The sequence below is a fragment of the Gossypium arboreum genome, chromosome 6, assembly GCF_025698485.1.
Source record: "Gossypium arboreum isolate Shixiya-1 chromosome 6, ASM2569848v2, whole genome shotgun sequence".
Classification (NCBI taxonomy): Eukaryota; Viridiplantae; Streptophyta; class Magnoliopsida; order Malvales; family Malvaceae; genus Gossypium; species Gossypium arboreum.
The window spans coordinates 45,986,350-46,058,438 of NC_069075.1; the positions used below are offsets into that span (position 1 = coordinate 45,986,350).

The 72,089-nt window shown below is 32.6% G+C and overlaps 3 protein-coding genes across 5 annotated transcripts; 1 reads left to right on the forward strand and 2 right to left on the reverse strand.

Moving 5' to 3' along the window:
* Positions 1-11,453: 11,453 nt before the first annotated feature.
* Positions 11,454-15,363, reverse strand: LOC108484571 (50S ribosomal protein L21, mitochondrial-like). Of its 3 annotated transcripts, none has more exons than XM_053029489.1 (6): positions 14,757-15,363; positions 14,587-14,667; positions 13,587-13,688; positions 13,186-13,260; positions 12,919-13,100; positions 11,454-11,903 (listed from the first exon to the last, which is right to left on the reverse strand). In XM_053029489.1, exons 1-5 carry the CDS (start codon positions 15,150-15,152, stop codon positions 12,927-12,929), a joined length of 828 nt encoding a protein of 275 aa, XP_052885449.1. In that variant the 5' UTR covers positions 15,153-15,363; the 3' UTR covers positions 11,454-11,903; positions 12,919-12,926. The 3 variants fall into 3 exon arrangements, with proteins under 3 accessions (XP_052885449.1, XP_052885448.1, XP_052885450.1); XM_053029488.1 differs by lacking the exon at positions 11,454-11,903 and adding an exon at positions 12,122-12,566 and having other exon boundaries at positions 14,757-15,362; XM_053029490.1 differs by lacking the exons at positions 11,454-11,903; positions 13,587-13,688 and having other exon boundaries at positions 12,762-13,100; positions 14,757-15,358.
* Positions 15,364-33,170: 17,807 nt separating this feature from the next.
* LOC108486490 (vesicle-fusing ATPase-like) lies at positions 33,171-42,565 on the forward strand. The gene is made up of 21 exons (XM_053030052.1): positions 33,171-33,632; positions 34,027-34,123; positions 34,207-34,288; positions 34,394-34,444; positions 34,893-35,063; positions 35,429-35,583; positions 35,668-35,776; positions 36,350-36,449; positions 36,534-36,589; positions 37,066-37,131; positions 37,264-37,346; positions 37,812-37,945; positions 38,329-38,539; positions 39,271-39,402; positions 39,478-39,538; positions 39,627-39,686; positions 40,696-40,754; positions 40,840-40,927; positions 41,233-41,355; positions 41,745-41,810; positions 42,132-42,565. Exons 1-21 carry the CDS (start codon positions 33,449-33,451, stop codon positions 42,273-42,275), a joined length of 2,232 nt encoding a protein of 743 aa, XP_052886012.1. The 5' UTR covers positions 33,171-33,448; the 3' UTR covers positions 42,276-42,565.
* A 2,892-nt stretch (positions 42,566-45,457) lies between these two features.
* LOC108485528 (uncharacterized) lies at positions 45,458-46,252 on the reverse strand. Its single transcript, XM_017789379.2, has one exon. It carries the CDS (start codon positions 46,035-46,037, stop codon positions 45,597-45,599), a length of 441 nt encoding a protein of 146 aa, XP_017644868.1. The 5' UTR covers positions 46,038-46,252; the 3' UTR covers positions 45,458-45,596.
* Positions 46,253-72,089: the final 25,837 nt, after the last annotated feature.

The window sequence follows — 72,089 nt, forward strand, 5'->3', positions numbered from 1 at the left end:
CCACACTATGAACGTCACAAGTGAATAAATATATAAATAAATTTAGGTTTATTCTGCTTGGGTCCTCTCAAATGTACTGTCAATCCAGTCAGTTACATCAATGTCTCTATCTTCTAGGAAACACTCACTCCGATGCCCAAGATAAGACATCTCCCCAATTGAACTTGATAGACAGCATATTAGTCTTTTAATAGGTTTGCTCATTTCTGATTAGACTAAGGACATGGTGTAACCCCCTAAATTTCTTATGTCTGCTTCTGTAAAATTTTGACACAACTGTGTATCTGCTTCAGTGGTTAAGTGTTTTGGGTGTGTGTGTGTGAGGTCTTGGGTTCAAGCTCTACCTTTAGCAAATTTTGTTATTTTTTGGAATAAAAATCTATCTCTGTTTAGTGGGTTTATATTAAATTATTGTAGAACCATACCAGAATAATCTTGCTTGTTCGAGTGGTAAAGGAGTTTGTGTGTTGTGTAGAGGTTCTGCGTTTGAATCCCTGCGCGAGCGTAGGAGTTTATTTTTGCTCATTTGACCGAGAGAGTTTCGGTCAAACAAGAATTCTAAGGAAGTTATCAGTAGTGGGGTAGTGGAGTGAATTAGGGGATTTGAGGATAATTCAGTTTTATTTCTTTTTCAAAATTATTTCTAGAAAAAACTGACGTCCTTTCTCTTCTCTTCACTGCCAAAATTCTGTCTCTCCCTTCCCCACTTCTTTTCTTTTCAATTTCCTTTCTAACTCCATATCATTCTTTTTGTGCAACGTTGGGCTGTGTTCATTTGGTAAGTCTTGTTTTTGTTAAGTCTTAATGTTATTCGACTTGGTGATTAATAGGAGTTTGTTTTATTTCTTTCGATTTAGGCGAAGAGCAAGATTTGGCTGGGGTTCCTACAACGATTTAAATGTTTGGGGTTCGGTTCGATAGCAGTAAGTTTCCACGCACGTTGATTAATAGTATAAGGATTTGATTATGAATTAAGTTCGATTGTGATTTTGCAAGTGTTATTAATTCGAGCTCTAGAATGTCGATTTCTAGGTTTTTGAGATCTCAAGATTGCGTTACCTGCAAAAACGAACCAATGTGTACCTAAAACGCAGAGAAAAGAGGTTCGACAAAAGCCGAAAAACCCTACTATCGACGCCACACAGTAGTGTGGCAGGCCGTGTGCGATGACACAGTCGTGTGATCGATGAAGGCAAGGCCGTGTGCAAGACAAGACCGTGTGATGGCTAGAGTGTGGCCGAGTTGGCCACGGGCTAGACTGAATTGGACGTATGGGTCACACGAGTGTGTGAGCCCACACAGGCATGTGATATCTGAGCCAGGCCATGTGATCCATACTGGCAAGGCCAACCTAGGCGTGTGGGCCACACGGGTAACCTACACGGGCGTGTGGGCCCATTGTACTGAAATTCTCTATAAGGTCACACGGGTCCTAATCGACTATGGGCCTATCGTAGGGTCGATGAATGCTATCTAACCCTAAAAATTAAATGATCTATTAGTCTGAAATATGGTTATGAGCATGCCTATGTTTCTATATTTGTTATCTGTTAATGAAAGCATGATAAGCATGTTTTATCTGTTAATTTTGTATGCATGTTTTGTTACTGTGATTGGGGTGGGATGATATATATATTGGAGGAAGTGTTCTGAAAGGCAGATTATGCCTAATATCTAGCAACACAGCTGCATTATATCTGAAATGTGTCGCATCGGTACAGAGTGGTGTGTAAGGCTGGGTGGGTGTTTTAAACCCCACATGGTGTGTAGAAATGGTCGGAGATGGTGTGTAGAGGACAGGGGTAGGATTCTATTATCTGATTTGCATATTTACAACTTTATCTGTATCTGAAATAGGTTCAGGCCCAATTCTGTATCTGTAACTGATATGGGCCAAGGCCCAAATATAAATCTGTCTGATTTGTGATATTCTATATACGTACATGATTAATTCTATTGGGTTGCACACTGAGTTTACATAAACTCACCCTTTTCTGTTATTCTGTACAGGTAATCCATAGAGTTAGGTGGATTGGTGCAGCAGAGGACTCGACGGTGACCACTCGCCATAACTGTTTATTTTATTATGTTTATAGTTTTTATTAAGCTTAGCGTTGAGATTTGAGAGTTGTATTTTTCTAGGACTTTCTAGATTGTTTAAAACTGTTTGGTTTTTTTTTTTTTTTTGGTTTTAGATTTAACTTACTTTTTACCATGACAGTTTTTAACTAAAAACATGTTTCCTAAAAAAATATCGAATGGTTTTCCTAAACTTAATGATTTTGTAGGCTTCCTCTAAATAACACGTTTTATCTTTAAAGGACTAAATGAAAGAGAGCTTCGAAATTAATAAGAGCGATAAAGGCTAATGAACCAGAAAGATTTTAACTTAACAACAACAATTTTCCAACCCATTTCATGTGACACTTCTTGATTCGGCCATAACCTCTAGGTCGGGTTTAGGGTGTTACATTTAGTGGTATCAGAGCCAGGTTGTAAAACTCAACTTTTAATTTTGGGTTCCAAAATTTAGTTTTAAAGAATTAGTTTTCAAAAGATCTTTATCATTTTAAAGTAAGTATGTGGTACACCGAGTCTCCAGCGCCAATCCTGTAAGTATTACTATACTTGGTTAAACTATTCTAAAATACTGTAGATAGTACTTATTGAGACTGTACTGAGATATTTAGAAAACTGAAACTTCTAATAAATTTTGCATAAAATATTTGTTAATAAATATTAAACTGATGAATAAAACTTTTAATGTAGATAAACCCGAATTAGACAATGAGCGCGCAAGGTATCCAAGGACGTGGTACTCAAGGCCGAGGTAAATGCAGTAGGGGGCTCAAACTGAGTCCTCATCTCTAGACAGCATGTCGAATCTAGACACTAGTGAGACACCAGTGTCACCTGCTACTGAGATGGGGTCTCAGAGTCGTTCGGCTGGAGACGACGCACTGTCCTAAGCCATGCTAAGGTTATTGGAGCGAGTCACTGGACTCAATTCTGGATCTGAGGACCGAGGGTCTGTAACTAAGTGACTCTATTGTAATAGAGTAGAGTTGTTTAAGGGTGTCACAGGAGTCACCCCTAATGTGGCTGAATACTGGTTGGAGGCCACCAAGAGGATTATGGATGATCTGGATTGTACTGCTGAGCAAAAATTAATGGGTACAGTCTTCTTACTTCGCGATGAAGCATATCAGTGGTGGTTGATAGTTAAGGAAGACACTCAGTCTGACCGTTTAACTTGGGAGTTCTTTAAGACTACATTTCAGAGCAAATATGCGGGAGCCAGCTATGTTGATGCTCGCAAGCGTGAGTTTCTTAACCTTAAGCAAGGTGATCGATCTGTGGCCGAGCATGAAGCCGAATTTCTGAGGCTGAGCCGCTATGCTCGAGGTATGGTGGCATCGAAATATGAGATGTGTGTTAGGTTTGAGGATGAAATAAGAGATAATCTAAGGGTTTTGATTGCTTCGCAGAGGGAGTATAAGTTTTCTGTTCCAGTGGGAAGGCAAAGATCACCGAATATGTTAAACGTACTGAGCGCCAGAATAGAGCCAGGGAGAGAGGTAAGAATAATAGGGACTTGGAGCCCTCTAGTTCTGTTCTGATGCCTAAGAAAAAGGCCAGATCTGATAGGCCAGTTAGAGTGGAGGCCCTTGTTACTTCTGTTACTCCTACTAGGTTACAGCCTTGTAGTTATTATGGGAGACGCCATCCGGGTGAGTGCTGAAGGAAGACTAAGGCGTGTTTAAGGTGTAGGTCTCTTGAGTATCGTATTAAGAAGTGTCCACATCATACAGATCAGATGCAAGCTCTAGCTCTGGGTACTGTACAGCTTCAGAGAACAGTTCAGCAGCCACCTAGGAGCCATGGACAGGCCAGGGGTGGTAATGGTATGGTCCGAGGGTAGAGAGCACCGGGTAGAGGTGCGAGTCAGATAGAGGTGAGGCAGTTTTCTTTGGTTTATGTTGCACGTCGTCGAGAGGACAAAGATGCTCCTAACTTCATCACCGATACGTTCTTTATATTTGATGTACCAATTATCTTCGAGATTGTTACAGCCAGTTAAGATTCCCTTGTGGAAGTGGGAACGAGTGACAATGGACTTCGTTAACTAAGAAGGATTATGTTTGGGTCATCATGGATCAATTGATCAACTCTGCTCATTTCATTCCTGATCAAACAGACTACTCCCTACAGAAGTTAGTGAAGCTCTACATATCTAAAATTGTAAAACTGCATAGGGTTCTAGTGTCGATTATTTCTGATAGGGATCATCGCTTTACTTCTCAGTTCTGGAAGAAATTACACGAAGCTTTGGGTTTGAGATTAGACTTCAGTACTGCGTTCCATCCTCAGAGCGATGGTCAATATGAGAAGGTGATCCAGATATTGGAGGATATGCTTTGGAGTTGTGTGATCAATTTCCGAGGTAGTTGGGAGGATTATCTACCGCTAGCTGAGTTCGCCTACAATAACAGTTTCCAAGAGAGTATTTAGATGGCACCTTACGAAGCTCTATATGTTTGTAAGTGTCACACTCCGCTATGTTAGACTAAGTTGAGTGAACATCGAGTTTTGGGTCCTGAGTTAGTTTCTGAGACTGAGGATAAAGTTAGACTGATTCGAGATCGTCTGAAAGCGGCCTCTGATACGTGATATTCACGACAGGTTTTAAAATTTTTTAATTAATCATTCTTGAAACTAACTATTGTCACGATGAAGGCAAGTGTATCTTTCGAACAGTAGTATAGCTTTAGCAAGACCGGATTGTCGAACCCAAAGGAACCAAGAGTACTAGTAATTACTTTCTTTTTATTATCTAGCCTAAAATTAAGGGATTTGTTTATCTAAACTAATTAACTAAACTAAGAGTGCACAGAGAGAAAATTGGGGAAAAGCTTTTGGGAAAACTCGATTGATTAAGACAATACCCAAGGAAAAATCCACCTAGACTTCACTTGTTATTTGACTCTGAATCAGACGATTTATTCATTTGACTTGATCCGTATAAATCCCTAAGTTATATTATTATCTCTCTCGAGACTAATAATGTCTAACCCTAGGTTGATTAATTGAAATCTCTTTCTAATTAACACCCTAGTGTTGCATTAACTCGATTTATAGATCCCCTTATTAGGTTTCACCCTAATCCAGCAAAATCTTATCACCCTATCTCTAGGCGTGCGATCAACTCCGCTTAATTACGATAAATTTACTCTTAGACAGGGTCTATTCCTCCTCTGAATAAGAGCATTAACTTGAATCAATATCCTGGAATATCAAAACAAGAATTAAGAACACATAATTAAGAACAAGTCAAATATTTATCATACAATTCAGATAATAATAACAAGATTTGTCTTAGGTTTCATTCCCCATAGGTATTTAGGGGGTTTAGTTCATAACTGAGAAAGAAAATATCTCAAAAGAATAAAGATAACAAAACATAAGGAAAACCCAAAATCCCTGAATGGAAATTGAAGGGAGATCTTCAGTCTTGACGATGAATCCGGCTTCTGAGATGGATCAATTGGCTTCCCTTGAGTAATTCCTTCCTCCTACTTCGTGTGTCTCCTCTAAGTGCCTCCTCCGGTGTTTAAATAGGCTTTAAAATGCCTAAGAGCCCTCAAAAGTGGCCTTTTCCGAATAGGACTATACTTGGGCTCGGCAGGGACACGCCCGTGTGTGATTACTCCAGCCCGTGGTCAAGGCTGTTGAATAGGCACGGCCGTGTAGTCTACCCTTGTAAGTCGTGCTTCGATCTTGCCAAATGGACACGACCGTGTGCCACGCCCGTGTGAGGAAGTCCAGGCCGTGTTGATTTCCCACGTGGGTCCATTTTCTCCGTTTTCGACCCGTTTCTCGCTCTTTTTACTCTCCTATGCTCACCTAAGTATAAAACATGAAATTAAAGAATTAGGAGCATCGAATTCACTTAATTACAAATTATTTGAATCCTATTTATATATGTCCAATTGGTCCCCTGCTAGCTCAAGATAACCAGAAACAAATTGCATATAGAACCTACAATATGAATTGAATGAAAACAATAGAGAGAAATAGATCGCATGTATCACTATCTGTAGTTAATACATTTCCTCAGTAAGTACCAAATATACAAAAGATGACTTAGAAATTAATTTTAGTTCTTCGAATTATTATTTGATTAATTGTAATTAAATAATTGACGTTTGAAGTAAAAATTAAATTAACAAGTCGTCATGGATATGTTGAATAAAGCAATTAAATATATTTTTCTCATAGATTCTAATATGATAACATTGTCATAACTTTAATGTAATTAAAAGCGAGTTAAGAAAATAATTTAATTAATAAATTAATTTAGTTAATTAAATTGATTAATTAAATAAATAATATTTTGGGAAATAGAAAATAAATATTGGATAAAAATCTAGATAACACATATAATTGGACCCAATATATGAAAGGTCCAATAAAGTCATATTACATGCAAGGGGAAGCAACCTTGGTATTTCCCTATCGGTGCCTTATTTCTACTTAGAATAGAAGTTGTATTTTATATTAAAATATTATTATTTAATAAGATTTTATTCGAACAAAAAAATTGTACTGATTTTCTATAAAAAGGAATTATGTGCTAAGTTTCACACAACACATTATTTACGTTGTTATTCTATCATAAAATAGTGGCAATTTATTTTACAGAATAAATTTTATTTTTGGGATAAAGACATAATTTCCGGTTAAAGAGAGAATTAACTTTTCTACTGAAAGTTAATAAAAGTTTTCATTTTGTGATATTGGTTCATAATTCTTTGAGTCAACACTTAAAGCAATTCGTGATTCGAGGATAATAGAGAAGGTCATTTGTTAAAAAATTGAGATAGACTTAACTGCCTCGTACAAAGCATTCGAATAATTTTGGTTAAAATTTATTATCATAAATATCACAAAAGGTTTGGTTTTAAGAAAAAAAAATTAAACTTCTACTATGTCTAAAAACATTATTTTCTAAATTGATTTTTCCAACATAAGAACTATAGGTTGAGCCGAAAGATACACTAGTTATTCATATTTTGAGCGTCGCTACTCTATCAGAAAATAGTAACAATTTATTTAGAGAATAATTTATATTTTCTTGAGTGCTCAAGTTTTTTGTTTCCGATGGAGAGAATTAATTTTTCTATTAAAAATTAATTAAAGTTTTCATGTGCATTTAAGTCTACATTTTAAACAAGTCAAGATCTAGAAGAATTCACTCAAAACATATGTTCTAATTCAACGTAAGATTTATTATTATAAATACCATAAAATGTAATTTAAAAAAAAAACTTGCACTATGCAACTGACAGTATTTTCTTAATCGATATTTTCAACACTCCCCAATGTTGATCACTACCAACTCTAGCTTCGCTTTGCTACTCTAAATTACAGTGTAGACAGCATTTAACCTTTGTATCAACATATTAAATTCATAATAATCTTACTTTTTTTAAAAAAAATAATAGTAATAGAATATGGTGAAGAATGACATTGATTTCTGCAAAAATATATAAAATAAATACAGCTTGGTACTGAAACAACATGTCAGCATTTGGTAGTTAATTGTTTCTTGATGCACTTCCATGATTTAACTAAAACAAACTTTGGGGTTTTGTTTTTCCTTTTTCATTATTAAAAAATAGTATTTTCAGATCTCAATTGTGGGATCATTTAATATAACCTGTATATTATATCAATACATACATACAACACGGTACTGTCTGTTTTTTTTTACAAGCTCCAAATCTAACTAATTTAGAATTTACTTCTTTTATTTTATTTTATTTTTAGATTTCATTTTTTATTAAATTTTTGTTATTATATTTCTAAATTTAAAAAAAACTTATTTGATAACCATATAATTAAAAATTGATATTGTAATAAATATGAATTTAATAAAATTATGTTAACAATTAAACTTATATTTTTTAATTCTAAAAGTAAAGAGATTAAATTCTTTAAAATAAAATGTAATGACTAAATTCTAAATTTACAAAAATAGGAACTTATACAATATTTTAACCTTCTTGAAATGTTTTTATTATATAAATCAAAATCACTTTCTTTTTTCTTTTTCTTTTGTATTTCTATATTCATTTTACAGTTTGTTGAGTAATTTTCTGTTGTATCTCATTAGAGGAGACAATAGAATATTTATATACATAATTACTGTCCATTAAATTGACGTTATTAGTAGCCTCTATGCATGCTGGACACATGTATTGTTCTGGGCTACCTGCTGGACACTCCTTAAGCATATGCGAATCGAGACCGCGAGCTCCCTTTGCGAACACCCCCTAACGTGTGCAAGCTGAGTTCACGAGCACCCCTTGTGAGCTTTAACCAGGTTGCAGATAAACGATCTAGACATTATCTGATTTTCGAATTAATAATCATAAATACATAACACAATTCAAATTAAAATTCATAATTACTTTTTTTAACAATGTTATCTTTAAAATTTCAACATGCGTCACTATTTAATAAAATCTCTTTTATTTAAGCACGTAATGGATACATTTAAAAAGGATTTCGACAAAACTAGAGGCTGATATGAGATGTGAAAGCAATTGGAATTTTTTATTTATTTAACTTGGTAACTATAAACCAAAATGAAAGGGCAATAATAGCATTTTATGTTCATATTGTAGGGTATAAATTAACTTAAAACTTTTTTTAAGAGACAAGCACTAACTAAATTGTCTAGTTGGAAAGCCAAATACAATTACTAAAATATTATGCTGAAAATGACAAGTTCCTAATCATCTCTTTCTTTTCTCCCTTTGTCCCATTACTATATTTTATATAAATTCTTTTTTTCCCTTTCTTGGTGGACAACAATTTGCCTCTTGTTGTTTTGTTGCACTTTTGGCTGCCTGACCTAAAATGCAATCCTAAATTCATTGGAATCACATTCAATTTTAATTAAATTTTTTGAATGACCTAAATCCTCCTTTCGGCTTCCACATTTCTTCCTCTTAATCTTACTTCTTCTTTTTTCTTAAATTTGAGGTTTGAAGCTGCTAATGATTTTTGGAGTTGGAATATTTGTGAAAGAAATGCATAAATAGTTTTATCTAATTAAGGTGTCTTTTTTTTCATGAAAATTGTTTTTATTTTCAAATTTTTTTATTTTTTGTTCACTAGATTGAATACTTGTTAGTATATTAATATTATTTTTATCAAGATAAAAGTGGAAGTTTGAAATGATGCACATCATGTCTCCAAAATATATCTTTTCATAGGTCAAATTGCATCAGCACATTATTTTGTCAACTTTACTACCGAATGCTTTTAATTCATGCAGCTGTTGCTTGGTACTAATGTGTATAGTTATTTGGTTGTCCGTACATGGATATTAATTTATATGTCCATATTCTTATTTAAACATCTTCTCAGGGGATTTTTGAATGAATTACTCCTAAAGTTTTACAATTTATCTTGGTATTTTTCATATTCAAGGTTCAATAATTGTATTTTTAAAATTTAAACCTATATTTTTTCCTTAAAAATATAATGTATATTACCATTGTATTCATCGTTTATTGGTTGCAAATTATGTAATTTGAACGTTAGTGTTAAATGTCAAGCTCCCATACAAATATGCTCAATTCTTTTTAGATTTATAATGTATTTAAAAAGAAATTCTTAAAGAATATTCCATACCTATGTTTAAATATGAGAGAAATACGACTATTTAAAAAATAAAAATAAAGATGGAAGCTACATAGTTTACTTTACCACCAATAACCAAATCCTGGCAGAGACCCTAAGCAGTAAGCACACCATTAGATAATACAAATAATAATTCAAGTTACATCTACTAAAAGGTGCAAAAGCAAATTGGAAAAGATATGGAATCTTCTTCTTTGCTTTTCTACTATTAATGTGTGTGTGCATTCATGATTCATGAACATGTATTGGTTATGTTTATTCAAATGTGATGAAGTAATGGGAGTGGATTCATTAAAAAAAATCCTTTCTTTTTCTAGAGAAAATATGATAAAATAAATTAACAGAAATAATAAGGAATTTGGTGTTCTTTTTAAGTAAAATTTTAATTTTGAGTTTTGTGAAGGAAGAAAATAAATATTGATATTTTCGTTTGGAGTTTAAACTTAGTTCCAAATTAATTGAAATTCAATGTAAATTTCAAATACCAAAGTAGTAAAGAAAAATGAACTTTTGAGCAATGCCAAGTTGCAAGAAGAGGCTGACCAAGATTGGCCAAAGTTGGTGAATAATGTTTGATCATCAGCCACTGAATTGGTTAGAGTGCTGTGAAACTCAACAAAACCTAATAAAACATGGCGGATAGTTGTTATTCAAACAATACTGCTCTTTCCAGGGAAGAATATATATATATATATATGCGCTCACAATCAAGTTTGTTATGGAAATATATACAAGCCAATTGACCAATAATTGCACTTAGATCTCTTAGGAATAGAAAACAATGAAAGGGATCTACTGAAAAAGGTTTATGTTATTTGAATATGTATTTAGTGGATGATATCATTATACTCATATCTAAAACTGTATTAAAAATAAGTGTCAAATATAATATTTCAAAAAAAAAAGATAGAGAGTTTAACATAGAGATAATTACTGGATTGAAAAGTAAGGGGAAATATCTATTTTACTAAAAGGAAAAGAAAAAGAAAAGGAGGAATAAAACGTTAAACAACGTTGGAATATGTTTTTATATGAACCAAGTAAAATAAGATAAATGTAAAATAAATTGGAATGATATATATATGGGGTCAAGAGAACAGCTCAAGAATGTGATGAAGTGGAGAAATTATCTTCCATCAACATTTACTCATATTTAAAACCCAAAGTGGAAGCAGCTCATGCTGCCTTTTTGAACAGTGGCAAGGCTTATTTGTAGTATAATATATAGAGATATAGGTGGCAAATGGCAAGTGGCAAGTGGCAATTGGCAATGAAAAGGGTTTCCACTTAAAAGTCACATATATTACAAATTAATTCCATGGCCACCTGCGACCACTAATAAAGCAAAGTAATAATATCATTATAAAGAAAAACATAGGCGTTAGGATTTAAGTTTTCAATTGGAGCATAACAGGAGAAGAGAAAAGAAATTTCATAAAGGTAGAAAGTGTGGGGCCCGTCCCACTTTGAGGTTGTCCAAAAGTTCCTGTTGTCTTTTAACAATTATCATGCTTCATATCTATAAATCTGTTGATTTTCTTGGCTTTTTCAAACTGTTTGTTCATTGCCCTTGCTTTTATTACCAAAATGAATATATACATAAACAATATTTTAAAATATAGATTAAGATTATTATTATTATTATTATTATTATTATTATTATAGTATAACAATTCAGATTGGAGTATTAAACCCGATTTGTTAAAAACTAGACTCACCTAACTGGACAGGTAACTCTACCCTTAGAGATATCTTTAAGTCACAAATGGACTTGGTAGTGTAGAAATTTACGAAGTGAAGGTTTTTCATGATCCTAATCAAAACTATAAGACTTTAAGTCAACCATAAATGGAATATGAATACGGTTGTTGGGCTACTTCCATTGAATCAGTGGAGTCAACTATGCATACGGATAAGAACATAGGATGAAGAAGGATGCTCAGTCACTCTCTCTATCCATATGTTCCAAAATACCCTAAGACATGTCTTCAAGCGAAACACCTCAGAAACACCATTCAAAAAAGAAACTAGCAATCCGGTTAACAATGTAATAGAACATGAAAGCAGAAGTGTAATTAAGTGGCACACCCTTGATCTCAATCTCTTCCGTCACCTGCCTCATTCGCCTATTCAAAAGAATCTCTTTATGAGAGCTTTATCCAAAAGCTTTACACAGATAGCTGTTGGTCCTGATAGTGTTTAGCATAACTTCAATATGTTTCAACATATATCTAAAGGTGCCTTAAAAGCAAGCAACAAGCAATGGCCAATAAGAACTTCCAAACATGATTAACGAAATAAAAGAGACTATGGGGCCATAATAATGGTTCAGACCTTTTTGTATATATGGTGCAGCAGTGCCGTGGACCATGTACCTTTTTTTCTAAACAAAGAGGTCATAGCAGCGTTCTGACTGTTCAATCTCACACTAATTGAATTGCATTTTTTAAAGATTATTTACATGAATTGACTAAATTAAGTTCCAAAATCATACTTTTTTTGTTCATACTCGATAGGATTAGACCCAGCACCAGGCCTCGCAACATGGGCCTCTGCTAGCAGCTTGTGCCTTTAGATGGAAAGAAATACTGGGCCAAAGACCCCTACTAAGTTGAAACAGAGAACACTCATCCTGTTAATTGCTATTGCAACAAATGTTATCATTACATCCCACTAGACAATCTAACTCAACAACCCCAATTTCAAGCTATATTACTCCAATTGTTCATTTTCTTGAGGCACCCGTGTCTTAACATTTGTGACCAATGAATGTCCCAACATAGGCATGGTGATATAATCTTCCAAGGACCCTCCAAATACTTGGGAATCTTTAAAACATAATGTACATACCCCTGTTGGACATGTCCGACGCACCAAATTTCAGGTAACATACGTTTCAAGTAAATCCAAGAGATTCAAAGAATTTTTTTAAAAGAAAAAATTGTAGGAAATAATTAATCATTGTTCAGAAAAAAAAAAATTCTGTCAACTAAAAGTTAGCGAACTTACTAGGCTACTTACTACAAAGAAAGGAAGAAGAAATACAATAGCAGAAAATTTTAGCATGGGGCATATTTCTTTTCTCACTTGGTGCAGAAAAGCAAAGGTGAAGAAATCCAATGCTTCACAGGACATCCAAAAAATGTACATCGATCAAATGAAGAATTGGGAGTACAATCATCACTAGTATAAAGATCGCATTACCTCGAGACTCAACACAAGCAGCCATTATTTTGCAAAACAAAGCCATGGGGAGAAAATCTCTCTTGAGCTATAGCAGCAATCTTCTCTGGCTTCTTATCAGCTGCCTTTAGTGGCTTCCCATCAGTTTTGATTTCTGGTTTTTCAATTCCTTGTATATACGTTATTCTCAACTTAGTCAGTTCCTGAAACACAACAACAACAATCGAGAAATGTTATGAGATCAGGACAAACAAACTATAATGGTTTAGGTAATGGTCATTGACAAACCTGTCGATGTCCTTTGGTTCGACGGTAATTCTTTCGTCTCTTTTTCTTAAAAATAATCACCTTAGCATCTAATGCCTAACAGAAAAAAATTAAAAATATGTATAAATTTAGGTGAACAATATAAAGAGTCAATGATTAAAATAACAAATGCATGCTCCTGCAGTTATTGTTTGTAGCATGTCTTCATTTAATGCTCATTGTTTATAAATGATCCAGGTAGCAGAATGAAGCTGAGGAAAATGTAGTTCAATTTCTTCACTTGTCTACCCCCGTTGCCTATAAAAAAGGAAGATATTTTTCTCGGGATACAAGGGTAAGTTGCTTTTTGCAATTTAGGTAATGGGATGTCACTGAAAATGCAATATGCAATTAAGAGAGAGAAAGATCAGAGTGAAGCTAACATGCTCCTCGACAACGGCATGAACAGCTGCATCTGGGAGTATAGGCCTACCGATAATTGTTTGTGTAGGTGATCCCAGTAAGAGAACCTTGTTCAATATCAACTGCAATGTACAGCCATTGAAGCATGAGGATTCAATTAAATAGGAGGGGAAAAAGAGCAACAAACATGGACAAGTGCACGTAGTATTTTCACAAAACATATGATAAAGAATCAAATCATCCAAGGCTAGCAGAACTCTCAGCAAATTTGATTGCTGAATTGAGAAGTACAGAGGAAAAGAAAACTGCCAATAGTTAATTGAAAAACGCAAGCCTTTTTGTACTAAAGCTAATCAAATATTTCACAAACATGATAACTTCTCGACAAGCTCTCGTTCTGTACCATTAAGCAAAAAGTACATCTAAACCGCTCTCTTAGATTTAACATAAACATGATGATAAAGAGCATTTACAAAACTGCACCTGTCATTGATTCATTTCTCGAAATATCAGACTATTTGAGATTTCTCTCTAACCCTCTAAGATTTTTTGGATACGTCTTCTTCCAAAATTGTACCAGGCAAATATTATTAACACGACACAGGTCTTATTAAAATTGCAAGCAACTTCCTTATTTAAAAATAAACAAATAGCCTGCAACACTGACCCGTTGTTGTTTAAAAGTTGATGATTCCTTTTAATGCAAGAAACTACTTAAATGAGTCAAAACTCAAAAATTCAGTAATCTTTATTAGCAAACAAATATAACAAAGGAATGCATCCAAGAAAAAACACTGATTACCTTTGATAAAATACTTCCTTGTAAAGTTGTAATTCAATTAGATGAGACTCTTCAATGCATTATCTTATTAAACAACAATATAATATTCATTGACGTAATGTCATCATCAAGCCACTAAAATCCTCCCCAAAAAATGCATCAACAGACAATTAAAAGTTGGCATGAAAATAGAGCCGCTATAAACTTACAATAAGCAGAACAAAAAAACTGCAAATTACCTTGTCATTAACTTCGCAGAATTTCAACCTCTCCATGAAAATTGAATCCCCGTTGCTCACCTTAAACTGATGTGATCCAATCTTTTTTTTTTCAAAAAAAAAAAACGATCATTAATAATGTTCCAAATTTTCGGTTGTTGAAAATGAAACCAAAACCAAAAATTGAATACCTGAACCACTGCGAAAACTGGCTCATAGTCTTTGAATACCCGGTCGGACCGCTGGAGCGGCCCCACCACTTTGTATCCAATAGCGGCGGCCTCAGCTTCCTTCTCCCCAGGTGAGTAGTCTCTAACCATATCCGACGCCATCTCGTCGCTCTCCTCTTCTACATCGCTGCTATCTTCCATCTCGGCTTCGTTTTCGCTGTCGTCGCTTTTTCTGGATGAGAAGTGACGAACGTAGGACCAGGGGGTAAACCATGAGGGTTCCAAATTGGAAGTCGTTATCACCGGATTTGGTTTCGGGGTTAAGGCATTGACGATGGAGAGTGGCGGAGACTTTTTCAAAGAAATGAGAGCCGTGCCGTGGAGGAGAGCTGAGTGGAGGCACCGTCGATGAGCCATTGAAAACTTGGCGCTGTTTTTTTTTTTTTTTGAGTTCAGGCGATGGCTCGCTAGGGTTTAGCACTTCGGCTAGATGAAAATCGGGGTTTTAGATTTTCATTTCTTTTTTTTTTACCCGATAATATTTGGGTATGTAAGGAAATTAATTTTTTGAACTCAAATTAGTTTTTAAAGAGTTACCATACTGCATTCCTAAATTGATACTAGTTGATGGTAAAATTCCTAACTAGATTGTATGCCCCACAATAATGGAGATTTAAATAATTAATTCAAAATAATATTTTAATTATAGAAAATAATTGTCAATTAAAATAGCTTTCAAAATTTTGTCAATTGAAATATTATTTTATATCTTCTATGAAAATAAATTTGGAATTACGTTAAGATAAATTAGTAAAATATGAGATAATTTGAAATTAAAATTATTATATGATAGAATTAAAATATGATATATTATTCAAAGTGTGGATAAATCATTTCTATAATATAATTTAAAAATAAAATAATAAATAAAGTAATAAAATATATTTATCTGTATACAATTAATATGTAAATCATATACATAATTCTTGAAAAAATCAAATTATGTCAAAATTAAATATAAAAATAAAGTCTTAAATTTAAGGGTAGTATAAGGATTAAAACTAAAATTTGACCAAATTTTGTAATAAAAAGTAAAAGCATCAAAATTTAAATTGGACCATCATCTTATAATGAAAAGAGAACAGCAGAACATGGGCCCTCCAGGTATTAAATTATATTAAAATTAAATATAAAGATCAAATCTCAATTTTAAGCATAATTTAGTTATCAAAATTAAAATTTAACTATTATTATATAAATTTAAGAAAATTAAAGTGATCGTAATTACAATTGAATCATTATTTTATAATGTAAAAAGCAGGACATGTCTCCTGTTGAAATGCCTTAAAGCCGTTCTTTCATATTTAGTTTATAGATATAAATTTAAATTTTGAGCATATTCGAAAGACTAAATTTAAAATTATACCACTTTTAAAGCTTTGTTTTCTTGGCAAATGTTAAAAGAAGAAATAGTTTATCTATAAAAATAGTCATTTTTGTTTGATTCAGATTACATTTTAGTTATTTATGTTTGAAATTTTACATTTTAGTCACTTACGTTATCGTTTTGTTACGAAATATTCACTCTACCGTTAAACCCCATTACCTCCCTCACAGTAGTCCTACGTGGCAAAACCCAAAGTCATTTTAGTAATTAATTATTATACATGACTATTTTTATAGTTTACCCTAAAATTTATTATTGAGTTATTTATTGAATTTTCGACTTAAACTTTTTGAATAATTTGAAACAAAAATTAATAAAAATAATGTTTTTATAATTTTATTTTAGTAATTAAAATAATTAATTATTAAAATGGTTTTATTTCATTAAAAGCAAACTTTTTAAATTTCTTAATTTATTAAAATTCTAATTCTTTCTTAATAAGTTTTTATATTTGAGAGAATTTTTGTTTCAATTTTGTTTTAAAAACATTTAAACACTCTAAAAATTGATTTTAAAAATTCAAAGTCAAACTAGCAAAATTCTATTAATATCAAAGTTTTATTGTAAATTTTATTTGCATAAATTAAAGTAACAAATTTGCCTGTATTTTAAAAGCATAATAGCATACTACCCAAAAAAGCAAATTTGGTTATTAAGCCCCTTTTTTATTATTATCAAAAGTAGTACTATAACACCTTTTATTTGGTCCGACGACCAACACATATAAGTGATGTTGCACTGACATTTTCTTTGCCTATACAAATTTTTGTTTCTTTTGGTAAAAAAAGGGGGTTCTTAAGAACCTAAATATGATCAAAGTCATTTACAATAGAATCGTTAATATAACAATTTCTCTCATACTCTAGGCAAGTAGCTACAACACTTGAAGGGTTGTCCTGAACACACAATCCATTTAAATTGTCTCATCCAAGTTTAGCCATCAAATCAACAATATCGTTGAGGTCTCTATTAATATGCTTGAAAGTAAGTTGCTAGTGTTGATTGCACATAATTTAAATTTGCCTAACTTTTTCAACATCATTCATCAACGCATGATTGATGTAAATAATGTGAATTAGAAGTGTGTTATTCTCCTTCTGACTTTGGACACATGGCAACATAGTGAGCCACCGAGAAGCGTCCAAAAGAACCTTCTATTCTCCATTACCTAGTAATCATCGGATGACCCACATCCCAAATGGCCTACCTTCATTCAACCTCGATCTCTTCAGAAGGTTTCTAATCAGCTACTTCCTAAGATAAGTCATTCACCCTTGTGACTGGTCTACATGCTCCATTCAGAAAGGCCTTGTCCATCCATCTTTGTGAATAGGCCACCCACTTTTCTAGTGTGAACACTCCTCTTAGTGTGAGCATGCCCTTTAGGCCACCAAATCATACCTAAACGTAACAATCATGTGCCACGATTCAAAAGGAATGACAAAATAAGTCCCATCACATACATCCCCTTATAATAGCCCAATTTTAATGGTGTCAAAACGGCGATTTTGAAACCCCATTTTCATAGTTTGAGTCCATAAATATTAATATTTAATATTTACAAGGCTAGTGTTAAATTTTATTAAAGTTTGGTCTAATAATTTTGTTAAATTGATAATTAATTAAGGTATAATGACTAAATTATAAAAAATTATCACTGTAGATTTTTAATTGATCAAAGAACCAATTGAGCAATTGGACCACTTATAAAAGGTCAAACAGTGGTGGTGGATGATAAAATCCTCTAAATTTGGCTAATCATGCTTAAGGTTTAATTAGTTAATGGTTAATAAATTAATCTTAATTAATTGAGTTCAATTTAAGCATAAATAATTAAAGAAAAACAAAGCATTTTCATTCATCTTATAATTTTTATGTTTTTGAGGTCATAAAAGCTTGATTTAGCTAGCCCATATATCAATTTACAAAACTGTTAAAGTTTCTAAAAGTTTTCATTGATGGTTTCTTAAAGAAATTCATATTAAATTGTTAGATTTTAAAATTAGAAGTGAAAAAGGATTAGATTGTTAAGTTTTATTGCTAGTTTTTTAACATAGGGACTAAAGTGTAATTATTGATAGTAGGGGGTCCTAAAAGGATTTAATTGAGATCAATTTTGAAATTGAAGTACAAATTTAAAGTTATAGCAATTTAGATTTTAGGGACTATATTGAATAAAATGCAAAATTTTAGAGGCACTTCAAAAATAAAATTAAATCAATTCATGCATATTATGGGATGATATAAAAGTGTTTGATGTTGATAAATCAAATTGAATAATTGTATAGATTGGGAATTAAACCAAACAGGGGATAATCAAGAAAAAGATAAAATTATTGATTAGTCCTTGAAGATCTGGTTATTTATTGTTTTAACCAGGTAAGTTCATATCGTATGATTGTATTTAAATTGTTATTTGTTCAAATTATGAATAGGTGTATGTTTGGTTGTAATTTGAATTGTTTGTGATTTGGTACAAAATGTGAGATATGGACTAAATTATAAAGAAAGGATAGGATATGATTAGCATGCCAATAAGGTTATATATACACTTGTACAGGAAAATTGCTTGTACGGAGATCATTACATATTATATCGTAATCTAGCATTTGTTGCGGATCACTGAGTATTATATGTCTCTACGGATACCCTGGTGTGGTGGAGGGATGTATTGTTATACGATTTTATGAATAATTTCCTACGGGCTTTGCACTTGGGTGCCTTGGTGTGGTGTAGTTACTATTCAATTGAGCAATTTGATGTGGTGTAGTTACCTATGCATTTGAATCTGTTCACTAGAGTTCATCGGCCTAAATGATTAATGAAAAGTGATAAATTGAAATGAAATGGTATAAGCTTGATATGCAAATGGCTAAATGTTGGATTGATTATGAGAATGGTATTGAAATGTTGATTATAAGTGAATTGAAATGTTATATGTTTGAATTACTATATGATATGGTTATAAGTTAAACTCACCTTATTGTTATGTGAATTGCCATGTATAGGCAAACTTGCCAAGCTAAATAACTTGTTGCGTTTAGTTGTAAGGTAAGGTAACCTTTTGTTTAATGCCTATGAACTTACTAAAAATTCGATATGCTTACCTCATTTGTTTTCCCTTTCCCTTATAGATCACCTTGTGGAACGCATTAGGCCAGATAAACTTTAAGCTCACATTATCCTGTTGTCGAATTGGTATCTTTCAATGGAGTACTTATTTGGGATTTTTTCCAGAAAAAATCCCTTTAATTGATCCAACTGTTGTCGGATTCTCCTTGATTTAACCTGGAATTCTCTTTCATGGATTTCTTGTTCAAACATATAGTGATACGAATCACCAGGAATTTCGGTGAGGTATTAGGATGTCCCTAAAGGTCGCTCATGCATCTCTTCTATTGTTTCGTTTCTTCGTTGAAGTAGTTCTTGCATAATTGATCTTTGGTTCTCTATTATCTCTCATTGATCATATACTCCTTCCTCGTATACTTCGTCTTCATCCCATAGGTTCATCGAATTTCCATCCCTCTCGTATGTATACTTGCTCGTCTTAGGTGGAAGTTCGTTTGAATACTTGGGTTGCTTATCTTTGTAATCATAACTCCATTAGCTTGTTGAAGCTCTATACAACCAACTCGATTTGGATTGTTCATATACTAACCTATAAAAATCAATGTTCATGATTAAATCTGATAATTGACAAGGTAAATAAAAATATTTAATTAACTACAAAAATTCAAAATAGAAATATTTAATTATATACAAAAAATTTAGAACACTATTTAGTTCGTTCGTCTTTCGATTACTATTATTTTTATTGTAATCAATCTAATAAAATTTTTACCGTCGCAACCCTTGACCATGGCGCTAATAACTTGACTGCTTATAAACGTGTTATCATTTATAGTATAAATATCATACCAAAAATATATATAATTAAATCAGCGGTATCCACAAGCGTATATGTCAAATTGTAATACAGTACTGTGTTACAACGGAACACTAGTAAGTATTTCGAGGATCGTACTCATGGGATTGCAGATTGGAGAAATTATTATTAAATTAATTATAAAAAATAATTATTAGTCTAATCGAGTAACAAATTAGTAGTGTTAATCCAAATTAAAATATTAATTAAACTAATTAAATTAATTAACCTAAATTAACCTAATGGAATTTCCTATTCACTACAGTAAAATAGGTTTTTAGCAGCGTTTTTTTTTTTTTGCCTTTAGTGGCATTTATAAGCACCGCTAAAACTAAAAGCGCTGCAAAAAAACGCCGCTAAAAATAACGCTGCTAACATTTCGCGGTGTTCATGAAAAAAATGCCGCTAAAGAACATGACTTTTAGAGGCGCTTTAAAGAAAACGCCGCTAAAGAACCTGACCTTTAGCAGTGCTTTTCTTCAAAACACCGCTAAATGTGTGTTCTTTTTGCGGTGTTTTTGGCAAAAACGCCACTAATTTTAGCAGATTTTTAATACCCTAATTTCATTCATATACAATCCTTCCTGCAACATCAAATCCAACCAATAACAGTAAATCTAAATGATACTTCAAGCAACATCAAATCCAACCAATAACAGCAAATCTAAATGATACTTAAAAAATTCAACGAAAGATATATTTATAAATAAAATAACAAAATATTCTTATAATAATGTTAAAAGTTATATTGTTAAAACGTTCTTACAATAAGGAAATAAACGTCTAAGATGGTGGCTTCTGGGACCACTGAAACATCTGCATCATATTCTAAAGTTGTAGCTGAAGTTTGTTGTATTTTCTATTTTGTTTTGCTTCCCTCGCTGCTGCCTCTTCTTTAAGTGATACTGCCTCCGCTTTAAGTTGAGCAGTTTGCTCAACTATGCTCGCTTGCATCTAAGCCATTTGATCTCTTAACCTCTGAACTTCAGCTTGAGCTTGACTCTCGGAAGGCATGTATTGCTGCGAGCTGGATCCAAAATATTGGGTTGGGTTAACACCAGATCCTTGAATTCGAACCCGACCATACCTTTCAGGACCCAAAACTTCAGTAATAATTCTGTTATCAATGTCCTCAAGATTAACAGAACTATCACTCGAAGCAATCGCTTCATACTCTGCCTTTTTATCCTTTAGTTTCTCCTAATAAATCAATCAAAGAGTTAGAAACGAAATATATAATAAAAACAAATGCAACATAACTTAACATTATTTAAAACTACTAACGACGAATTACACCATTATAATTAAACATTATAAATATTTAAAATAAATCAAATTTTATTAAGTAAATATACCATAATTTCTCCAGCTTCTGAAGTCATTGGAGATGTAACACCTTGAAAATTTCTATAGTAAGATATTATCCTTAATATAGTAAAATAAGGAAATAAAGTGACAAGAAGAGGAAAATTGAGTTATGTCACTGGGAAGTTTATTATGACATATTGATTCAAGAAAGGACTAAATTGTAAAACTGAGAAAAGTTTTGTGGCCCAATAGTAAATACTCAAAATTTGAGGGATTAAAGTGTAAATATAAAAAATTTGAAAGACTAATAGTACAAATATTTTAAGGGTGGAATGATCTAGAAATCAAGAAAAATTGATGAATTAGGACCAAATTGAATAGGTGAAGAATTATGAGGGACTAAATTGTAATTTTATCAAATTAAGTGATGACTCAAGAATGAAATTTTAAAAGATCACAAAGGGCAAAATAGTCAATTGGAATAGAGAGAAATCTAGAAAGTAATGATGATGTTGGTGATATTTTATAATTATTTAATTAGACAATTATTATTTATTTAATATTTTAATAAGATATTTTATTATTTTATTTAGTCTATATATATGTGTGTGTGTAAAAAACACACACACACACCATCCATCAGCTTTCTCATGCACTAACGTGAGAGGAAGAGAGAAAGAAAGAAAGTTTTACTTTCTTTACAATTTGGTTCTTCTACCAAAAATTCACCATTTTCACCCAAAAATCAAAAAAATTTCCATGGCTACCAAGAGAGAAAAATGTTAAGAAGACTATGAGAAGTTAGAATATCAAGTTGGATTCAAGAAAAGGAAGTTGAAGGAGAGACAAAATCAAGTTAAAGATTGAAATCAATGGAACAAGGTAAGAACATCAAGATTTCAATACATTTTAAAGATTAATATTATTGAAAAAGCATGGAATTGATGTTAATGTAGAGTTTTCTTATATGTGGTCTTATATTCTTGATATGTTAGTGAAGAGAAAATAAGAGAAAGTAATGAGAAATAGTGTAGAGAAAAAAAATAAGGGTGTTATAAACATGGTAAATTAACATCTTGCACTAAAATAGTTTTGGACAGCAACAGTAGCCTAAATTTGAAAAATCACCATAAATTGTGAAAATCTAATTAGAGGATGAAAAAAATATGGAATTAAATCTTATTGAGTCTAGTTTATTATAGAAGAAACGGTGTAAGCAATGAAATTGTGAACTGTGAGATATAATAAATTTAGTGAGACAAGGTCAGAATGATTTTGGGTTCCCCTGTTATAAATTTGGAAAATTATAAAAAATTGGAGAAAAATAATTAGGTTCTTAAAGTTATATGTTTAAAATTATGAATGAGTCTATTTTCAATAGAAACAAACGAGAACATTATTTGAATCCTGTACAATGAGATAATTAATTTTTAGTAAAGAAGGGTCGGAACTATCAGATAGCAGAATAAGGGTGACTTTAAAGAATAAACTATACTTATTGGATAAACCAAAAATTTTGAAAATTTTATGGTAATAATATATGTAAGTTTAGTTTCATATAAAATTATCAGATCTTAATTTCGAGTTCTGCAGCTCAAGAAATAAATAATTTAGTGACTATGATGCAAATGGACAGTTTTGAATATACATATAAGTACATAGTGAAATTATTAATAATGTTACCTATAGCATGTTATATAAATATAGGATGTGGAATGGAGAGGAGGAGGAAAATATGTATGAATATTCAGCTAGCATGGCTAATTTGCATGTTTTAGGCTCAGGGACTAAATTGAATAAAAGTAAAACTTTATGGGCAATTTTGTAAAAAATGTTAGAAATGACCAATTTGCATGAAATGGATTATTTTATTATTTAAAATTGTAAAATTGAATGAAATTATTAACTTAGTTCAATATCAGGGAAAACCATGTTTTAAGGATTAAATTGAAAAGTGTTGAAATTATAGAAAATTCTGATATTTTATAGAATTCATGGGTTGTTATCAATTTGTATGAGAATAACGACTGGGAATAATGATTAAATTGCAAGAATTTTATTTTTTTGAGCCTAAGGATGAAATCTTCATTAATTTAAAAGTTTAGGGGCAAAATGATAATTTTGTTTAGAGCATTAATTGAATGTATTAGAACATGAAATAAATGAAAACGACGGTCAAATTTATTTATAAAGATCTGGATGACTCGAATACGAGACTTGAACGTAGAAAAGAAAAGATATCGGATTAATGAAATTATAAACATGAACAAGCAACGAGCTACGTTAGTGTAACTTGAATTGTATTTTTAAATGCATGAGATATCGATATAATGAATTATCTGATTTATGTTTATGAAGAAATGGCAAGAGAATGATATTTATCGTGACATGTAAATATGTGATTATCTTTGATACATTGATACAAGGAAATTAAGTATATTGAGACGAGTAATAAATTCAAGTAAAACATGTCGAGAAAAATAAGCACGTTTAAGGGACAATATGTTTGATTTTAATTGGTTCCAAATATGAACGTTAGATGAAATAAAATATCTGATAAATAAATCGTAACTCCGATAATGCTCCGTAACTCTATTCCGGTGATGGATTCGGGTTAGGGGCGTTACAAGAGATCTATCTGTTTTCTTCTGTGTAATGTCAAAAAGCTGAAGGTGTCCAACTTTTTGACCGGATGAGAGTTCCTACAATATAGTAGTAAAAATATTATTTAATAGAAAGTAATTAATATTTGACACAATTAATAAATTCAAAGTACCTCGGCCTCAGCTACACAAGCAAAACTTTTTGACCCTGCTGTATTCGTGAATTTTTGTTTTTGCCTGCTGCTTGTTCCAACTCGCTCACGGTCCTACATTATGAAACTATTATTACGTATATCGTAAATACTATAAACCAAAATAATTATAAGAGTTTGGAAGTACATAATACCTCTCCGTTCTTTGAATTCCAAAATCTAACCGCATCTTCCCATTGGTACCTCAACATCCCCGGTGAGACATTTCGCAATTTCTCTTTGAGACTTATATCTTTCTTAAAATATTCTTTCTTTAAATTACTTTTATGGTCTCTCCATTTTTTTCCCAATGCCTTCTTGATATAAGTATCTAAGACCTCCAAAGCAGATCTCTCCTAACAAAACACAAGTTTCAAAAGTAAACATAAATGAAACTTAAACCAAAGTACTATAAATTACATTCATGTTTTGTTACCTTAATATTATCGAGAGCTTGATTTTTGTTACTATCAGGTATTTGATGCCATGATTCGTAGTTGGTAGGCAACATATTGGCATTTTGTGCTATAATGCCCAAATATCCTGCTAAAAGTCGAGTTTCTGATCCAACAGGCTGACCAAGATTGTTTCTAGATACTTTGGCACGCTCGACAAGAGTTAACTTGTATAAATCTTTAAGCAGTGTATGCCCTCGACCTCTACGTGTCCCACCACTTTCAGCTGAAAAATGGTATATTATAATATAAGAATTTGAACAAGAAATCAATAATAAAAGTCAACATGCATGTAAATTAAATTTAACATTACTTTGAATTTCTGCAGACTCGTCAGGTGTTTCTGGAACATTCAAAGATCCAATGGCAGTCTGTTGTTCACTATTTGTTGCTTTCAAATTTAGAGTATTCTGAACAATACTTAGATCTCGTAATCTTCTTCTAGGTATTTTTCCTACAATACACATAAAATAGTTGAAATTCTAGTAACTAATTACAATAATAATAGTACATATAAAATAGTTGAAATATTTAACAAGACTAAGATTTAAATTATAATGTTATATATAATTAAAAAATCGTAAAATCTTACTACATCATTATTCGTAAATATCGTCATCCACATCATGGCGAACCCATTGATGTTGTGTTCTAGTATTAGAGATATTTTCATTTTTTGTTCTGGAAAAGACAAAATTTCTGATCTTTCGATGATGTCACCTCTACTTCTATTGCCCATGTCAAACAAGTCTCTAGGGGTGTTCCGGAGTACAACGTACCAACCCTCATCAGTTGGATCTTTCGAATAAAAAACTTGTTTCACTTGAGAAGAAAATACATACGGCTCGTCCATCAATTGTTGTCCAGTGTGAATCAAACGAGAGAAATTAACCATTGTAAAACTAAATTGATCTTTTTTAATTTCGTGAGCAGTATTAACATCAGCCTAATCACATCGAAATAAGATAACTTTCCATTTTCCATAGTGATCCAACTCAATAATATCAGTAAGAAGTCCATAATACTCCACATTTCTCTCAACAGGATTACTGTCCCTAGCACTAGCATAACTTGTAATTCAAGAATTAACAACAATTCCACAATTTTGAGTTCTCCTCATTCTCTCGCGATATTTTGTATCCATTAATGAGGAAGGCACTATATATTTTTACTACTCTATTCGAACCTTAGGAAAGCCATTTAACTTCGTCATTGACGTCCTTCCCACTCCAAACCTATTGAATCGAAAATAAATTGAGTAATTATAAATGTATTATGTAAAAACATTATTATTTGGTTAACTAAATTTCGCGATTATGTGTAACTTATTAACTTCAGTTACATACCGTTTGGCTTAACCATTCATGAAAAGATTCTGTGAATAATTTATTAATCTCTCGATGTTGTAATCTTCGGGAGCGTGAACGAGATCTCAAAATTTATTTGTACTCACTATGTTAAAAAGAAATTTTAATTGGTTAGAAGATAAATAAATCAAAAAGTTGAATATTTATCAAATTTTAGAACTTAGTTGCGTAATGGTTCAATTTAATCGTGGTGAAAAAGAACATATCGATGTACTTGTATCCAAGATATATCGTCTAATTCTGCAATTTCAACTTTGCCGATTGGTTCTCTGTAACTTTGGAATAAATAAGTTTCGGCCAAGTTATGATCATTGGGCCTAGCATTTCTACTTGGTCTATCCAATCGTGTTTCAACATCTTCTAAATATCTAGAACAGAAGGTCATACACTCCTCTACCAAGTAGCCTTCAGCAATTGATCCTTCTGGATAACGCTTATTACGACAATAAGACTTCAATTTGCTTAGGAACCTAAACACGATATACAACATTATCAAAAGATGTAACTAAATATATAGAGGTGAATGAATAAATACTTTACAAATAAATTAACACCTTTCTATAGGATACATCCATCGATAGAAAATTGGTCCACCAAGTATTGCTTCACGAGGGAGATGGATTAGCAAGTGCACCATAATAGTGAAAAAGGAAGGTGGAAAGATCTTCTCCAAATTGCATAAAGTCAAAGCGGCTTGATCCTGTACTTTCTCAAGTTCTTCAACATCCAGAACTTTGCCACAAATAGTTTTTATTATATTGGATAGTTCAATTATACAGGGCGTCACCTTTTTTGACATACAACACCGTAAAGCAACTGGCAGTAAATCTTGTATCAAGATGTGATAATCATGTGATTTTAATGAATATAGTCTTCGATCTTTAAGATTCACACATCGAGATATATTTGATGCATACGCATCTGAGACCTTTATATCCTTCAACACCATGCAGAACACTTCTTTCTCTTCCTTTGACATTGAAAAATAAAAGGTGGCAATCGATATTTCCCATTCAAAAGTACTTGGGGATGAAGATCACGCCGAATTCCCATGTCAACTAAATCAAGTCGACTCTGAAGATTGTCTTTTAATTTTCCATCGACATTCAAAATTGTCCCAATTATGTTCTCGCAAACATTCTTCTCAATATACATGACATCAAGATTATTGCATAAAATGTTGTGCTCCCAATAAGGTAACTAAAAAAAAATACTCATTTTTTCCACAAGTCCGCCTCATTAGGGTCACCCTCTTCATCAGATTCATCATCAGATTCATCCCTCGATCTTTTCTTTGTTTGTATGTTAGGTGGTTGATTTATCTTCCCATAAATAAAATTGATATCTTTTAACATAAATAAGATTTCAGATCCAATGGTCTGCTCAAGAGCTCCTCTGTACTTTTTAGTACCGTCAAATAGAGTCTTTTGAAATCTAAATTTATGATTTCCATCTAACTACTGACGATGCCCCATATAAGAGAACTTCTTCCCATTATACAACCACTTCGAACATTTTACGCAGCACAACAAGGACAAGTATAACGTCCTTTAGTACTCTAACCAGATAAATTGGCATAAGCCGGGAAATCATTAATTTTCCACAACAAAGCTGCACGTAAATTAAAGTTCTCATTTCTTAATATATCATATGTCTTAACACCCAACCATAACTGTTTTAACTCTTCAATAAGTGGCTGCAAATAAATGTCAATATCATTTTCGGGACCTTTCTCTCCAGGGATAATCATAGATAATATAAAAGAAGATTGCTTCATGCAAATCCACGGAGGCAAATTGTAAGGAATAAGCATTACAGGCCAAGTACTGTACGAAGTACTCATGATTTTAAAATGATTAAAGCCGTCAGTTGCTAGCCCAAGCCTCACATTCCGAGGATCGCTTGCAAAGCTTGGAAATTTACTGTCAAACGATTTCCAAGCTAAAGAATCCGTAGGATGCCTTAATAATCCATCATCGGTTCGTTCATCATTATGCCACCTCATAGAATCGGCTGTCTTTGACAACATGAAAAGCCTTTGAAGTCTTGGTATTAGGGAAAAATATCACAAAATCTTGGCTAGGTTCTTTCTTAACTGTGCCCCACCTTCATCCGCATTCAATCAAAAGGTGAGATTCAATCAATATACTAACTTTTGGATGGGAGATGATGAGTAGCAAATGCAGGTCTTGATAATTAGATGCCAAACTGCTAGAAAAGAGCCACAATGGGTTTTCTATGCTTGCCCTTGAATCACCTACAACACCAAGGAAACAGGTGCGAAAGTCATTACTGATCCTTAAAATAATTTAGTATAATTTATAATACTAAGCTTCATGCTTTTGTCAGTTTTGGGAACAAAATTTTCATTTTCTTATTACTGATGCTTAAAAATAATTTTGAATAATGTAATATGAAAAGTATTGCTTATGAATCAAAGGCCAAATACTACAAAAACATTAGTAAAAATAACAAAAAGAACTCTTATCAAGAAATCCATAACTGTCCACATTGAAATAAAAACTTCTATGTACATAAAATGTTTTATTGCTTAAGAAAATGAGAAACTGATTTTGGATAGAAAAATAGAAATAGGCCTGTTTCTTGAAATGATATTAGGACACATGCAAAAGGAAATGGAAATTTAAACAGTAAATTTCAAGATAGAAACAAACATTAAAAAAAAAAACCCTCAAAAGTCCTGTAGAGGATTAGCATGTACTAGTCGTTTTTAAGGTTTCATTACTGGTTCCATTAATCCCCTGGAAATACAAACACAGGTTGTACCTATAACCTATTAATTCCAGTAGTCCCCTATGGGCATATCAACAAGATTCAAATATCCTCCAAATATAATAAAAACTTAGAAAAACCAAACCCAATCAATCAAACAAATCCTGGTCCAACTAACACTACGTCCCTGTAATCTATATAATAAGCTTTAATTTTTATATTAATCCACAGCATCGTTCGCTAAATAAAATCCTAAAGGTTCTTAAAATCATTATATTTACTTAAAATTGATGACTTGTCAATGTCTCTCTTCCAGATATAGCCATTGACATGGTTAAACCAAGACATAAATCACATTCCATTGTAATCTAGATAGAGCTCAAAATGCAGGCAAAGTTACAGTTTCTATGCCATGGAATATGGATATATCTTCTCAAAGGAGTCTAGAATATGAGCCAAAATCTCATTAAAACATAGCATGAAGTTTTAGAAAGGATAATCAAATAGTTGGGCTACCTAGACAACTTGGAAAGTTGATACTCCTACCTGATTCAATACAAGAGTTGCTCAGAGTGGCTGGTAAGTTTGACAGAAAAGAGCACTTGAAATAACCTGAACATATGGGAAAAAACAATTAAAAATCAAATTCATAGGTGACTAGAATCTAAATAGGTTAAAGTAAAGAAATAACTAATGGGATTTTTTCAAACCACGAACAGGAACCAGAAAATCACCTTTGTTTATTCGCCTGCTTTTGCTTTATTCATTTCTCATTCCATAACCTTGTAAATGGCAACATAACTTTTCTTTTGTAGTCGACCAAATGCAGACCAAATCAGCGGACGTTGAACATACGTAAAGTTAAGCTACCACCTCATTAAACTGGATCCTTGGTAAATGGCATGGAATGCTTTCATAACAAGATATTAATGTTCAGAAAAATTATGTACTTGGAAGTAGGGATGGTGAAAGCCTCCTTCTCGTTTTGTTGTTTCACTTTTGATACTTGTTTAATGCGCCAAAATCGATTTCAAGGCTGTCGATTTGGGGAAAAATAGTTGGGTTGCTGATTTCAGGTGGAAATTAGGGATTTCGGGGGGAAAAAAGAATTAGGAGAAAAGGTTGGAGAAGAAAAGCAGAGGAAAAAAGGGTAGCTGTAATTTTTTGGAGAAATTTAGGGATTCAGACTTTGGTTGGGGAAAAAAAGGAGAGGAAAGAAGAGGGAAAAGAATACATTATCATCGGGTTTATTGGATGGAAAAAAAGGGAGAGCAAAACGATGACGTTTTGCCTAAAAGAAATCATCTTTTGTGGCGTTTAAGCAAAAACGCCACTAAAAAACCTACAAAATGGCGTTGTTTTGGCTAAACCAAATAAACATTTTTGCAGTGTTTTTAAGTAGCGCCACTAAATCCCCACCTCTTGCGGCGTTTTGACGAAAACGCCACTAAAAAAATATAACTAAATGGCTCCATTTTGATTAAAACAAAGAAACCATTTGTGACGTTTTTAACCAAGCGCCGCTAAAGCCGACCTTAAAACGCCACTAAAAATTCAAATAAACGTGGTCATTTTGCTTAAAATAGAAAAACTATTTACAGTAAATTTTTGCGGCGTTTTTATAAAAAACGCCACTATTGCTTACCTTTTGCAGCATTTATCATAAAACGCCGCTAATTTCAATCCAATTTTCTTCCATTAAAATTTTATGATTGTGTATGAAAATAATTTTAAATAATATGAAAACTCTAAACCTTAACCCCTAAACCCCTAAACCCAAGACATAAACCCTAAACCTTAAATCTTAATTCCTAAACCTAAAAACCTTACCCCTAAACCACCAACCCTGAACTATAAACCCTATATTTCAAAACCTTAAACTCAAACCCCTATCTTATAAACCACAAACCACTACATCTTTAACTATAACTCTTAAACTCTAAATTAGTTAGATAAAATTTGAATATTATATATTCTTTTAATATTTTAAGAATTTTAAATAACATTTTCAATTTACTAATTAAATTTGTTTCTCTAGAGATGCACGGGTTACCAATTTTTAAATTTTAATATATATAAAGTTTATCTATCACCTCTTAAACAATTTAAACTATAATTATAATTTTAATATATTCATATTAATATTATCTCTTTTACAATTATATAAGAAATTATTTACTATATAAATTTAAAAACAATCACCATATACCCCAAAAACTTTAAAATTATTTTAAATAATAGTATTTTAATGTTTTTCATTTTAAAAATACTATATTTAGTCCATTATTTCGATTCAAAAAAATTCTATATTCAGTCCATTATTTCAATTTTAGGATTCATTAACTCAAATACTACTTTCGCACTTTAAATTTTATTATATTTACTACGATATATAATTAATGATTCACAACTTTAATAGATATATGTTTTAAATATTTACAATAAGTTAAAAGAAATATTTTAAAATTTGATTATGTATATAATTATAAGTATTTGCTTTAATGATAAGTTCGGTCGATTTAACTTCTGTGACCTTATTCTGTCTTGATGAGGAAATAGAGCTCTTTTTGCACTATTAGTTTTGGCATCTTGTTTGGGTTGAGAGCTCAACTATTTGTTTTGGGGCTTTTGATGTTTGTTTGGTTTCTCGGGACTGATGTAGTTTTGTTGCCCCTAATTTTCTTGAGCAGGCCTTTTCGTCTCTCTTGTTAATGGAAGTCAGTTTTCTACCGTTCCAATAAATATAACCACTCCACCACTCTAAGCATTCCTCTATGTAGTGGTTAATTTTTTTGTTGTTGCTCAGTTGAGCAAATTCTTTTGCGGCGTTTTTCAAAAAACGGCGCTAATGCTCGATCTATAGCAGTGTTTTTCAAAAAAGTGTCAAATGCCACTAAAGCTCAACATAAAACGACGGCATTGTGCTTAATTTTTTTTGCGGTATTTTTTAAAAAACGCCGCTAATGCTAGATCTATAGCGGCATTTTTCAAAAGGCACCGCTAATGCTCGATCTATAGCGGCGATAGCAGCGTTTTTACAAAAGCACCGCCAAATGCCACTAAAGCTCTACATAAAACGACGGCGTTGTACTTAATTTTCTTGGGGCGTTTTTTAAAAAGTGCCGCTAATGATCAATCTATAGTGGCGTTTTTCATGAAACGCCGCTAATGCTCGATCTAAACGCCGCTAATGCTCGATCTATAGTGGCGTTTTTTTATCCAAACGCCGCTAAAAACTTATTTTGCTGTAGTGATTCCTAGTGTCGACAATGCGTGCCTCTAGCCTATGATTGATTAAATCCCTAATTATCTAATTAAATAATTAATTATCCTAGATTGAGTTATTCATCACCCTTAGTAAGAATACCCTTCTGGTCTCATCTACACTAAGGATTACCACCTAAGTTACCTTTCCAGTATTTTCCTAGGCATACAGATACCCTCCCGATCTCTCCGCTTGGCAAAAGTTATACACAATAGGATAACCTTTCGGTCTCACATATCTAGATATTCTATGAGGGGCGTCACTCCCTAATATACTAAGTACTCTTGAATAAACAACCAATTTCAGATAAATAATTACTTAATAAATAAATTAGTTTATTAACCGAAGTATGTGAGATATGAGTAAAGCACAACAATCTATTCTAATATTCATACAATGATTAATTGGAGAAATCAAGGAAATATAAATAAAAGAATAGAATAGAAAAGATCATGAATATATACTGAAGCGCAAATCCGGAGCAATCTCCGCTCGCAATTGTAAAAATATTAAGCTAAATTATTTTTGGTCACTTAATTAAAACAAGTTACAATTTTGTCACTGAACTAATCAAAAGTTTTTGTTTAAGCCGTTGAGTTATTAAGTTTATTTTTTACATTTCACTAACGAGCTCCAAGTAACGATTCTATTTTTTACATTTCACTAACGAGCTCCAAGTAACGATTCGATGATTGGTACGGTAGATCGATATCCAACAACTAGTAAAAGAACATACCTTAGATCCAAGTCGATCAAGGGTCAGTGTCGGAGATTGGAGAAAAAAGCTGTTTGAATTTTAGTTCGCAAATTCATGATATCCAAAGCTATTTCATGAAAAGAAAACTGAACTGTAAAATAAAAGGAAAAATAAAGCTTTCAATTGGTGCAAACAGTATGAACATAGAAAATAATATAACATCGACTTTAGCAACCCATTGACTTAAATGAAAACTTCTGAATAGTTTAGTGATTAAATTGTCACTTTTTTTAGTTTAGTAACCAAAATGAAAATTTATCCATAGTATAGTGACTAATGATAAAATTTACTCAAAAATTAATAATAAAAAGGAAGTATGAAGAAAAACGAAATGTTCTGAACATAATAGCTATGAAAACGATGTCGTATAAATTGTAACGTCGTATAATGGAATAAATTGAAATTTCCTTCCCTTTGTGAAAACAGACATTGGTCTGGCTTGCGTCGATCATCAGAGCAATTGTTTCAATCCATTTGTTCCAATTGTGTGTATCTGTCCCGCGCGACACCCAATTCTTCTCCATTTCATATCTTCCGTGGCGTTTCAATTCCTCAAGTTAGATCAAGCATTTCTCTTTTCCTTTCTTCTTCTTATCTCTGCCAAAAAAGAAATTTAAATTCTTCAGCAGATCTCATACAAAAAAGCAAAACCAAAGGTAATGGCGGGGCTGTTCGGATCGCAATCCTCTACGGTTGCACCCAGGATTGTCACCAGCACACCATCCACAGATCTCGCCTTGACTAATTTTGCTTATTGCTCCCCTTCCGATCTTCAAAGCTTCGCCGTCCCTGGCTCCAAACTCTTCCTCGCTAACGTCGGGGATGCCTTCGTTCTTACTGTTTCATATCCTTTTTTTTTTAATATTTTTAGTTAAACGCAGTTCGCACGATTTATTGTTGCATTGTTCATAATTTATTGTTTGAGTAGCATAATGTTATACTACACTATTTATATTAATTATTCTTTACTACGCTCATTTTCATGGAATTATGGAATGTAAATTCATAATTGATAATTTTGGGAGATGTAAATTTGTTAATTCTTTCAATTTATTAGAATCTCATTTTTTATTAATGAATTTTTTTTCCCCTTTATTACTAAAAAAGAAGTTGAATATTCATATTTTGAAAACATGTATTTTAGTTTTAAATGTTGCCGGGTTTATTTATTTATTTTGAACTATTCTTTTCCTTCTTTGCTGTTTTAACTTTATGGTCTAACCTTAACTAATAAATACTTCTCATGAAAGCATACGCAATGGATATATTGCTCTAAATGCTATCCATCGTCGCCTTGCAAAAGTTTCTAATGGTGACAATGTATCAGTGAGCAGGTTAGTTAACCTTACCTTTCGAAATTTGATGGTCAGATAGTGCCTAATCACTAACTGTTTTTCTATTTTCCTGTCACCTGCAGATTTATTCCCCCTGAAGATTTTAACCTTGCATTGCTTAGGGTTGAGCTAGAATTTGTGAAGAAGGGTACGAAAAATGAGCAGGTAGATTTTAATGCAGTATTTGATATATATATATATATATATTAGATGATATTAATTGCTTGGATGGCTGGGAGTAGGATTAAATGCTGTTTGCCATTGTTGTAGGTTGATGCTGTTCTTCTGGCTAACCAGCTTAGAAAGAGGTTTATCAATCAGGTAGAGCTACATGCGGTTTGCCTGTTGTAAAATGCTTGCTTTAATTTTATGGTTGCGTAGTTGGCTAATTCTTGATTCAGCTAAATTTAGATTTCTTTTCCTTAATTCTCTGTTTCATAACGAAGGCCATGTTGGAGAAAGTTTGTTTCAAATGTACATGTCAGTGTTTTTGTTGTTCTTATGTTATATCAATTCACACTTGGAAATAATTTGCTTGATGACATTACCTGTTTTCATGCTCATATCTCATGCAAATTGCTTGTTTTGTACTTCCTCTCTTTCCTCAGGCATTAACACATGTAAAATAGATTTCTTCTATCTATTTTTTCACTCATATCTCATGTAAAATGTTTGTTTGGTACTTTCCTCTCTTTCCTTAGGCATGCACATCTGCAATAGATTGAATGATTTTTGTTGAAGTCATGGAATACTGGTTTCCTTTTGGCAGGTTATGACAGCGGGGCAAAAGGTTACATTTGAGTATCATGGTAATAACTATATTTTCACAATCAGTCAAACTCAGCTGGAGGGGCAAGCAGCAGCTAATGCTCCTGAAAGGGGGATGATTTCCAGTGATACTTACTTTATCTTTGACGCACAAAACTCAAGTGGAATAAAGGTGATATATTGATATGTTAGTTGTTGCAGTTTTATCTTTTAAAAGTGTATTGACCAATGGACATCATTGTCACTCGCAGATATTAGATTTGTATTATATTTATGTTTCAAGATTGTAATTTAATCTTATTATACTCTGACTATTTATTTTCTTTAAAGTACTTGTATCTAACACTTGTTTCCAACATATTCAATGCAAGTATGAGGGTACAATCCTCTAAATATATGAAAAAACTTCGAAAAAATTGAGCATACCTGTTTCAAGCTCATAATTGCGTCCAGCACTCACCCCTGAGTATGAATAACCTAGATTTAATCCACTTGATTTGATTAGTTTTAATTCACTGACTTGTGTTTGCAATGCAGGTTGTCAATCAACGTGAAGCTGCTAGTAGTAATATCTTTAGGCACAAAGAGTTTAATCTACAATCACTAGGTATTGGTGGCTTAAGTGCAGAGTTTGCTGATATATTTCGAAGAGCTTTTGCCTCTCGTGTATTTCCTCCACATGTGACTAACAAGTATGATAACTTAGTCTTTAAAACATACTATTTATATATAAGATACCTATTTATTTGTTCTGACAAGAAAGCTTGAGGTTCTAGGTTGGGAATTAAGCATGTTAAAGGGATGCTACTTTATGGACCTCCTGGTACTGGCAAAACTCTCATGGCTCGTCAAATTGGAAAGATGTTGAATGGAAAGGAACCAAAGGTTTGGTGTTTGTCACCTTTTTGATTAACGTGATTTATATTATTTTGAGCCGGGCATCGTTTAATCATTTAATTCTGATTATTAATTTTTCAGATGGAATAAAATTTATGAATTTGTCTATGTTTGATCTCAGTATTATGACCTTGAATTGCACATGATTGTTTGGCTATAGATAATTAGAGATGCTATTTTTTATTTAAGACATGTATGCCATGCTTGACCCAGTGTCAATAGCATTTTGAAATTGTGCTGTTGTAAGCTGTTTCAGGACACAATTTTGACAAAACTTTTAGTTGGCAATTCAATTGTGTGTCCTTCGATTTGTATATTTTTGTCCATCATATAGTTTCTGCCTTCTCCATTCTGCTGTTGCTGTTTTTGCATCAGAGTTTGTAACTTTCTGTTGGCGGAGTCTGCTTTATAGTGTACTCTTTTGAGGTTGCTTGCTTGCCTTCATGTTTCAGAGATGCTGCATTTGACTTAATTAACTATTATGTTTGCCTATATGGTGACTATTACTTAATATTGTAATTGGCATAATGCAATATATTGCTTCTTGCTGTATCTATTTAGATTGTTAATGGCCCTGAAGTCCTGAGCAAATTTGTTGGTGAAACGGAGAAGAATGTCAGAGACCTATTTGCAGATGCTGAGAATGACCAAAGGACGCGTGGTAAGAGATATGTGCTTACTAGTTTTAGTTTTTATGTTTTTCTTCTAATTTTGTGGTGAAACATTATGTTCTTTGACTTTTCAGGTGATGAGAGTGATTTGCATGTCATAATTTTTGATGAAATTGATGCTATTTGTAAGGTACAAAACTGCTTTGTATACATTTGTTCATCCCTATAGTACTTTTACATGGTTTTATTTGATGTTTCTAATTTCTTTCACATTGTAGCTTTCATTACGCAATGTTCTTTAAAATATTGAACTGGTGGATGATAAAATCGTGGCAAAGATTTGGATATTATTTAAGTCCTAGAATCATTCTCTGATGTTGATCATGTATGCATGCATCTTTATATGCATGTTGATGTGTTTTAGATGCTAACAAAACGGAGGGAATCTTCATAACAAAAAATATTTCAAGTTAGAGACCACTTTTTTTCTTAATGTGTGAAGGAATCGGTGATCTGACCTAGTTACATATAACACCCTTTGATTGTTATGCTGAGTCATTCTAAGATCCCATGCTAATGAGAATCTAGACAATTGAGTTGAGGCTGTTTATTTGTATTTTTGAACATTCTGATATAATATGTGCCTTTATTTTCTTCTTTTTTCAGTCAAGAGGCTCAACTAGAGATGGTACTGGAGTTCACGACAGCATTGTGAACCAGCTTCTTACCAAGGTCAGTGATTAGCTCCTGACAATTTTTTTCTTAACAATCACTACTGTTTGTCTCATGCATGTGTATTGGGCTCTTGTCGCTAACTTGTCTTAGTGATATGATTATTTTAACTAAAGTTAATTTACTTTTCAGATAGATGGTGTGGAGTCTCTAAACAATGTTTTGCTTATCGGAATGACCAACAGAAAGGATCTACTTGATGAGGCCCTTTTGAGGTTGCTCCCCCCCTCCTCCATTCTCTCTCTCTCTCTCACTATCACACACACACACAAAAAAACATACACACATGCGCGCATACAGTCACCAGGCAAACCAATTGATCTGTCTACCTGTTTCACATTAGGTCATCCTCTACAGTAAGAAGCTTGATTAACACCCATCAAGTAGAAACAAATATTTGGCGCATTTTAGTGTTGTGGATTGTGGACATTAAAATTTCGAAGTATACTAAGAGTTACAGAAAATTCTTGGTTCTTATGAAGAATTTGATGGCCTTTGATTAAGAGTTGTACTTAGGATCTGGAAATAACAGGCAATAAGCTGTTGGAATGTTTTGCTATGTAATTTTTTGTGTATTTTTTCTGCTTTATGGTCTTTCCAGTTTCTTGATGATTTATTAGTTTGATGACTGTTGATATATCTTGATCTTAATTAAATCTTTGAATCCTTTTCTTCTGTAGGCCAGGACGTTTGGAGGTTCAAGTAGAGATAAGTCTTCCAGATGAGAATGGTCGTTTTCAGATTCTTCAGATCCACACAAACAAGATGAAAGAGAACTCTTTTCTTGCTCCTGATGTTAACCTTCAAGAACTTGGTATGTTTATTAGTAATTTATGATTGTGATATGTATATTCTTCACTGCTATGAAAGAATTAACTATTAAAGTAAGAGTTTAGTTCTTTTATTCCACTGTCCATCCACTCAAAAGATATACAGGCTGACAGATAACTTGATGATTATTTAAAGTTGTGTTTTACATTTATTTAGTTTTGTTCTCAATAGATTGTGTAATATTCTTGAGGGTCCTCCGGATGATTAAACTTGGTAGTAAAATCTTTATTATAATACCTTCTGAATGTACCTGGCTTTGTGCTTTCTCTTTCTAAAGCATATGCACATCATGTTGACAATGATCTTGTGGCTAATCCAGTATTTGAGAAAGCCTTACAAGTTTATATTTACTTCTTTTATGTTCAGCTGCTCGTACAAAGAATTATAGTGGAGCAGAGCTTGAAGGTGTTGTGAAAAGTGCGGTGTCTTTTGCTTTGAATAGACAAGTAAGTATGGATGATCTTACCAAGCCAGTGGATGAAGAGAACATTAAGGTTACAATGGATGATTTTCTCAATGCACTCCTGGAAATCGTTCCTGCATTTGGAGCCTCAACTGATGACCTTGAACGATGCAGGTGATTCTTTTTGTTCAATTTAGTAGAAATTTCAATTCTTTGATTAGAAGATGTTAATTCCATTCTGCTTGAATTCTCATTACTTTTATGTTCTAGAAGTAGGTTTAGAAGGCAATAGTCTTTGCAATGATGCTTCGAGCCTTTAACTTTTGTTGCTTTTAATAATTTGTGAACATTTCTCTTAAACAAAATAGTGAGCTGTGAGTATCACATGTAGTCTTCTAGGTTCTGCTTTCAGCTGATTGTTAATTTTTTTCTTTTTGTTGCTTTTAATAATTTTTGAACATTTCTCTTAAACAAAATAGTGAGCTGTGAGTATCACATGTAGTCTTCTAGGTTCTGCTTTCAGCTGATTGTTAATTTTTTTCTTTTTGTTGCTTTTAATAATTTTTGAACATTTCTCTTAAACAAAATAGTGAGCTGTGAGTATCACATGTAGTCTTCTAGGTTCTGCTTTCAGCTGATTGTTAATTTTTTTCTTTTTGTTGCATCCCATTGGTCTATTTTCTTGGTCGCCTTGGTTAATTTAAAGATAATTGTTTCTGCGTTGGCTTGGGAAAATACGAATATTTATCTTGAACATTGAGTTCGCTTTATGGGGAATTAAAGACCGTTCATTAAAATATTTTCTCTCTCTATCTCTCTCTTTTTTTAGTTTCCTAGTTGTATGACTCATATCTTTCAGTTTTGAGTGGCTTTGCCTGAATTGTTTTACATAACATAATTTTTAGACTTAATGGCATGGTGGATTGTGGCGACCGGCACAAGCACATTTATCAGAGAGCCATGCTACTGGTAGAGCAGGTCAAAGTAAGCAAAGGAAGTCCTCTGGTCACTTGTCTTCTAGAAGGGTCAAGTGGAAGGTAGGCAGCTGGAATTTCCTTTTGTTTGACATCTTTTATCTTTAACTTTAACTGAATCTAGGTAGACTTGTACAGTGGCAAAACAGCATTGGCAGCTACTGTTGGCATTGACAGTGATTTCCCATATGTCAAGATAGTAAGCTTCTGACCTGTAGCATGTATAAATATATTGCAACCTTCTATTTGTTGTTAAGATTCTTGTTTTTTTAATTTTTATTTTATAGGTCTCCGCTGAATCAATGATTGGTCTTCATGAGAGTACAAAATGTGCTCAGATTGTCAAGGTTTGTGGTGCCATGATCCTTAAATCTGGAAGTGATATGCATACTTTTATCTGAACAAATTATTGCTCTAAATCTGAACTTTGCTTTGGTCTAAGCTGTTAACATATACAGTCAACCCTCTCTATAACAGCCCCATTTGTCTGTTAAGATTTTGCCTGTTATAAAGAGGTGGTTATTATACACTTATAACAGCATGCTGTTTTAGAGAGTGAATTGTTGTAAAGCTACCTTAAAATTCATATTGTGGATTTTTATCAAATGGAGAAAGTGAGAATTATGTTAAAAAGAAAGTTGGAATCAAATCAACAAAATTAAAAGACAGAGAGCAGGTGCATGCATTATTGCTTTTATGCATATTTTATTTTACATTCTTTCACATGCTAATTATTAAGTTCATAAATCTAACAAGTTACATTAATCAATATGAGTTATTAAATTAAATTAATTAATTTATCACTAGCTATTGAATTTAAGTAATCAATTTATAGGTTTATGATGTTCCAAATTCATAGTAGAATATTTAACTAGAGAACTTAATTGTTTGTTGAATTGATATCTTTAATTTCACTCATTAAAGATTATTTCATTTAATTAAATATGATTAATAATTTTTCATGTGAAATTTAAACATTTTATTGGAATAATATTTTAGTTAATATAATTTTATTTAATAAATTCTAATTAATAGGCTTGCTTATATGAAATAGTTATAATTTTACTTAAAATTTTTGACAATATGCTGTTATAGAGAACTAATTTAATAAAGAATGTACTTAATAATTATAAATGTTGCTGTTATAAGTGAAAAGCTGGTATAGAGGGTTAAAATAAAACATAAAAAATCGGTTCTACTAGAAACCTGGTTGTTATAGAGAGGGCTGACTGTATAAGAAATTTTGGTTTACGTTTGAAAAATTGATGGCTAGGAATATTTGTGCTTCATGTATCAAACTAGGATAATTTACATTAGAAAAAGTTAGAACATTTTGAATTTAGTGCACTTTGGCAGGTATTTGAGGATGCGTACAAGTCACCCCTGAGCATCATCATCCTTGATGACATAGAAAGGTTAGGGGAATGAGAAACTTATGCTATTCATTTTGACTTGAAATGTGCAATGTTGACAGAAATAATTGGTTAATTATTGTTGCAGGCTACTGGAGTATGTTGCTATTGGGCCCCGCTTTTCAAATATAATTTCTCAGACATTGTTGGTCCTTCTCAAACGTCTTCCTCCTAAGGTTTGTCTTTGGTTCTTTCTATGTGTTTCAATCAAGTACTCCTAATGGTTACTTGGGAAATATTTAAGACTTTTTCCATTTAAAAAAAAAAAAAAAGGAGATAATTGAACTAGGTTAACAATGCTTTCTCCCATTCTCTTGATTGAGAAGTCCCATGCTGCTTACTAGTTAAATCATTAACATTGTAGAAGATACAATTTGATTCATATGCTAATCGGATCAGTTAGCAAACAAGTATATTGAGAATCTTGTTTAATCTGAATTAAGTGTATTGTTATTTAGATCTGCAAATGCTTGTCTTTCAGGGGAAAAAACTTCTGGTGTTTGGTACAACCAGTGAGATTACCTTCTTAGATTCAGTAGGCATTTGTGATGCGTTCTCTGTCACCTACCATCTTCCTACACTGAAGACAGCTGATGCAAAGAAGGTAATAATGTTATCAATTTTATTGCTTTAAGTCATCTAGGGGTTTGATATTTTGCTTTGCTTTCTTCGGCTTGTCAGTGTTCATTTGCCTCAATTAGTGTTAATCTTTTTGTTATACCACAATAGCAGAAAAAAAACAACATTTAAAGCTGTCATTTTTTATAGAAGCTTCTGACACAACTCTCAAACATGTGGAAGTTTCTTTCGATCAGATAGTTTTATTTTACTATTCTCCTTCGTTTACTGAACTGCATTGCTAACAATGTTGTCTGATATTTGTGGACATTATAAGTAAATTTTTCATGTTTGTCTCAAACTCCAAAGCAAAACAACTTAGTATTGCTCTTAGTTAGGGAGTTAAATTTATCTAATCTGCTCTTTATACCCCAGGTTTTGAAACAACTGAACGTATTTGCTGAAGGAGATGTCGATGCAGCTGCAGAAGCCCTGAATGATGTGAGTTTAAACAATCTGCCTGATTTGGTTCATTCATAGGCATATCTTTTTATTTACTCTTTCTCTTTATGTGTACTGGTGTATATAGGAATGTCCATTTGTGCATGTAGGGCGTAGGTGTGAGTGCATGAATATGGTGAATGAGCTTTCCAAGTGCCACATCATTATTTCTAGAACCTTGAGCTATAGATAAAATGAATCTCCATGATGAATTTATAGTTGGGAAATTCACACTTTCTTTACGTTTATATCTTGTTCTAGACAATGATTTGAAAGCAAATGACGTGGTTATCATACTAACTCATGCCTGTTTCTGTTTAGATGCCTATCAAGAAGCTGTATATGTTGATTGAGATGGCAGCACAAGGAGAGCAAGGTGGAGCAGCAGAGGCAATCTACTCAGGGAAGGAAAAGATTAAGATATCTCACTTTTATGATTGCCTCCAGGATGTAGTCCGAGTCTAATTCACACGTTTTGTTCATTTTTACAATCTGGTCGTTTTCTCATACACTCTGGATACATCTTCATTTTTCTACTTGGTTTCTCCATTCCTCTCCCGTTAGTTCCCTTTTTTCTTTGTGTTTGACGATTTGTAGACATTGGTTGAAGGTCATGGGAGAACTTATGTTGGGAAGTTTTTTTCCGGGCCTTTGTTTGCTGCAGCTGCATTTCAGCTCTTAGTAAAATCCCCCTCCCCCACTCTCTGTAACTCGACGATATATTTATTATATATATTCTAAAACTTTTATGTAAATCTGCTATATTAGATAATCCCAAAGGTGCTTTCGGCCCAGTTGATCCAATGCATGAGGTAGGCCGAAAAAACGCCGCGGTGTAAAATGAAGTACATTTGTCTTCATCTTCTGTGTTGCATTGAATATAGTTTATTTTTCAGTAAACATCTGAACGTATATATCTATAGATTTCGATCCATATTATTCCATGCATAAACAATGTTAAATAGCCCACTTTTATTTTTGTGGCTATTCAACTCAAACAAAATATCCTAGTGCTTTTCGCTTTTTATAAAAAATGATTTGAAGGTAAAATATCAAAATTGTCCTCATTTATAAAAGCTTTATGGTTTAATGAATTCACTTCAAGCATTTTTTTATATTCGGTATATAATTATATTGTTTTTATATTTATTTGAAAAAATATACCATTATATATTTAAACATGTGAGGGTTATGTTGGTATATTATTTTAATATTTAAAATATAGCTTTTATATATATAAGATAATAAAAGAGGAAAACAAAAGAGAAAGAAAAGAGGAGGGAAAAAAATGATGAAGTGTTTTATTTTTACTTTTGCACATTTGAAGTATTAAAATTTATATATTACTAATTTATTTTAGATGTTTTTATATATTCATATCATATTTAAGTCTGGCTTAGAGTTAGTTTGAGAGTGTGGTCACCTAGGGCTTAGGGCAGGAAGGGGTTCAAATTTTTTTTTCTACTTTTAACATGAAAAAAAAATTAATCTTTTTAAGTTTTTTGATTGACGATTCAATATAAGTAGGGATAGAAAAACTCTAAGTTTATTTATTTTATTGTATTATATTTTATAATTTTTTAAAAAATCCTAATTTATTGTTTCACGCCCTAAAATTATTAAGAATGGACACGATGACATTCATTTGACATGTTTTACATTGCATTTTAATTTATATATATACTTTTCATAATTTGTTGTAATAATTGAATTTAGTGAAAATATTCATACGACCTTGTTGATAATTTTTAATATAAATGTTTACCGACTTTTGCAGGTTCATGTATTCATGTTAGTTTTATTTATTTTTATGTTGTATCAATTTCTAATATTCTATCTTACCCTAACTTATATTTTATAAATGTTATTCAAGTTTAATTCTAAATTTAATAACGTAAAATATTTAAGTAATAACATTTTAAAACATTTCTATCAATTGTTCAACATATTTTGAAATTGATAACATTTTAAAATGTTATTACATTAAATAAACATTTAAAAAATAACAATATAATAAACATTACTTAAATTTGAGAAACTTTAAGAGTTTATATTGTATGGATAATCTCCAATGTCTGAGAATATTATTATTGTTGATGTTTACACCATTATTCATTTATCAATATTAGTAATTTGATTAACTACATGAGTTGAACAATTGATTAAAATTTCATTAATGCCATTGATGTTATTGTATTAATTGAAATTGTTTTATTGTTACTATATTGTTACCTATAAGACTAGTAAAGCATGAAATTGTTTATTTGATAAAATGTTTTTAAAATGTTATTACTTAAATAAACATATTTATCAATTGCTTAAAATAATTTGAAATTATTTTAATATTTAAAATATAATTTATATATGTATAACATATATCAGAGAAGAAAGGAGGAAAGGAAAAATGAAAAAGTTTTTATTTTTACTTTTTACACATTTGAAGTATTAAGAATTTACTATTATATGTGTATGTGTGTAGAAACAATAAATTTAAAATACAAATGCGTGTTTAAAAATAATATCTAATAAATAATGAAACAAAAAATTGTTACTAATTAATAATAATAACAAATGAAATATACATTATATTAAAATTAAAAAATTAGATTAAATTGGTCAAATCTCATTGTATTCAATTCTCAATCAACAACATTATTAATACATATATACAATTGATGGAGGTAATAAGTATCTATAATAAAAATAAAAGGGCTTAAGGATGTAAAAGGCTCTCAAACTTTTTCAAAAAAACAATTAAGCCCTTGCTTTTTTTTTTTTTTGCATTTAGTTGGGTACTTAAATTTTCAAAATATATCAAAAGACCCTTTGACCGTTAAAATTAACTATCCTTAATTTTTTTCAGTTAAAGTCACCCCGCACCACAACCACGGCGTGAAATGTGACAAAAATTATAAAAAAAATTAATAAAAGTTATAAAATCATTAAATTTTAATAAAATGTAAAATTATTTAAAAATTATTAAAAATTAGAATTTCTTTTAAAATCGTAAAATTATTGTCAAATTTTATATATTTTTCAATTAAAACCATCGTGAACATAACATGAAATGTGGAGAAAATGATAAAATTTATAGAAAAATTATAAAATACTTCTTTTAATATGATAACTTTTATAAATTTTTACAATTTTATATTTCTTTACAATTTTTTTATAATTTCTTTAATGTTTCTATAAAATTTTATAAAATTCCAAAATTTAAAACATCACCGGGCACAACCAAAATAAAGAACCTTAATGGAAATTCACAAATACCAGATTTGTTAAAAGAAGTGTGATCTGATATCATTTAAAATGGCTGTGCTTACCATATATTTTGCTGGATGTGTGGTGAGTTGCATATTTTTTTTTTGGGTAAAGTAAAAAATAATGGTAGAAATAATAATTGCAATTGTGATTATAGCTCTCTTTATTTTCTTACAATATATTTTGCAATGGATGGTCTAATGTGTAACCAAGAGTGAAGTACCAGAATCGCTTATCTCATCCTTAAATGAAGTATATTTCATTATGTTAGGTATAAGGAGCACCCAATTTTAACCTAAAAACACTTTATCTAATTTCATTTCACGAGATCATTAGCATTTTAATAACAAAAAAAATAGCAAGAAAGATTGAACAATCAAGTGTAAATAAATCACTTTTTCAAATTCTGATTCATACCCAATCATCTTACACTGAATTTCGAATCAAAACAACCCAAATTTATCAACTTCACAAAAATATACACCATAACTACCCAAGCAGCAAACAAAAACAAATTGAAATCTAATCATACTTTTCTCTCCAAGAGTAAACCAAAAAGAATACCCAAGAAAAAGCCAACAATATGTCACCAACCGTCTGTCGAAGCCAATCCCAAGCCAAATCCTCTACTCTTCTCTCGAACCAGAACCTCCACATCGCCACCGATACATGCAAAACCGTGCACCCTTTGGCGAAGAATGATTGGAACTCTCTGTCTTTAACAAATGAGACCATGAAAAGCAAGAACCCCACGGCGAACAATAGCAGACCCGCGAAGGAATCGGAGGTCCGGATCAAGAGCTGATCGTGTGGAGTGGATCCCAAGAGCTTGGTGGCCGTCTCGATCCCGTGGGTGAATGTGTACATTTCTTTCATGTAGAACATCATGAGTGCGCCGCTTGATAAGGCGATCACCGAGTGGAGGAGACAGATCAGCCTGAAAGCTGCTGCTGATGTTGACATTTTTCGTGGTGGGGAGGGGGGGATTGGGGTTTTTTGTTTGTGTCTGAAAGGGATGGTGATCAGTGGTTTGATTTAAAAATAGACATGATTGTAGTGGAAAGAAACCCTAACCCCAAAAGCTCATTTTGGGAACCGAATGAAATGAGAAGAAAGAGGAAGATGAATAGGAAAGGGAAGTGATTTTTGGTTTGTTCCAGTTTTATTTAATTTCAAAGGTTTATAATATTAATAATTATTATTATTAATGTAATCGCTAACTTCAGCTTAGCTTACGCCAGTTTGTCGGCCGGATTACTCCGCGCTTCCATCTCCTTTTTTTTTTCCTTAAATATTTATTTTATATTATTATTTGACTAGTAAACAATTTGTAAGTTTAACTAAGTAATCTTAAAAAAAAAAAAACTTCTTTAATTCCTATACTTTTTATTTTTATATTTGAAATTTAGTCCTCTCATTTTTATTTTAAAGAACTTAGCCATTTTATTTTTAAATTTAAAAATACAAATCTAATTATTAACATCTTCAAAATGTTTCTATTAAATTATTAAAATGTTTTTTTTAATTTTAAAATGTGATACTAGCAAATTTGAAAGAATAATTTTAAGGTGAAGTTAACAATTGGACATAAATTTTAAAATCTATAAAATCTATAATTAAATTTAGTGAAATAAAAATTGAGGATTAAATTTTAAATTTACAAAAAAAGTATAAAAACTTGTAGCATTTTTAACCATTTTATAACGAGAGTTTAGATGATAAATGGGTTTGTTGAAATATGTTTTAACTTTGTGGTGTTTGGGAAGTAGAATTTTAAAATTTGGATTTTAAAAATAATGTAAATTGAGTAGTAAATTGTTTAGAAATATAGTATTCATAATAATTTCCCAATTAAATGGTTCTGTTATATGCTTATTTAGTAATGAGTTTGCAATTCTTAAAATATTTTTGAATTTGATAAATCAATGTTTTGTATTTTTCTACTATGTATTTGAGTTAATTGCATCAAATATCCTTAAATTGTGACCTTCATTCTAAATTGATCTTAAACTTTAAAACATTCTAATTACATCCCTAAACTATTAATGTTATATCAATTAAGTCTTTTCATTATTAAAACTATTAATTTAACCATTAAATTACACGGCCAATCTTATGCAATTGAATTTAAAATGGAAAATTTTAAAGAAATAGAATGTTATTGCATAACTTTTAAAAGTAAAACTAAAAAAGGAAGAATAAATGATAAATCTTCTGTAAAAACTTTGAAAACCCCAAAACTAATATTTTTAAAAATATATTTTTACCATATTTATTTTTCTTAATCTTTTCATTTTAAATTATGTCACATAAGATCTAACATGTTATTTAATAGTTAAATTAATAATTTTAGTAACGAAAGGACTTGGTTGATATAATCTTGATAGTTTACGGATTAATTAGAATGACTTGAAATTTAGGGATAAATTTAGAATGAGGGTAATAGTTTTGGGATGTTTGGAGAAATTAACTCTATATATTATATTGAATCTCAACTAATTTGTTCATAATATATGCATTTCATTCTTACCATTTACATATTATATATTTTATTTGAAACATAAATCTTTTAAAGATTTAATTTTGTCTCTAGTCCCTATGTTCTTTAGAATTTTTGAAATTTAGTCCATTCACTTTTAATTTCAAGCATTTAGTTAAATTTGAAAATTAAAATCCAATTGATAACAATGGTAACTAATGTTTGCTAAATTTAAATGTGTTAGAAATTGGACTTTAAATTTTAAATCAAAATTTTAAAAATTAAAACACCAACTATTCATATTTATTGAAAATCCAATAACAATGTTATCAATTAAAATTTAATTTTCAATTCAAACAAATATAAAAATAAATTTGAAGGATTAAATTTCAAAAATATAAAAATTATAGAGACCGAGAACAGAAATTAACATTTTAAAGCCATGAGTTTGTTTTATAGGAGGTGAAAGGTAGAAGTTAATAAAAATCAAACTCAATAGTAAGTTAAGTGAATTAACATAAATAATTGATTGCTAAGTGAGATAAATGAAATGAAATTTCTCTGTCTTCTAAAACAGTGTCACTTAATTTGGTAGATGAGAATATATACCATAACATGCTCACAGAAATAGTTTTGTATTTTATTTTTTAAAAAAAAATAACTAATTTTATCATTCAACTAAAATTTTATTTTATTATTACTCCTATCAATTGTATATATTGATAATATTCAATTGAGTTGGTATCATAAGTTAATTCGATATTAACTTAAAGATTGATGACAATACAATAATAAACAATATATTCTTAATTTGATGTATTTACATATTCACAATTTAATTTTTTTCATTTTAATATTTCAAACCATATATTTTATTATTTATTATGTTATTTTTAAATACATTATTTTCACACGTATATATGTACAATAGAATTTTAGTAGAATATAATTTAATTAATAAATACAATATTTAGCATTTTTAAATCCATTTTATATTTATAGAATAATGCAAAAGAGAAAAATTAGGTCATGTAACTAATAAAAGTCAGAAAAAATTAACTCACTGATAGTCTAAAACTTCAATGGCTTGAGATCAAACAGTTATAATATTTTATCTTTTATTCTCTATCGGATATACTGAATGTAGATGTAAATGAAGTTGTGATGCTAAGATTAATGATTAATCAATTACTGCCCTTCTTAATAGAAAAAAAAAAGTTAGAAAATCCCAAACCTATGAACAAATAAGCAAAAAATCAAAAGACTTGCTGGTTGAAACTTTTGACAATGTCGAAATCATGATTGTTGCGGCAGTTGATTTAATTTGACAAATCTGGAAATTAGAATCCAGATCCTTCTTCAATTTACTTTAAATTTGGAAAAGTAATCATATAATGAAATTCTTTTTGAGTTTTGATTTTTTTTATTTTTACATTTTCATTAAGTGTTGTTTGTGTTGTACCCAGTATTATTAGGGTAATAATTATAATCTCTTTCATCACAAATAATTGTAATTTCTTATACATATTTGTTTATTAGAGTAATTATATTATAATTCTCTATGTCATGTTTAGTAATATAAATTGTGATTAAACAATTATATAATTATTATAAAAATTATTAGTATGATAAAATGTTTTTTCTTTAAATAACAAAAATTAAAATCAAATCATCATATGTATTATGTTAGTCTAAAAAGTAGATGATAATATAATTACTAATAAAAATAACAAAATAAAAATCATATGTATTATAAATTTTATATACTTTTCAAAGTATGGATAATCTCAATTCTACCTATAATTGAAGTTATAAAATATGCAACATACTAATGTCACGGGGTTAGAACTTTAGGCAGGCAAACCACGTAGTCTTAAGTGATTCCTTTACTTCAAATCTGCCCAAGTCAGTCTATCTCTCGAAAAGGCAAGAATTTTCAAAGAAATTCTCAAAGGCATTGAAACAAAACGGAAGCAAACTATCAAGCAAAGAAGCGAAAAGCGGACATAAAAGCCACAAGAAAATTAAGCTCACCAAATGTTTGAGTATGCTCTCAAAATATTCTAATACTTTGAAGAAATACAATTGAGTGATTACAAATGAGGGGGAAGGTCTCTATTTATAGTTGAGTTCCCCCAAATCCAACAATACAATTTAAATTACATCGATGGTCAAGATCAAAGCCTATGTACAATATTCACCATGATAACCCTGATTTTACTAAAGTGTTTCACTAGGCCACCAATGCTTCAAGTAGATGGGCTTATCCATGTGTTCCATGACTTGGGCTAGTTCAAATGTGTTAAATAAGCCCCATACGATTTTGTGCGCAATCGTCACAAGCTTTAGTTCCCGACCCGTGACATTCTCCCTCACCTATTCTCGCGATGCCCTCGTCACATCCTTAGAATGACACTGGTTTGATTTGTATTAGAACAGCCTTAATACCTTAGTTGTTTCCCAACTAGTCTCTTTATTATGTAGTTTTTCCCCTCTAAACATTTTCCTTGGCTTATGTCTCCGCCTTCGTCTTATTCGAATTGTCTCTCTCGTTTGTACATTTTATAAGAGCCCGCCACTATTGGTTTCCCCAATTTTTGACTTGCCTTTATTGGGATCCCCTTGATCTTGATCCTTACAAATAGGCTTAGGCACACTCACACTAAACATTGGGTTAACCTTGAGTAGTCACCAACTCTGATTTGTAAGCCCTTCAGCTTACCCGCTTTAGAACTCTGAAAGGGCCCCTGTGTCTTTGCCAAGCCAATGTAAGTTGTAATGAAAAACACTAGAAAAATGTTTGTAATGTACCTTGCTCATAGCATTTACTCGTTTTGATTGCCTAGTTTGCATAATCATTTTTCCCACAAAGTTTGATGCACAACCCACCTCTCTCATAGGTGGTAGCCTTACTGATAACTCAATAGGCTTTACATTAGTTTGTTGTAGCTCTAGCATTTCCAAAGGGGTTTCTATAACAACCTGATTCCCAGTGGTGTAGAAAATAGTGGTTTCAGGACCACAATTCTGATGTGTCAGCCCGTAAATATTTATTATTTAATATTTACAAGCGCATTAGTGTTGTATTAAATTTTTGTTTAGAAATTTTATCGTTTAGATAGTTAATTAATTAAAAATGATTAAATTGAAAAAGAAGTAAAAGTTAACCCTATTAGTTAAAAAGAACTAAATGATTATAGAACTGAAAATTCATGGACTAAAATGATAAATATACCATGTAAGTAAATGTAGTGGACGGTTGGTAAGTAAATAGTGTGAAATTTGGATGTTTACTTAAGAGAAAAATAGTAAATAGACTATAAAACTGAAATTAAATAAAAACAAACAAATCCTATCATCTTTCTCTTTTTTTTTTCCCGAAATTAAGAAGAAAGAAATAGCCATGGGAGAGTTTTGAAGGTTTGGTCATTTGGTGTGTTGCATGTAAGTGATTTTATTATTTGTTTCTTGTAAATTTGACATTTTTATTTAGTTATAGCTTAAGGTAGCTAGGTCAAGGATTATTTTGTGAAATAGCCAGGTGTTTAGAAATTTATCATTAATGATTTTGAATGTTTTTGTTGTTAGTTGGTGTTGTTGGAAGCTTAGTTGATAGATGTGATCAAATTGTAAAATAAATTTTAGTAAATTTGACTTTAGAGACTAAATAGGAAAAATATGGAAGTTAGCTTGATTTTTCTTGAGAATCATTGGAATTTATGGGTAATATGAATAAAAATTTAGTTAAATGGGTTTTTGTATCAATTGTGGAAATTGGCTTGTTCAATACTATGGACTAAATTGTATTAAATGTAAATATTTGAGGCAAATGTATAAATATTGTAAATAAGACATTAGATGTATTAAATGAGTAGAACGTGAAATTGAGGCTAATAAATAAAACAAATTATATTATAAATCAAGATCAAGTTGATAATCGTGGAAAAGGGAGTGTTGTGGATTAGTCCTTGAACTTTTACTATTTCTACAGTTTCCCCCTGGTAAGTTTGTATGGTTAAAATTTAGTATAATTTAAATATTAAATTGCTTGTGGATTGAAAATTATTAATTGACTTGACAGTATTGAATTGTGGTAAGTGAATTGATTTGGGAAAGAAATTGTATTAAAATTGTTAAATGATAAATATGCGAGCCAATGAACGTAAGATAGGATACGATTGACATGCCAATATGTTATATCGCGCGTTGTCCGAGATTGGTTGATGTTGAGATGATGATTATAAATTCATTCATGTTTACTGAATATACTGAAGTTTAGCATTTGTTGTGAACTATCGCGTTATATTATAGTGTTTCAGGTGTGTTTTGAGGGAGGATGTAAAGCCTACGGGCTTGACACTTGGTGCCGAGGTGTGTTTTGGAGGGATGTTAGCCTACGGGTTTGGCACTTAGTGCCCAGGTGTATTCTGTGACAGCCTTAAAACGACCCTAGTCGGAATGTGGTTTCGGGACCACAAAACCGAGGCATAAAAATAATTTGATATTTATTTTGATGCCTATAATATGTGTTAACTCATGTGTGACATTTTTGATGCTTTAATTTAGAGTTATAAATGTGAATTTCACTAGAAAGGACCTAGTAGTAAACTTTAAAAGTATGAGGGGAAATGTGTAATGACTAGTTGATCATGCATGCAAAAATGAGGGTTTGCATGTCAACTTCCCCATTTATTAGCTAATGGCCGCCATGACAAGGGTGTATGGGCTAAACATGTCATGAAACATGTTTTGTTGGTGCATTAGGGAGAAACAATAAACAAATAAGTATGGGTGATAAAGAAAGAAAAAAAAATGTGTGTGTGAGTGAAACCCCTTGCAGTGTATTGAGGAAAAGAGAAGAAAAAAATTTGTTCATCCATTTTTCTCCCTTGACCGAAAATACTAGAGGAAGGAAGGAATTTTGCTTCATGTTTGGTTTGGAAGAGGATTAGGAAGAGGTTGGCTATACTTGCATCAAGATTAAGGTATGTTTGAGGTTGTGCCATGAGATTCATGCATGTTTTTAGTTGCTAGCTTGATGTTCTTGTTAGCACATGGTTCAAATCTTTGCTATGTCACGGGAATGAAATTCGGCCAAAGTGAATATGGTGTTAATGCCATTGCATGCTAAATATCAAGCTTGATAATGAAACATGTGATGGGGGATTGAGGACTCTTAGATTTTCTTTTAGCATTCTTGAAGGAGATACTAAGTTCTTTGTTTAATCATGACCAAAATTATGGTGTTGTGGTATTCGGCCATGGTATATCCATAAGTATGATTCATGCATGTTGCATGGTAAGTAAGATTTAAGCTTTGGATATGTGTGTATATTTGGATATAAGCCACTTGAGAATTCTGCCCTTGCACCTACATGAATATATGTTTGCACATGATGTATTGGTATGACATATATACTATTTCAAGTGTATATTTGCTTGTGATGATGTTTCGGTTATGAAGTAAATGAGAGAGGTGTATTGAGCTACGATATGTAATGCGTTAGTAGTAAAATGTATGCTGTTTTTGTGTGGTATTAAGTGTATAATTGGCCTCAACATGGACATGTATATTCGGCCACATGAGGGGAAATTGGTGTGCATGCATTCGGTTAGAGGCAAGCATATTGATGCCTATTCTTGGCTTAGAAAATTCGGCTAAGAGGAATATTAACTAATGTGTTGAGTTCGATTCATGATTTCATACATATGCGACTTTGATGCCTAATGAGTATATATATTGACTAAGTACCTTGAATTCCTCTTTCGATGCTCAAATGATTAAATCGATTTATTTGTCAAATTAAGCTCAAGAGCAAAGGGAGCTAAATCCGATAAAGGAAGGAAAAGTAGTCGAGTAGCCGTCGAAATCGCTCGACAACATCCAAGGTAAGTCTTGAGTAATGACCCTACTTGAATTATATTGAAATCATGCTCCTTGTGTGTGTGGCTATTGAGCCGAAATTGTAAAGGTTTGATAAATATTTTGTGTTAGAGCCTTAGTAACGAAAATGAATTATGGATGTGTCTTGATTATTGATATATGTGTAAATGAACATTGGAATGATATCCGGCTAAGTCCCAAGGCATTTGTGCAAGTTACCAAATCCGGGTTAAGACCAAGGCAATCGTATGAATCACTATAACCGGCTAGGTCCCGAAGACAATCGAGCGAGTCACTATATCCGGTTAAATCCAGAGGTACGTGATTCGAAGTGAGCAATCTTGCTGTAAAATTTTAGTTTATACACTTGTGAAAATTCCAACAATGAGGTATGTTTGTATGTGCTTGAATTAGTTGAGTCCTTACAAGTAAGCATGCGCCGATTGATAAACGAGCTACCGCCTTTGGCTAAGTTGTTCTTTTGTGTATGAACATAAGGGTCGGTAATGTGAAATAAGTATGATTATGGGAATGTGTATTAATAAAGTGATTCATTTAGCCATGTGAATGTAATACGTTAGTCAAAGCTGATTCCATTGCTTGAGACTTACTAAGCATTAAAATGCTTACCCGCTGCTTTGGCTCTCTGTTTTATAGGTTTCGCTCGTTAGCTATTGGATTCGGGATCAACGAAGTCGAAGTCATCCACACTATCAAAGCCCCCTTTTGGTACAATTTTGGTTGAGCTTTGAAATGGCATGTATAGGACTACCCTTTTGTTGCGTTTTAAGTACTTTTGTGATGTATGTGTGTACGACCATGCGAAAATGGCTCGTAAAAGTGGAGTATGGCATTAGACCATTTGTGCTTATGTATATATGTATGGTTTTATGATGTGACTACGGACTGAATGGAAGTATGAGCAAATGATCAGCCATTGGAATGGCTAAAAATGATTATATGTGGACCTATGTATGACAAAACTCTAGTTGGTCCATAGAAACCACGAAATAGGTAAGGTTTACCTGAAAAACAGATGCTGACAGCAGCAGTGGTGTGGATTTGAAAAATCACTAAAAATTGTAGGAATGGAATTAAATAGTGAATAAATTATGTAAATGAACCTTGATGAATCTACTTTCATATGGAAGAAACGAAACGGTCATATGAATTATATGTTAAGAGATATTAAAGTTCTCGTGAAACAGGGCCAGAACGGTTTCTGGATCCCCTGTTCCGACTTTAGAAATTCATTGTAAATTAACCAGAGATAATTAGGAGTCATGCCATATATGTATAGATTCCTCTCTGAGTCTAGTTTCTATAGAAACAAACGGCATCAGTATTGAAGCCCTGTACAGGGAGATATCCAATTCGTAACGCACGAAGATCAGTGTAGTCGATCCCTGCAACAGGGGAGACTTTAACTAATAAACTGTACTAATTGGCTTGACCAAAAATTCTAGAAAAAAATCTTTAGATGGAAATATGAGTCTAGTTTCAGGGAAAAATTACGAAACAAATTTTCGAGCTTTGAAACTCAAGATATGATTTTTAAGGCGACACTGATGCAGTAACCAGCTTGTCTAGAAATTTCTAAATGGACTGTGAAGATAGTTAAACTAAGTTTGTGTGCACCTTGTGTTCGATTCCAGTAACGGACTCGGGTACGGGGTGTTACATATTCTCAGTTAGTTAGCTCATTTAAGCGATTTGGTGTGTTTGGTTGGTTAATTGTGTATCCAAATCCATTACAATGTTCATTGGGTATAGTTAATGATATAACATATTTGATTGAATTGATTCACTCGTATACAAGTTTATGACTCACCTGTGATTTGGTTATGAATGGCAAGACTATGATTTATGACATTTCTGTATTATGTATTGATTAAGTTTATTCGGTAAGTCAATTGTTTAATATGTGGAACTTACTAAATTTAAGTAAGCTTACTTGTGTTCTTTTTATTGCTTTCTTGTAGATTTTTTTTTGAGGCTTTAGGCGATCGGATCAATTTCAAGATTCACACTATCCAAAAATCTATTGGTAGTTTTTGAATGCTCGTATTAGGTTATATGACATGTAATAGGTTAAATGAATTTATGAGGTTTTTTTGTGAAGTTGTTAAACTTGAATGATGCTTGTCTTTAGATATATTTTGGTACATGTGAATATGTTGTTGGTTTGGTATATATTTATATTTGGAGTTTGTTTGGCATATTTGGTATAAGTTTAATAAAAGTGTGTGAATATGGCAATTTAACTTATAGATTGAAAGGGGTGGTATTTTGGTACGTATCGATATTAAAGATGTTTGAGTACTTTAAATGCAATTATTTTGGTTTGAAATGTTATTTTAGTTTGGATATTGAATTGTGGTATCAACGAGGACACATTGGTTAGTCTTTTAGATGTTTGAATAGGTTATTTTATTTATCTATTGTAAAATAAGTGAATTTTGGCATGAGTTGAACTTTTAAAGATGAGGTTTTGATACTTTGGCATTTGGTATCTATACTTGACCATTTGAATAGTTTTCTAATTAAACAAAATGCTAATTTGGTATCAATTTTTTTTTGAGTATCGATATTTTTTCATAAAATATAGATACCCTAAAATAAGTATCGATACCATTGTTTTGCAAAGAAAACAATATTCGATTTTGGTATCGATTTTCAAAAAGGTATCGATTTGGTATCAATACCAACTACACATTTTCATTTTAAACTTTAAACTTTAAATATCTTTTAAGTAAGTCTTATTCCGAGCTTGAATTTTATCACTAAGTAATTTTATAATTTTTTCATATAAAATTTAATATGTTTTTATATAGAATATCAATTAAATTTAAATATGTATTGTTTAATAATGTGATTGTTAATTGTAGAATGTTAATGTAGCATCTCTTTACTTAGGTCTAGCAACCGAGCCGGGTAAGGGGTGTTATAGTCTCCTTATCCCTTCAATCTAACAAGTCAAAGTTCATACCACAATGAACATCTTTGACTAGTTGGATTGCCGAGAATAAATTGGTTTCACCTTTCTCATCACAACTCACTGGTAAATGCATTATTGTAGGTGAGTGTCCAAGATACATATGCAATCAGCAAAATGAACCAACATAGAATTAATTGTCAAGGAAATTCAAGCCAAGAAAAAAGTTATAACCATCTAAATGAATTACCTCAAAGTATTCCTTGCCTTTCCACTGATTGATCTGTAGCTCAACTCCTTGTGCTACTCTCATAGTTGGGACCTCTTTATAATTAACAATATTGATATTCTTAGTCGATTTGCTAACTGAGAGACCAAGTTTACTTGTGGCTTTTTCTAACATGAACAAGTCTAATGCCCCTATATTAATAATAGCACTCCTTTGACCCACGACGTTGATATCCACAAACATCAACCCTTTCTACTTGTGATCCTTCTTCGCTTTTGCAATATTGAGTATCATTGATCCAATCCTTAGTACCTTTGCCTCATCAGGCTTTGCTTATTTTCTTTACTGACAACTTGGATTGCTCTAGACAGTCTCATATCCTCTATGTGGACCACAACTTAAGAAGCACTTCACTAGCTCATTCGATTTTTTTTTGGGCTTCAACTTCCTATTTTTGTGCTTTCCCATTACTATCATTTATGCCATTACCATTCTTAACATGTCTTGCTTCATCTCCCTTACCATTTCCCTTCTCCTTGGTCTTGGAAAAGTCAAACTTATCTTTCCTTGAAACAATCACGAGTAAGGATTCTGCTACGGTTATGGCTTTAGTAAGTTCTTTGACCCCTCCATGTTGCAACTCTTGCTTCGCCCAAGGATTCAGCCCATCCATTAAGGAGAAAATTGCCTTCTTCTCACCCAAATTAGAAATCTAGACCATGAGTTCACTGAACTATTTCACATACTCCCTAACTATGCTTTGTTATGTAAGCCGACACTACCTAGCTTGAGCTTGATTGCTCACATTGATGTGCATACACCAAGAAGATAATTAACACAAATATAGATTTAAAAGAAATTTTAATTACAAGTGTGACAAGTCAGTTGCAATATTTGTATGTTACAATGGGACACAGAGTATTTCGAGAATCAAACCCAAAAGAGATTGGGTGATAAGGTGAATGAACAATGATCAAGCATGCAATTAGGAAGTCTAAATAGCTAATGGCTGCTATATTACGACAATCCATAATTCAAGGTTGATTAAACTAAACTATACCTAAAAGGACTAAATTAAAAAAAATTCAAAATTAAAAAAGTATTAATTCGATAAAAAGAATCATCAATTGATATCCAAGTTAATTGCTTAAAATCCTAATTTGTCCAATTTTACCTCACTATTATCATTTTAACCAATTGGACGATTTAGTCTAATTTATCTCTCGACATTACTAAACTAAATTGAGAAAATTAAATTTGTTTACAATAGGATTTGCTCTTGGTCTTACCTACCTAAATGTTCCCATAGAGTTGTCAATTCTAGGTTTTGAAGTTTATTCAATTTAGCCTTTAACCCTAAAATTAACCATGCTACATTTCAATTAATCAACAACTATAAATCTTAGTTTCTACTCATCATCAAAACACAAAGCCCAACCAATTTCATGCAAAATTGGATCATCAAATAACCATAAAAGAGATAAGGGTTGAGAAATGCTTATTGAATCTTGAAGAAGTCCTTGATTAAAATGAAGGCAAGCAAGAATATTCACAAATCCAAAACCCAAATTATTACTATGCACTTTTGATAACTAAAAACACGTAAATATATTGAATATTTTGAAAGAAAACTCAAAATAAAAATATAAGTCATTGTATCTTTTGGAATAAAGATAAAAGTAAAGCAAAATAAAGAACAAACAACAAAAATAAAGACTAATTTAGAAAAGGAAAAAAAAACTAGGAATCTAAAATGATTAAGAGAATAAAATATAATGATAAAAGGATGTCTAGCTTTTTGTGCTATAAAAATACCTTAACTATATAAGATTTCCTAACTCTAACATTGATAAAAATGCTCTTAAAAATGTGATAACTTGAGCTGAGTTTGACACAAAATTTCCCTTGCAGTATTTTTACATGTTAGACCTTACTGTCACGACACTCATGCTTGGGTGTTGTGACACGCAAAGCAGTCTACACTAAAGAGGGGCATGTGAGCACTCGGTGTTGTTACACACCCTTATTGGTGTCACGACTTAGTTAACAGGCCATTTGGTTCATTTCACTTCAAAATTTGACTCAAAGTTGTAACCTTGCAGACTTGGAGTCGTGATCTTTGGGCTCAGTGTTGTGTCACCAATGCTTAATGTTGCAACCTCAATAACAAGCCACCTCCAAGGTGAGTTTTGGTGAAGTTCGACTTCCTCGGGATGATGGCGAATCAATGTCATGATACACATATCAATTGAAGTTCTCCTTGATGTATGACCTTAATTCTCTCCCCTACACAAGCTCAAATCAAACACCAGACTCCTAATGACATAGTTCGTAACACCCCTTACCCGTATCCCACGCCGGGATAGGGTACGAGGCATTACTAGACTTAAACACATGTATACTAACAATTTCGGGTAGTAGAATTTTGCTCAAATTTAAAACTTTCAAACTTCCTCTTAACGTCCCTAATATGAACCTATGAGGCCTAGAACACACTTTGGAAACGGTTTAGGAATAAACCGAACACTTTTGAAAACTTTGAATAATTTCAATGCAAAAAAAGGCACACGCCTGTGTGGGAGTGCGACATGCTCGTGTCCTCTTAACATGGGCATGTTGAAGGCCCGTATAGCTCACATGACCTGAACCTATCGGGATACGCCCGTGTCCCTATCCCGTATGGATTTAATTCTCATTTTGAACCTACAGGAGTTTTTACACGGCCTCGCACACGTCCGTGTCCATGACCGGTGTCCCTTACACGGCCATGACAAGCCTGTGTACTAAAACCTTGACATTTTGTTTCTGACGGCATCAACCATTTAGGGGCTCATGCCCGTGTGCTAGGCCGTGTGGCGAATTTAATTTCGCAATTAAGGTGTAGACTTCACATGGACTGGGCACATGCCCATTTACTGTGGTCGTGTCCTCCACACGGTTAAGACGCACGACTATGTCTCTGCTCATATAGTTACTACTGGGCATTCTATTTTGCCAGATTTTGGTGCAAGGGACATATGGCCTGACTATACGCCTATGGAGCAGACCGTGTGTCACACACGGCCTAGACACACGCCCATGTGTCTGCCATACTCAAAATGTTAAGTCTAACTATACCCAAATATTTTGATTGATAGTGTGATCGAGTCTCTGACTCCCTTTGATCCCTGAGCTAGCTTGGCGACATTATAAGAAAATGGAAAGGAAAGGGAGTAAGCATAAATCTTAGTAAGTTGCATGTAAATAAGTAACAACATCAACCATGCATCTTTAATCACATAACTTATTATAAATCAACATAACATTCTTGATTTAACAATGGTAAATTTTCTACATATTTACGCATCACAAGAATAAGCCAAAAATTTCAAGATAGTCCCGAAATCATTCTCGTAGATAGAACTTACTCAATTTCATCCTTACCATTAAGGCATCATAACTAAGCTTATATCTTAAGAGTTTCGAGTAAGAACCTGTACCACTCACAATAGGATTATATTCTTTCAAAACTTTATCATAAGCTTAAAGTAACCCGTGGAACCATTTGGAATACTAAAAGATATCTGATAAGCCTCACACGAGAGGGTAAATAGCCGATGCCATGTTCCAGACATGGTCTTACACTGGCTCACATGTCGAGGCCGATGCCATGTCCCAGACATGGTCTTATACTAGCTCTCTTCTCAATGCCGATGCCATTTCCTAGACATGGTCTTACACTAGCACACATATCAACGCCGATGCCATGTCCCAGATATGGTCTTACACTAGCTCTCATAATGTGGTCGATGCCATGTCCCAGACATGGTCTTACACTAGCACACATATCACCCAAATGTTATGGCATGGATATTCAATCTATTTCTAACGTTCAACCGTGAGTTTTTACTACATCAGTTTTCATCATGCACAATCACAACAGTAATCAAACACTTTATGCCATATTAATTTTTCAATATATAATAATAATAAAGTTGTATTATTTACGTACAACTTACCTCGGTATACAAAAAGTGGACGACTAGATTGAATTAGTCTACTAGCTTGGTCTTCCCCTGGTCTAGGTCCGGATTTCGTATTTCTTGATCTATAATGATAAAATTCACTAATTTAATCATCACATTAATCAAGACATTTCATAATTCATATTTTGGAAAAATGATCGTTTTGCCCTTAGACTTTCACAAAATTATGATTTTGCCCCAAGGCTCGTAAATTGATTTTCATCAAATTTCCTCATTAATAAAACGTATCCAAATCTATTTTAAGCTTATTTCAACTCAAAAATCCAATTATTTCACACCTTTACTACTTATTTTGTAACTTTTACAAAATGGTCCCTTTTAGGTGTTTTTATGAAAACCCCTTTCACTAAAGTTGTTTATTTAACAACCATGATTCATTTTATTCTATAAAAATTCAGAAACCAACATGAGTACTCTCATGGAAAACCCTATACTCTTAACCATTTTGCAAAATAGTCCCCCCATTAGTTAGCTTAAGCTACAAGGGCCCTAAAAGTACAAAAATCATCAAGAAAGACCATCAAAATCACTTACTTGCAAGAGTCTAAAGTTGCTGAAAATTTCAAGCTTTCACGGCCTTCTTTCTTGGAGAAAATTTATGGGGAAGAAAGATAGAATGAAAAAGATGAAAGCTTCTCCTTATTTTATTATATTTCTAGTGAAATTAGTCACCAAATTTCACCTAACTTTGACCTTACAATTTCTTTGTCTCCATGTTTAGCCACTAAAAAAATTGTGGTCTATTTACTCAATAAAGGCCTCTAATTTAATGTTCCATAGCTATTTGACACCTTTAGCTGGTAGAACAAAATTTTTGCACTTTATGCGATTTAGTCCTTTTTCAAAATTAAGTATGCAATCACTGAAATTAGTTCACTAAAAATTTCAAACACTCATATAATCATGCTATAACACATAACATAATATTAAAATAATTTCTCCGACCTCAGATTATTGGTTCTGAAACCACTGTTCCGACTAGGCTCAAAATCGGGTTGTTATATAGTTTTGCCAATTTGGGTCTAAAAAATTATAAAAGCTAGCAATTAAACTAAAAATAATAATAAATAAAAATACATTAAAATAATTTTAACTAATTGAGAACAAGCTTATTAAGCACACGAGAGAGCTTAATTCGACATATTAAATTATGACAGATCAAACTTCGCCACACTTAAGTCTTTGCTTGTCCTTAAGCAAATACTCAAGACACTACACATGCAACTAGATGACCCTTGAGCAATGGTGAGACATGAAATTTGATCAATAGATATGTACAACTCAATCAATAATTCTAACATACAACTTAAGAATGATGAGTAGTAAACTTACAACTTTGATAGTAAATCAACTTAGTTCACAAAGTTACAGAATGGACAAACATAGAGACATGCAAAAGTATTGTAGTTCATGTTATTCCATCAAAACAGTCTATATAGATATTATGTATATACATAAGATGGAATTCAAATCATTCATTTCTCAACAAAGTGTTGCAAGTTAGGGCTTTATAAACAGAGAGATGTTAAGGTTACAAAGGACTTCTAGGCCTTTAACAGTAATGACCCGATTTTTAATGGAGTTAGAAAAATCGATTTCAGAATCTCATTTTCATAAGCTGATTCCATAAATATAAAATAGGAATATTTACAGAGTTGGTATAAAAATATTGTAACAGCTCTATTTTTAATGATGTCAGAAATAGTGGTTTCGGGACCACAAAACTGATGAGAAACTTCATATAATTAGTATTTAAATTATACGAGTCTATAATAATTTTTATATTAAATTTTTATTTGAGGAATTTTAATTAATTGAATTAATAATTAATATAACTAGTTTAGTCCAAAAGTCAAGTGGTTGTTGAAAATGAGTTATTGGGGCCTTGTTTTTGTAATTTAAGACCAAATTTTTTTTATTGAATATTTACAGAGTTGTATTATATGTGAATTGAAGTTTTATCTGAAAAGTTTGATAATTTATTGCTTAATTAAGATAAAAGGATTAAATTGAAAATTAGGTAAAAGTTAATTGCTATATATTTAAAATAGTAAAGGGATCAAAATGGTGATTAAACCATGGTTAAAAAGTTCAAGCGGTGCTGGATGTCAATCATTCCACTAACTTTTGGGTTATTTATTCATTTAGTCCTAATTAGTTTAAGGCTAAATTGTAAATAAGTTTGTTTAATTTGATTTTAATATAATTGAAGAACCAATTGTGTAATTGAACCCTCATTAAATGGCCTAATAATACAAATAATGAGGAATTCTTTAGGTTGTGGTAAATTGCAATTAAATCCTAATTAAATAATGATTTACTAATTAGTCTGTTTTTCAGTATGATCGAAAATGGTGGTTTTAGGGCCATAATTGTAACATCACGAATTAGGGTCTAGTTAAAATAGCGGTTTTGAGACCACAAGTCCGAAGATAGAAATAATTGTTTTATGATTATTATGAGGTCTATGATATTATTGCATGCTTGTGTGAAAATTTCATGAAGAAAATTCATTAATAAAGTGTGCAATTTGACATTTAGGACTAAATTGCAAAAGTAGCAAAATGTGAGTTCTAGATGCTTTAAGTATGAAATTGCCACAGATTATTAATTAGAGGTTCTTAAATAGCAATTTGTCCAATTTCTATTTTTATGGACCAAAATGGATATAGTTAGGAAAATTTGAAAGAAAGGCATTAAAGGGCATTTTGGTCATTTGGTTAATAAAAGAATAAAAAGGGAAAATGAAGCAAAATTTGCTCATCTTCTTCAAGTGTGTGCCGAAAATTTGAAGAGCCATAGCTAGCGTTTTTCTTCAACTTTCAAGCTCGATTGTAAGTACACCCTAGTCCCATTTTTAATGTTCTTTATGTTTTTTGAGATCCTTGAAGCATGATCTAGCTATTTCTACCATTATTTTAAGGTAGGGTTCATGTTCAAAAAATTACCCATGTGTGACATGAAAGTATTTTGATGTTTAATAGAGGAATATGAAAGTTTGATGTGTGATAAACATCTTTTTCTAAGTGATTTTGTCTAAAAACACCTAAAAGGACCTTTTTGTAAAAGTTGTAAAAATGAATAGTAAAAATCTAATTTGAAGGAAAGTGTGGGTTTTTATGAGCATGTGTTAGGGTCAGCTGGGCTTGGGTGACAAAGAAAATGGACACATTTCATTTTACGAGCCTAAGGATTAATTTGTAAATATGTGAAAGTTTAGGGGCAAAATTGTAATTTTTCCAAAATATAGTTTTTTGATTTATTTGAATAATGTGATGATTAAATAAGTTGAATTTGCTACTATAGATCAAGAAAAACGAAGTCTAGACTTAGAACGGGAAAAGAAAAAGATTTTGGACTAAAATGAATTAATTGTCCATATTTTGTAATAAGGTAAGTTCATGTATAAATAATGCAATGTTGTTTCATGTTTTAATGTTTTATTAATGTATGAGTTTCTATGTTTAATTGTTATGACGAGTGTATGAATAACATTGTGAACGAGTTCAACAAATATGTGACATCGAGAAAATCCCGTTTGAACCTTAGGAATAGATTAGGATACAAGTAACATATCACTAGGAACTATATGTGTTGAGCTCATTAGATATGTGATATGTGTCTATGTGAATCTGGGTGCTGGTCTTGTACGTTCTACCGACGGCTAGGTAGCCCGGCATGTGTTGCGGGTACCTGTCAGCTTGTGTGAGTAGCTCGAGTAGTTATGTCCTAATTGTCAGCTTGTGTGAGTTGGCCCGTGATTAGCTCGAGACTAAGCAATGTGTAATATATGATAAGAGATAGCATGTGGCTACGTATGAAGCACTTTGCTTTTCGTGTATATGATAGTATTCCAAGTGTTCAACGGGTAAATCAGTGAGTTATTCGACAAGTAAGTCAATGATGAGGAAATATGACAATATGTTACGAGTTGGTACAGGTATGTACGAAAAACTCATATGAATGAGCTCGATATGTGATGAACTTTTGGTAAGATTGAAAATGAGTAAGTTATGCCTATGTAACTATGATGACATATATGTAAATCATGTTATGTTAATTGTATAATATTCATGTCTATGTTGATATTTATTTGCATGTGAACTTACTAAGCTTTATGCTTACTCCCCTTTCTTTTCTATTTTCTTATAGTATCGCCAAGCTAGCTCAGGGATCGAAGGACGTCAGAGGCTCGATCACACTATCAATTGGACATTTAGGTATGGTTAGTCTTAGCATTTTAAGTATGGCAGGTACTGAGACTTGGTCTTGTCATATTGGTTCAGCCAAGTTTGTTGGCTTATGATGAAATTTGATTCATTTTGTATAAGGCCATGAGATATGGCTCATATTGATTATTGGGTTGTAAACTTAATTATTTATGCATGCATGTGTCAAAGTCTTGATGATGATGCATGGTGTTATATGGCATATAAGTATGGTGAATGAATGATGACAAATTGGTATGGTTATAATCATGGTTTAAATGTATGAACTGAGAGTAGATTAATAACTTTGATTGGATATGAAATTGGTGTGGAATGCCTTAAGTAAGCCTGTTAATTTGAGTATGTGAAATGGTGACATTTAATGGGAATGAATTAGTCTTGACTAGGAATGATTGATTGTTAAAATGTGACATGTTGTATGCCATGAAATATGTCAAGTATGTGAGTGTCTAACGGTAGCAAAAGGCTTGGAAAATAGCCTTATAGTTGTCTACACGGGTAGACACACGGGCTTGTGTCTAGACTGTGTGTAACACACGGTCTACCCCATGGGCATATGATCCGGCAGTGTGTTCCCTGCACCCTAATTAGTTAAAAACAGATTGCCTAGTAGTAAATACACAGGCAGAGACACAGCTGTGTGTCTCAACCGTGTGCAGGACACAGTCTCAGGACATGGGCGTGTGCCCTGGCCGTGTGTAGTCTGCACCTAATTTTTGGAATTTAATTCACTACACGGCCTAAGCACATGGGCGTGTGACTTGGCCGTGTGATCCTAATTGTGTTGATAATGTCATAAATAGAGAGTTACACGGGCTAAGGACACGGGCGTGTCCCAAGCCACACGGGCGTGTTTGACCACACGGCCTACCCACACAAGCGTGTAACCCTCTGAAACAAGAAATTTTTCTAATTGTCACAAAAGTTTTGAAAGTTCTCGATTTAGTCCCGATCCACACCTAATGTATGTCTTGGGCTCATGTAAGGGACGACAAGTTTGTTAATGAATGGTTTTAACTTGGGCAAAATTTTATGGCTCAGTTTTGTATATTTGTTTATGTTTGAGTCCAGTAACGCCTCGGACCTTGTTCCGTTGTCAGATACTGGTAAAGGTGTTACATTTAGTGGTATCAGAGTTATGGTTTAGTCGATTCTTGGACTAACATAATGCACGCACGAGTCTAGCTATACATGCCATAAATGAATTATGATAGTGTGACGACTCCTGACCTTTTTAAATTGTGTTTTCATATAGTAATAGATCTCAATCGAGCTGAAGCTGATGATGTAGAAAGTAATGCGTCGGCTTCTGCTCAAGGGGTAGCGCTAGTTGAGAGTAGACCCGTGGCCGTGAGTCAGGAAGGAGGAGAAGAGGCTAGGGAAGCCTTTCTCCATATGATGAATGCCTGGTATACCGAGTTTATTCGAACGAACCCGAACGCTCAACCCCTTCCACCCCCACCTATTCCTCAACCTATCCCCGTAGCACCCCAAGGTATAGACTTTGTGAGACTGAATAGACCTCCAGTTGATAAGATTCGAAAAGAATGAGCTAAAGAGTTCCGAGCTAGTATAGATGATGACCTTGAGAGGGCAGAGTTTTGGCTTGAGAATACCATTAGGGTATTTGATGAGTTATCATGCACACCTAAAGAATGCATAAAGTGTGTTGTGTCCCTCCTAAGAGACTCGGCTTATCAGTGGTGGAACACCTTTGTGTCGGTGGTACCAAATGAGAGAATTAATTGAGAATTTTTCCAAGAAGAATTCTGTAAGAAGTACATTAGCCAGAGGTTTATTGATCAGAAAAGAAAGGAATTCCTCAAGTTAAAATAGGGCCGAATGACAGTAACGGAGTACGAGCGTGAGTGTGTGAGACTGAGCAAATACACTCGAGAATGTGTTTCGACTGAAGTCATCATGTGTAAGAGATTTGAAGATGGGTTAAATAAGGACATCCGATTGTTGGTAGGTGTCCTTGAACTGAAAGAATTTGTTATGCTCGTAGAGAGAGCTTGTAAGGCTGAGGAATTGGCTAAAGAGAAAAGGAAAGCTGAGTTAGAATATCGAGATTTAAGGAAGAGACAGATGGGTAAGTCATTTTAGTCTTCATCTAAGAAACCGAGAGAGTTTAATACTCGATCAAGTGCTTTAGTTGGGTTTTCGAACATAAACAATGGGAAATAGTATTCGGGTCATAGGGCTCAGACTACTTCAATAGCGAGTGTGGGTAATGCTCGACTTAATAGATTCGAGTGTCAATATTGTGGCAGACATCACCCCGGTGAGTGCTGGATAAATAATCGGGCATGTTTCAAGTGCGGATCACATGATCATTTTATCAAGGATTGTCTTGAGATGGTTGAGAATGAGAAATTTCAGAATGCGAGATCTGGTAATATAGCTTCTAGAGGGAGGCCATAGAAAAACACCAGAAATGGAGTGAGTAGTAAGAGTGTACCTAGAGATCCACCTGGGAGGCCTCGAAGGTGGAGCACCTGCGAGGACTTATGCCATTCGCACTCTCAAAGAGGCTTCACTTTCTAATGTGATTACGTGTACTTTTTCTCTCTATGATACTTCTGTTGTTGCTTTAATTGATCCGGGATCTACCCATTCATATATTTGTGTGAAATTGGTGTCTAGCATGAATATGCCTATTAAGTCTACAAAATTTGTGATAAAAGTGTCAAACCCTCTAGGGAAGCATGTGTTAGTTGACAAAGTATGTAGGAGTTGCCCTTTAATGATTAAAGGTCATTGTTTTCCGGCTAATCTTATGCTTTTTCTGTTTGATGAATTTGATATAATATTTAGTATGGATTGATTGACCATGCATGATGTAGTAGTAAACTGTGGAAGAAAAATCATTGAATTAAAACGTGAAAGTGGTGATATTCTTCGGGTTGAACTAGATGAATCAGATAGCTTGACTGTAGTGATTTCTTCTATGACTGCTCAGAAATGTATAAGAAAGGGTTATGGAGCTTATCTTGCTTTTATACTGAATACAAAAGAGTCTAAGTTGAAAATTGAGTTAGTGCCGGTAATATGTGAGTATCTAGATGTGTTTCAGGAAGAGTTGCTCGGATTGCCTCTAATTAGGGAAGTTGAGTTTGGTATTTAGTTAATTCCTAGTACTACACCTATTTCGATTGCTCCATATAGGATGACTCCAACAGAATTCAAGGAGTTGAAAGTTTAGTTGTAAGAGTTAATAGATAAATGTTTTGCGAGACCTAGTTATTCTCCGTGGGACACATCGGTGCTATTTGTGAAGAAGAAGGGTGGTTCAATGAGACTGTGTATAGACTACCGGTAGCTTAATAAGGTAACCATAAAGAACAAGTACCCCTTTCTAAGAATTGATGACTTGTTTGACCAATTGGATGGAGCCATAGTATTTTCAAAGATAGACTTGAGGTTCGGTTACTACCAGTCGAAAGTTAAAAACTCGGATGTGCTGAAAACTACTTTTCGTATGAGGTATGGTCACTATGAATTTCTGGTTATGCCATTTGGTTTAACGAATGCTCCCACGGTATTTATGGATTTAATGAACCGTATTTTCCGACCATACTTAGATAAATTTGTGGTTGTTTTTATTGACAATATACTGATTTATTCTCGCGATGAGACCGAGCATGGCCAGCACTTGAGAACGGTTTTGCAAACTTTGACAGACAAACAATTGTATGCTAAGTTTAGTAAAAGTGAATTTTAACTTAGAGAAGTTGGATTTTTGGTTTACATTGTTTCGGGTGATGGTATTAGAGTTAACCCAAGTAAGATATCGACTATTGTAGAATAGAAACCGCCGAGGAATGTGTCAGAGGTTAGAAGCTTTCTAAGCTTAGCCGGTTATTACAGACGATTTGTTAAAGGATTTTCCATGATTGCTACTCTGATGACAAAATTGTTACAAAAAGATATCAAGTTCGAATAAATGAAAAAATGCCAACAGAGTTTTGAGAAACTAAAGGCATTGTTGATTGAGGGTCCAATTTTAGTACAACCTGAACCGAGAAAAAATTTGTGGTTTATAGTGATGCATCCTTGAATGGATTGGGTTGTGTACTTATGTAAGAAGACAAAGTGATAGCTTATGCCTCGAGGCAGCTGAAGCCACATGAGAAAAATTATCCGACACATGATTTGGAGCTAGCCGCCATTGTGTTTGCGTTGAAGATTTAGAGACACCATTTGTATGGTGAGAAATGTCGAGTATTCACTGACCATAAAAGTCTAAAGTACTTGATGACTCAAAAAGATTTGAACCTACGACAAAGGAGATGGTTGGAATTGTTAAAATATTACGAGTTAGTGATTGACTACCACCCGAGAAAGGCAAACATGGTCACTGATGCTTTGAGTAGGAAGTCATTTTTTGCTTTGAGGGCTATGAACACTCAGTTGGCTTTATCAGATGATGGTTCGATTCTAGCCGAGTTAAAGGCTAGACCGATGTTTCTCCAAGAGATTTATGAAGCTCAGAAAAGGGACAGTGAGTTGCAAGACAAGAGAGTTCAATGTGAGACTGGTAATGAATTAGATTTTCGAATTCATTCTGATTGTTGCTTGATGTTTCGGGATAGGATTTGTGTTCCTAAAAATACTGAGTTGATTCAGAAGATTTTATATGAGGCACATAGTAGTTGTTTGTCTATTCATCCGGGTAGTACGAAAATGTACAACAACTTGAGGAAAATATATTGGTGGTCGGGAATGAAAATAGACATCTTAGAGTTTGTTTCTAAACGTTTGATTTGTCAGCAAGTGAAAGCCGAACACCAAGTACCTTTAAGTTTACTTCAGCCTGTAATGGTTCCCGAGTGGAAATGAGATCTTATTACTATGGATTTTGTGACAGGTTTGCCTTTGACACCAAGAAGGAAAGATGTTGTGTAACACCCCAAACCCGAGACCATCGCCGGTGTCGGACCCGAGGGGTTAACAAGCCAAGTTCACATGTTTTTGCCCACCAATTTGACATTTCCAGTCAGGCTGGAAAACTGCGTCACTGTCGCCTTAAAAATCATATCTCGAGTTTCAAAACTCGGAAACTGGTTTCGTAAATTTTCCCTGAATTTAGACTCATATATCCATCCATGGATTTATTTCTAGGATTTTTGGTCGGGCCAATTGGTACAGTTTATTAGTTAAAGTTACCCCTGTTACAGGGATCGACTGCTCTGACCTTCGCGCGGTATAACTTGAATATCTCTCTGTACAGGGCTTTGATGCTGGTTTCGTTTGTTTCTAATGAAATTAGACTCAAAATGAAATCTGTAAATATAAGGTATATCTCCTAATTCTTTTTGGATAATTTGTAGTGAATTTTTAAAGTTGCGACAGGGAACCCAGAAACCATTCTGGCCCTGTCTTACAATAGCTTTAATATCTCTTAACCTGTAACTCCTATGACCATTTCGTTTCTTCCATATGAAAATAGACTCATCAAGGTTCATTTACATAGCTTATTCACTATTTAATTCCATTCCTATGAATTTTGGTGATTTTTCACATTCATGCCACTGCAGCTGGCAGCATCTGTTTTTAAGATAGGACTTACCTATTTGGTGGTCTCCATGATTCAACTAGTCTTACCATACATAGGTTCATATATGATCATTTTAACCATGCCAATGGCTGATCATATGACCAACATTCTCATTTCCAAGCCATAGCCACATCATGACACAAAATATATACATACAACCCACAATTAGTCTAAGTTCATGCTTCCTTTTGAGCCATTTTCGCATGGCCGTACATGCTTACATTACAACATATTTAACAAACAAGGGTAGTCCTATACATGCCATCTCAAGTTCAACCAAAAAATTTATACCAAAATGGAGGCTTGATAGTGTGGATGACTTCGACTTCAACGATCCCAAATCCGATTGCTTGAGCGAAATCTAGAAAACTAAGAGCCAAAGCAACGGGTAAGCATTTTTATGCTTAGTAAGTCTCAAGGAATATAATTAACTCTAATTACAGCAATACATTCACATAGCCAAATGCATCATTTCATTAATACACATTCTTACTTCATACTTCATCATTATATAAGTTCGCAAAGCATCAATCAATTCAATAACTGAAATTCATTAGTCGATTGAGCGAATGTTGCTCATACACGTCGACTTTCCAATGCACATATAACGTACCTTATCCTTTGGGCTTTCCGAGTGTACTAATTGAATTCATTTCAGCAACCAACACTCACCTCCAGCCCAAGATTATTCGGAATATAACCGGATATAATCACGTGCACAAATGCCTTCGGGTTTTAGCCCAAATGGAATAACTCGCACGAATGCCTTCGGGCCTTAGCCCGGATATAGCCACTAGCACAATTGCCTTCGGGTCTTAACCCGGATATAATTTCCAGCATAATTGTCTTGGGCTTAGCCCGATATCATTCAATTTCTCATGCACACATACATCAATAATCATTGGACATACATATTTCATTTTCGTTACTAAGGCTCAAACACAATTATAATCATTAGCATATTCGCCGGGACTTAGCCCGGTGGAATTCAAATACTCATACACACATAATCAATAATCATACACAACCATATTTCATCTCACATAATTCAAGTAAGGTCACTTCTTGAGGACTTACCTCGGATGTTGTCGAACGGCTTTTTCGGCTATTCGATCACCTTTTCCTTCCCCTTGTCCAATTGTGGCCCTCTTAGCTCTTGAGCTAATTCAACAAATTCAATTTATTAAAACCTCATTGTGCTTGCTTATGGCGAATACGACAAGGATTTTAAATGGTCATATGGCCACTCTTTAACTTGAATACACAATGGTCATGCACATTTTATACTACATCAAGCAATTCAATACAATTTATTTGAGCATCAAGGAAATGCTAAGGCCTTCAATAGGCTACCCAAGGCCGAATATTCATGTACATGTTGAGGTCAATTTTGCACTTAATACCTCACAAAAACAGCATGCAATTTACTAATTAATGCTTTGCACATTGTGGCCCAAAACTTATAATATAGCATCAAGCACCTACATGTGTGCTAGGTCAATTGTGCTTGCAATTTCACAAGCATTCTTCCACATCTTCCTCTTTAAACCAATATATTCATCACTTAGTTCATAACCAAAACATAATGTGCAATCATATATATGCATATATGAGCATGGCCAATTTTCAAGGTGTCCATAGCCATCCAAAACACAAATTTTAACTAACATGCAA

Bases quoted from the DNA above. Each gene is read 5' to 3' on its own strand.
- LOC108484571 (XM_053029489.1), bottom strand. From the start codon at position 15,152: ATGGCTCATCGACGGTGCCTCCACTCAGCTCTCCTCCACGGCACGGCT. The intron at 14,668-14,756 runs GTATTCAATTTT...GAAAAAAAAAAG, and splicing joins CAGTTTTCGCAGTGGTTCAG to ATTGGATCACATCAGTTTAA. The intron at 13,101-13,185 runs GTTTGTCAATGA...GTTGTGTTTCAG, and splicing joins GAACCAAAGGACATCGACAG to GAACTGACTAAGTTGAGAAT.
- LOC108485528 (XM_017789379.2), bottom strand. From the start codon at position 46,037: ATGTCAACATCAGCAGCAGCTTTCAGGCTGATCTGTCTCCTCCACTCG.
- LOC108486490 (XM_053030052.1), top strand. From the start codon at position 33,449: ATGGCGGGGCTGTTCGGATCGCAATCCTCTACGGTTGCACCCAGGATT. The intron at 34,289-34,393 runs GTAGATTTTAAT...CCATTGTTGTAG, and splicing joins AGGGTACGAAAAATGAGCAG to GTTGATGCTGTTCTTCTGGC. The intron at 34,445-34,892 runs GTAGAGCTACAT...TCCTTTTGGCAG, and splicing joins GAAAGAGGTTTATCAATCAG to GTTATGACAGCGGGGCAAAA.